At 35.7% G+C, this 72,089-nt stretch overlaps 3 protein-coding genes across 3 annotated transcripts; 2 read left to right on the plus strand and 1 right to left on the minus strand.

The window, feature by feature from the left end:
- Window positions 1-277: 277 nt before the first annotated feature.
- Window positions 278-5,132, minus strand: LOC132553383 (cytosolic iron-sulfur assembly component 2A-like). The gene is made up of 5 exons (XM_060217626.1): window positions 4,882-5,132; window positions 4,066-4,230; window positions 3,827-3,876; window positions 3,430-3,475; window positions 278-825 (listed from the first exon to the last, which is right to left on the minus strand). The coding sequence occupies exons 1-5, from the start codon at window positions 5,018-5,020 to the stop codon at window positions 728-730; spliced, it is 498 nt and encodes a 165-aa protein (XP_060073609.1). The 5' UTR covers window positions 5,021-5,132; the 3' UTR covers window positions 278-727.
- A 4,956-nt stretch (window positions 5,133-10,088) lies between these two features.
- LOC132553412 (uncharacterized) lies at window positions 10,089-27,560 on the plus strand. The gene is made up of 8 exons (XM_060217658.1): window positions 10,089-10,167; window positions 20,838-22,109; window positions 22,483-22,707; window positions 22,917-23,015; window positions 23,702-23,829; window positions 24,546-24,682; window positions 25,340-25,635; window positions 26,263-27,560. The coding sequence occupies exons 1-8, from the start codon at window positions 10,089-10,091 to the stop codon at window positions 27,558-27,560; spliced, it is 3,534 nt and encodes a 1,177-aa protein (XP_060073641.1).
- Window positions 27,561-65,477: 37,917 nt separating this feature from the next.
- Window positions 65,478-69,986, plus strand: LOC132553375 (uncharacterized). Its single transcript, XM_060217615.1, has 2 exons — window positions 65,478-65,969; window positions 68,296-69,986. Exons 1-2 carry the CDS (start codon window positions 65,528-65,530, stop codon window positions 69,345-69,347), a joined length of 1,494 nt encoding a protein of 497 aa, XP_060073598.1. The 5' UTR covers window positions 65,478-65,527; the 3' UTR covers window positions 69,348-69,986.
- The last annotated feature ends 2,103 nt before the right edge of the window (window positions 69,987-72,089 follow it).

Here is a 72,089-nt window from a genome sequence, read left to right on the forward strand (position 1 = left end):
AGGGAGATGTTTTGTCTGTTCATACACAAGTATGGAACAGGGATGTCTCGAGGGAGATGTCTTGTCTGTTCATACACAGGTATGGAACAGGGATGTCTCGAGGGAGATGTCTTGTCTGTTCATACACAGGTATGGAACAGGGATGTCTCGAGGGAGATGTCTTGTCTGTTCATACACAGGTATGGAACAGGGATGTCTTGTCTGTTCATACACAGGTATGGAACAGGGAGGGATGTCTTGTCTGTTCATACACAGGTATGGAACAGGGATGAGGGAGATGTCTTGTCTGTTCATACACAGGTATGGAACAGGGATGTCTCCAGGGAGGTGTCTTGTCTGTTCATACACAGGTATGGAACAGGGATGTCTCCAGGGAGGTGTCTTGTCTGTTCATACACAGGTATGGAACAGGGATGTCTCGAGGGAGATGTCTTGTCTGTTCATACACAGGTATGGAACAGGGATGTCTCCAGGGAGGTGTCTTGTCTGTTCATACACAGATAAAAACAGGGATGTCGCAAGGAAAGTGTCTAGACTGTTGATGCACAAAGTGTCTAGTAAGTTATTGTACTCATATATAACAGGAATATCTCGAGGGAGGTGGGTTTTTATATGTTCATATACAGGTAGAAAGAGGGATGTCGCCAAGGAGGTGTCTGGTCTGATAATATACAGGTATGGAACAGGGATATCTCCAGGAAATTGGTCTGTCTATACAAGCTGAAGATCAGTAGTTCTCCTCCAGACACTTCTCCACCAGTTTACGCAGGTTGGGATTCTCCATCGCAGCCGCTATCCTCTCTTTGTCATTAATCTGCTTGTTTACTGTAATATCAAATTAATTATATACTTCAAATTATTATTCCTTTTGGGGGATCTAACCTGTCTTGCAGACATCATTTTGATAAGAGGGATTTATACAACTGTGGAATGTAAACTGCATGCTTTATCATACATATACAATACCACATCAACATGTCTACAATTTTTAGTCTCCCTAGCAAAGAAGACAAGAGAATGTATCATGCCATTGGGAATGTAACCTAGCTAGCAACGATAGAAATACAGAGTATCTCACAAAAACTGTTTACCTCTGAAGTTTAAACCTAGTAACTCTGGGTATGTATCGTGTATTTGATGGGGATTTAACCTAATGGTAATCCCTCAGACCTACCGAGATATACAGTGTCCCACAAATCTACATGTTTACTGATGGGGATTTAACCTAATGGTAATCCCTCAGACCTACCGAGATATACAGTGTCCCACAAATCTACATGTTTACTGATGGGGATTTAACCTAATGGTAATCCCTCAGACCTACCGAGATATACAGTGTCCCACAAATCTACATGTTCACTGATGAGGATTTAACCTAATGGTAATCCCTCAGACCTACCGAGATATATAGTGTCCCACAAATCTACATGTTTACTGATGAGGATTTAACCTAATGGTAGTCCCTCAGACCTACAGAGATATATAGTGTACCACATCTACATGTTCACTGATGAGGATTTAACCTAATGGTAATCCTTCAGACCTACCGAGATATATAGTGTCCCACAAATCTACATGTTTACTGATGGGGATTTAACCTAATGGTAATCCCTCAGACCTACCGAGATATACAGTGTCCCACAAATCTACATGTTTACTGATGGGGATTTAACCTAATGGTAGTCCCTCAGACCTACAGAGATATATAGTGTACCACATCTACATGTTCACTGATGAGGATTTAACCTAATCCCTCAGACCTACAGAGATATACAGTGTCCCACAAATCTACATGTTTACTGATGGGGATTTAACCTAATGGTAGTCCCTCAGACCTACAGAGATATATAGTGTACCACATCTACATGTTCACTGATGAGGATTTAACCTAATCCCTCAGACCTACAGAGATATATAGTGTACCACATCTACATGTTCACTGATGAGGATTTAACCTAATCCCTCAGACCTACAGAGATATATAGTGTACCACATCTACATGTTCACTGATGAGGATTTAACCTAATCCCTCAGACCTACAGAGTTATATAGTGTACCACATCTACATGTTCACTGATGAGGATTTAACCTAATGGTAGTCCCTCAGACCTACAGAGATATATAGTGTACCACATCTACATGTCCCTCAGACCTACAGAGATATATAGTGTACCACATCTACATGTTCTCTGATGAGGATTTAACCTAATCCCTCAGACCTACAGAGATATACAGTGTACCACATCTACATGTTCACTGATGAGGATTTAACCTAATGGTAATCCCTCAGACCTACAGAGATATATAGTGTACCACATCTACATGTTCACTGATGAGGATTTAACCTAATCCCTCAGACCTACAGAGATATATAGTGTACCACATCTACATGTTCACTGATGAGGATTTAACCTAATCCCTCAGACCTACAGAGTTATATAGTGTACCACATCTACATGTTCACTGATGAGGATTTAACCTAATCCCTCAGACCTACAGAGATATATAGTGTACCACATCTACATGTTCACTGATGAGGATTTAACCTAATCCCTCAGACCTACAGAGATATACAGTATACCACATCTACATGTTCACTGATGAGGATTTAACCTAATGGTAATCCCTGACCTACCGAGATATACAGTGTACCACAAATCTACATGTTTACTGATGGGGATTTAACCTAATGGTAGTCCCTCAGACCTACAGAGATATACAGTGTCCCACAAATCTACATGTTCACTGATGGGGATTTAACTTAATGGTAATCCCTGACCTACCGAGATATACAGTGTACCACAAATCTACATGTTCACTGATGTGGATTTAACCTAATGGTAATCTCTCAGACCTACAGATATACAGTGAACCACAAATCTACATATTCACTGATGAGGATTTAACCTAGTCCCTCAGACCTACAGAGATAAACAGTGTACCAAAGTGCTACATGTTAATGAGAAAGATTTGACATGATACCCAGGACCTACAGAGATATACACAGTAACACATCTGCATGATTTTTGTGGTTTTTTTTATGAAATTTATGAAGCTTTGATTTCATTTTAAAATACAATGTACATATTTATATCTAAATGTAAATACAACAGCATGATTATTGGTATCAATGTCATTGTTGAAATTAAATGACAAAGACATGCTATTTGTTTTTGAAAAACTTAGGTCTAAACTTCGTTCATCTATCATAACATATCATATCATATCATAACAGTGAACTTAATTTTTGACAAGTAAGTCATAATCAACTTAATTTGAACATCACATTAAATGGACTCCCATTTAGGTCAAATTAGGACAGATGTTCAGTGCTTATCATTTTCAGATTTTTAGGTGTGCTATGGTAATTTTGTCTACCTTGTATTCTATATCTTTAAAGTAAGATTCCTTCTCAAAACAGTAACTTACTTTCATCTGCTGTGGAATGTGTGCCTTTCTTTATGAAAATATCCAACTGGAAAACACAAATTGTCAAGAAAGAACCTGTATTTTCTACATTAAATAAGAACCACATAGTTGTTGTTTGCAACCTCATCAATGTTCTGAATCTAAATTAAATAAACAAAAATCAGAAAAAAAAGAGAGATCATCATCTTCAAAGGTTATGAAATCACAAAATAACTTTCTGCATTATTCTATTTGGCAACCATTCCATGCTTAGTAATTTTGTGATAAGTCTGTTTGAATACTTTATCTACAGCAGGTCTGCCAGATGAAGAAACTTTCTGTGAGAAGGGAGATAACTCACTTACTTTCATCATTTTAAGTACATGACATCATATTGAATTCTGATGTAATGAATTACCTTATATTTCTCTGTCAGTGATCTTTGCAGTTTTGACCGGATACACAGACCTACAAACAACAACATAGGCATAATTTGTTACTTAACAGAAAATTACTGAAGTGCTAAAACACTAAAATGAACCAATTTGAAAAAAAAGTAAACCAGCTAGTAGTATATTTATTTTTTCTAATTCCTAATTGGGTATCTGTTTGCAGATAAGGTAGTGGGTGCCTTTATTGCTGCCTTAGGACCTTTACCTATGAGAGGAGCCAGAGAGCAGTGGGGAACAGTAGGAATGAATTCTATACGGACAAAGAACTCTTCCTCTCCACATTTCTTTACGAACACATCCTGTTCATTAACCACATCCAAGTCTTCTAGATTTGACGGCTTTTCTGGATCCTCTATCCCTCGGATAAGATCTGAAAATGTTGATAAAACAACCATTAAAATACTTTTTATCTGAATCTTAACATTTATGTTCACTAGTTGAATAAATATGAGTCAATGAATTCCAAGTCTACACAAGTCAGCCAGGTCGCACTGATTAATGAAAACTTATGTAACTTGTTAGACATTTGGCAATGGTCATCACCATGTAGAATCTCTCTAGAGTTGTGACAGAAAAACCTACCAAAAAGTAAACTTTGCAAGATTGGCATTAATAGTAGATTGCAACCACATGTCTAGAGAGAATCTGCATGATGGTGGTCATTATAAATAAGCTGGAAAGTAAAGTTGTTGGGAAAATTGAGTGGAAATACTTTGGTTTATAACATTTAATTGCTTTGACACATATGCCAGTTGGTAGCACAATTATTCATCTTTCGCTGTTTTAAATTATACGAAACATTACTCATGAGAATTTGGTGTTTTTATACAGGGAGGAATTCTGACAATCGGATGCAACGAAAATAAAAATAAAATCTAGGATTGAGAGTCAGAACCCTGCGGACTACAAAGCAATATACTGAAGAATATTTAAATAAAATGTTATTGACATAAAATTTACCAAGAGTCCGCACATACAGTTACATTTTGATATACATAAACACTACACCTATTGGCATTACCAAATATCAATTGCTGAAGTTGTTCACATTCTGTGTCGTCAAAGTTAGTTGTTCTCTCGGACTCTGAGTGGCAAGCATGCATATGGCTGGTCCCACTAGTGGATCCAGGGATGGAATCTCCATTCGATAGATCACACATATTTTCATAAAGTCAAGCCATTATTGAACATAAACATACGCCTGCATGCTAGTACGGTTGTCATACACGAAATTCACTTTAACTTAACAAAACATATCTTCGTTTCACCTTCGCTCCGACTTGCAGAGAGGTCAAAGGTTGTGAAAAGCGGAAGTTAAGTCCCCAGAAGATATATTCTAATTCATATAATTAGGATTTCAAGAAATAATAAACGTTGATATATGTAACATGATAAAACTGAAAGATGATACACAAGAGCCTTTGTAATTTTTCGTATATCTGTTTTGCTTAAAAATTTTATTGAAATATATCAATTCGTTTTATCGAATGCGCCTGTCATTTGGACGCATGTGCATTGACATACTTCCGCTTTTGTAGAGAAAAGATGCAGAGAGGACAATATCTTGATGAGAAGGAATTTGCAACTAAATGGGAAAATTTTAATACCATAGATTTAAAAGTAAGTATTTTAACAGTAAAATTATCACCATTAAAGCGTGCGAAATGACGTCGACATTTTTCGGTTTGTCAACATTTCTCTTCTTTGCATGACTGGCATGAGTCATCGACTGTGACTGGCTACAGGCGGTGTTGTTGTTTATCAAAACTTAATTGTGTTTGTCAGTAGTGTGTTCAGGCCATGTTTGGCTCATTGCTAACCTCAAGTTAAATTTGGCACTGTAATCTTATCATCCAGTCACGTTTGTAACTGTCTGCAAGATGTTTTGTATCGCATATATCATATTGAAGTCTTTGCAAGAATTGCTGATGATGAAAGTTGGCAGAGATCATTATTATACTGTAATGTCTGGGCCATGAATAATATTTTGCATTAAGGCCTCTTATCTGGGAATCTGCCACACTTTTGCTTGTGAACAGTTCTGGTTTGAAAGTTATGCATCATGCAGTAAGTTACTTTGAAAGGCTAAGGGTAAAGCCATATCAACAAATTTGTCAAAATGAGTTCAAATCTGGCACATGAAGCCTTTTAAAGTCTTTTGAAAAAAATAGAATGATAATATTACAAGCATGCTTAATTTTGAAAATTATATAGCATCTCAATAATCTAAAGATAATTAATTTATTTAGACTTCTGGTGTATACACTCAGCATCAAAGAGTTAAAATAAGAGTAATTAGACAGAGATCAAGGTTCATGGTTCTTGACGTCCTTGTAAGCATACAGGGTTTTATTGACACATCTTGATACTTCTTCATTTGGACTTCGTGGTGTAACACTGGGATTGGTAAAAAATAATTTGTATGTACTTAAAAATGGATAAAAGGCTGTTTGGGTATTTAGACGAATGTTTATTTAGTCTTGATTTAAAACAGGTAAGGAAAGGTGTCTCAAGTACATTGTTTGGTAGAGAATCCCATGTGTTTACAACTCTATTTCAGAATGCATGACCACTGATATCAGTCCTAAATCTGTTTTTGTATATATTTTTTCATCATTTCTCCATGTGTTTTGATTATGCAGTATAGAAATTTTTATAAGCTTCTGTCATGTTAGTCCATAATCTTTTAAACTCAAGTGTTGGTAGACCTAATTTCTATTCATTGAGGGTGCGAGGGATCTTGTTCTGATGGAACTAACTTGGTTGCACATCTGAGAATCTTCTTTCAAACAAACTTGCCTTTTAGGAGCATTGGTGACTGTTCAGTGATAGTAGTTTCAAAGAATGGGTGCACATGTGATTTATAAAATGATAAAAACTTACAGCTGAATGTTTTAATTATGCAAATGATTAATGAAAAGCCTACATAAAAAGTTTAGTCATGACTTTTTTCAAAGAGCAGTTTATCCATGACATTTTATCCCTTTAAGATGATGCTACCACTCCAACATGTAAATGGAGGATGTGGGTTTGGTTTGATTTTAACATTCTATTAAAAACTGTACGGTCATATACGGATGACCTACGTTGTATGTGAGGCGAGTGCAAATTGGGTATGAGGTATCCTTTGGTGAAGTTATCGCAGTGTTCTAAGGAAAATGTTAATCTCTTGAGACAGAGCAAGAGCTGAGGGTCCTGGAACCCAAAGATGGAAATGCAAAAGATTGAAAATCCCCTTCCTTATATATACTGATAAGGAAACTTTAACCAAATTAGCAACCTTGATGAAGTGATTTAATGTTAAATAAAGTGTAGGTGTGGTCTTCTGGTAGTGAAAGGTCAATGTCCACTTGGGAAAAGTTGGATAATAATGTTAACATTTCAATCCAAATAACTTTGAATTATCTTTGGTCAGGAAATGAAATGTCACAATGAAAATACTGCAGTTTGATTTCTGAGAAGTGGAACCCAAAACAGGGTTTTTAAGGTTTGTAATATTACTATTAATTAATCATTAATCTTGACTAATTTTCAGAGAGAAAAAAAAAATGTGTTAAGATTAAAAAGAAAATAAAAAATTGAAAAGAAAATTAAAGATCAAGAGGCCCAAAATCTTGATATTTAACTGTATGTTTAGGCAGAAATACCAGATGTCAAATAAGTTGAACATAACCATACAAAGAAACTTTTTCGAAATAATTCATTTGCAAGAGGACACAGGTGTGATTAAGAGCTATCAACAGTGTAATAGCCAAGCATATAAAAGCTGCCCTCATACTCATGTTCATTGCTGTTGGATGAAAAACAGATGGCAGGTTATTAAGGCTTGCTGGACCTCTTGTTTTATAAAGGATGCTGCTGTTATATAATTGGTATATTATTGAATATGATTAAATACAGGTGGTCAAGATTTTTTTTATGAATTTATTATGTGAGTTTTGAAGGTGCAATATGTTTTGAGAAGAAGAATTATGCACATACACATGTACTCAGGTTTCTCAGTTCAGTCTCATTACATTATATTTCAATTTCTGCTCAAGTTAGCTTGTTTCATTTGTTCATAAATTTGATCATATTAAATTTGATTTGATCATATGAATACATCCTTTACAGATTCTGTAAGGAAAGAGAACTCTTATACATGTATGCTGCTAAACTTTAAATAAAGATTTGTAGAACATAAATTTATAAAGATAATGGTGTAAAATAACGATTGTAAAATAGATCAAAATGTGATGCAGTAATTTTTATCAGAACAGATTTGTTTTTCACATTTTGATATCTCCATGAGACTTTGCTAATACTGTGATCTGAACAATTCCGTTTTTAACCTTTCACTGCCTGTAAATGAAAACGTTGGAAAACAAGACCAAGAGCATCCACAAAGCGATTTTCATTTATAACTGCTTTACGACTAATTATTGATAAGTTCTGGATGCCATGGATACATTAGAAGGGTCTCAACACACTGTGTGACAATTTGGTAATGACTGCCATCCACTTTGAGGCGAAGCAGGAAACAGTGGTAGAATTCAATACAGATGTTATTCTTTCAGATAGCTGCAAGAGAATTTTCACTATTTCTAAAATGTATCAACAAAATCATTTACCATTTAACACTTTGTATGTGGTTTTACACTTTAATGTGTTGCATAATCATATTTCGCTTGAGTAATACTGTTTTAATCATCCTTTATTTTAACGATACTGTACTAAAATATATATATATTTACTCAATCCATTAGCCTTTGCAAAATATAGTAACAATAGACTTAGATTTAATCAAAATAATCTGAACTGGGATATAAGCATTGAATCTTGCTTCGGTCAATTTCATGGGATGATAAATGGAGTTGCTCTTGACACAAATTCATTATGAACTGCTTATGAGTTCATATTCATTAAATATGTCAGAAGAGCAATTCCATTCATCACCCCATGGAATAGACAAAGCAAGATTGAATGCTTAAATCTAGGTTGCTTATGAGGTCAACATGTATCTGCCACCAAAACACTAATTCACTAGAGTGCTTGGAACATTCACTCTGGTAGCCTCGTTCAAGCATTTGAGAGATACCGGAAAAATCATCCAGAATAGCTGATGTTCTATATTTCATATAAGAATAAGCTTCAGTTTCATTTTGCATAGTTTTTTAGTCTGCACAATTTTTTGGGGTCGATGGGTTAGGCTACACTGACTATAGTGTTATCATAGCCTTAAAGAAATATTTGTGTTACTACGCCTAATTGGAACCTTTGACCTCAACAAATGTTGGTCTAATTAAATAGTGTTGCAGGTTTTTGATAGGTGACTGAGTCATGCTGGAAAGCTTGAGATCGTGACTTAATGTATATACACATGATGAAGACAAACTTACATCAGAGAAATGTTTTTAAACAGAAGTCATGCAAAATATCTAGTTTAAATTGGTGAGTAGGAAGGATAGAGACAGTGATATTCTGTATGATTGGTGGGTATACTTAATTCTGTTGTTTAAGCACAAATCATGTGCATGTATATTGTTACATTGCTAAATATACTACTTTCAACTTGAAGTATTGCATTTTATTTTCTCAGTTTATCAACATATAGCCACCGAAAAGACAAAAGATTCTTAACATCAAATTTCATGTTGTACAATATGCCCTTTAAAATAGATTAAAAATTAGAAGTAATTGTTATATGGGGATACTTTGGGAAGGTAAGCTATATTTATCAGAACATCAATTTCTCCATTGAATTATATTTTAAATGTAATGATTTTATAATTTAAAAGGCCATTGAAAGTGTGATAATATGAACTTTTTATCACTAAACTAGACCTGCTATCTCAGGCTTAAGCTCTTATAGTTATTATGCTTCCTGTATACGGACATAAAAAGCAAGTTGATAGTACCATATTTACATACCTTGTAGCACAAATACAAGGTTCATATCTGAAACTGTTTTTATCATACTGTGTTACTTCACAAGATGTCCGTGTATAGTCCATTTGAAACTGTCCTGAAGTATTTCTTAACTGTACTGATAAGTTTGCTTTTTTGGGTATGTTTTCAGAACAGTGTTTGTGTCCTTGTGGTTTGCTGTGTGTAAAATGATCAGACCATCATATCAAAGGAGAGTGATTCAGATTCGTGTAGCAAAATCAGTACCACCAACATTACACCACCAGATCTCACACCAAATTACCTTGAAACCTTGGATCTCAAGTGAACTAACCCTGCATCATGGATCAGCAGCGTCTCCTTTATCAGTTCATACAGCGAACTGGATTAGAGTTAGAGGCTGCTGCAAGCATTCTTAAACGTAAGTATGTAATAAAAGTCAAAGTAGAAAATGTAACATGTCTAATCCATTTGTTGTCTGTCCATGGACCCTCTCCATCTTCTTACTGGTCACGTCTATTGAGATTTGCCCAAATTTGGCCTGAATCATCTATTGGTAAAGGGGATTCAATGTTGTAGAAATGGAGCTGATGACTCTCTGTATGGGACATAGGGAGCAAAAAGGAAAGTAGTGGTTATTCTTTAGTCTTCTTTCATACTGCTACTTGATGTATTAATTATTTGATTTCAACCAATCTTTGGTTGAAGTAGGTTTTCAAATAGAAATGCTTGGGTGTTTCGACCCCACTGGAATTAGAGAGGCTGGGTCCAATGTGGATGTGAAAAGAAATGGATACATGTAAGACATTAAAATCTTCTACTTTTCCTGTGAATAAAACGATTTTAACTAGAATTTAAAAGTTCAGTAATGTTTGTTTGTAACAATTAAATGTTGACTTAATATAATTACCTTATTTAGATGGTTACATACACAACTTCTACTTCCGTTTCATCCACATCCTACACTCATAAGATGTATGAGTACCACAACACTTGATACCTATACTGTGTATTGACAGTCCCTAAAAATGCCCAGTAACATTGTGTGTGCATGAACATAAATGTATAACCATATTTGGACAGCATGCTGTGCAATGTAGCAGATCCTTTAAGGTCTTGCTTCACACCAGATAAAATGCCTTAATATTTCATATTCATTCCATTATCTTACCTTACAACATTGACTAAATTTTCAGTAGTTTTCTTTACATGTTTGATTTTTCACATTAAACCCATGTTATTTGTCTTGTAAGTAGGACAAGACTCTCGGCAAGTGCCAAGTTGTGTATATGCTTTCACTGTGGCTTCATATTATGCTAATTGAATGCAAAGCAAAACTACAAATAACAAATAATATAAGTTTATGAAATTTCGGTTTACATACAAAAATGCTTGAAATGAAATTTATTGTGCAAAAATTGTATCGTTATGAAGTGGTTTACCTCAAATTATAGCTCTGCATGCAAAGCTTTATAAAAATGGATTGCCATTTCAAAAATTTTATGTCTATTATGTCAGTATAATCTACTGCCTACGAGAGAAAAGATTGAAAAATAATCCTATTTTATTTTTAATGGCCTTTGTAGGTTCCCCTTTATCCATAGTTGTGTCCATTTAATTTTGGGACAGATCAGAAAAACAAAATGGCTGACAGGTGACCATGTTCAATTTTGACTTTGCAAGTTTGTTATCACTCTTTCTTGAGAAGTACTGGATGTATCTTTTTTAAATTTCATATGTAGGTTTCCCTTGGTCCCTAGTTATGCCCATTTGATTTTGGGTCTGATAAAGAAATCAGAATGGCTGAAAGGGAACCATCTTGGATTTTGATTTGAAAGTTTGTTATAGGTATTTTTTGAGAAGTATAGGATGGATTTTTCTTAAATTTCATATTTGGGTTCCTTTTGGTTTCCATATGTCCTTTTGATTTTGGTTGTGATCAGTAAAACAGAATGGCCAACAGACTGCCATCTTGGATTTTGACTTTGAACATTTGTTATCACTATTTCTGGAGAAGTACTGGATGGATCTCTTTCAAATTTCCTATGTAGTATCCAATTGATCCTTAGTTGTGCCCATTTGATTTTGGAACTGATCATAGAAATAAAATGGCAGACAGATGGCCATCTCCAATTTAGACTTTGAAAGTTTGATATCGCTATTTCTTGAGAACTACACTAGATCTTTTTCATTTTTGTGTGTATGTTTCCCTTGATCCCTAGTTGAGCCTGTTTGATTTTGGCACTGATCAGAAAAAAGGCCTGCAAGCAGCCGTCTTTGATTTTTACATTGAAAATTGTTATCACTTTTTCTTGAGAACTACTCTCTAGATCTTTCACGAATTTCATGTATATGTTCCCTTTGGTCTCTCCTTGTGCCCATGTGATTTTGGGACTGATCAGAAGAAACAAAATGGCTTCCAGACAGTCATTTTGGATTTGGCAGGTTAAGATTATCATTGCTATTTCTGCAAGGGGATGTTCAAATGTCTTGCCATTAAGAGCAAATACAGAAAAGAAAAGAGAAAAGAAGGGAAAAGATCCAACTTTCAAAGAGCATATGAAGATCAAATAATGATGGGAACCAAGATCCCTCTGGGATCTCTTGTCATATACTTAAAGTTAAATAACACAATTTCTTAAGTAATTTACTTAGTTTTTTTGTGCCCACACTTCATTACAATTCCCTTTCTATCCTTTGTCCTGTTACATATAGACTGATCAGGTATCATGTGAAAACCTACCATATACCTGCCAAAACATAGTCCCATCATGCATCTTGTTCATTAAAAACAAAAATCTATCAGGCCTGTGCCCTTACATATGTTTTATTTTCATAACATTGCTTTTTTTATTTTCCTCCTTCTATGTGTTATTTTATTTGCTTAGTATAAGTACATTTGTTTACATACTTGTGCAAGAGGTCAGAGACCTGGTCGTTTGTATCTATGGGGTATCTATAAGTATAATGGTCCTGTATTTGAGTTACAGTTCCTGCTTTGAGTTATAAATTGAAATAAAAACACATTCAGTTTTTACACTTTTGGCATAGCCCAATAGCCAATGTGACACTGTTTATATTTGTATGAGAAATATCGATCATATGTTAAAGATTCTGGTCAATGGTTTTTACTCATTTTGTTTAAAATGTTTTATAAATATTTCATTTGGAAGTTATCAGCAGGCTTATTTTGTACATATATCATTTTTAATGATAGCAGAATCTTATGAGTAGTGTGTATAATGTTAATGCTGGTTTATAAAGTGTGGAAGTGTAAATAAAATGTTTTTTTACCACGAAAATAAACACACAGTCTAATAAAATCCAACTAAGGGCAAGAGGTTATGCTTTAGTGCAGCATCCATTCATCCATGGTGAACTTTTCCTTTAAACCACTTGTCCTCTATGACTAAGATGCCAACAGTCATCATATTGGGCAGATCATATACTTGGATGAAGCTTCACAAACTTGTCAAAAAAAATTACCTTAACCTAATTTCAAGGTCAATAATGTCAAATTTGATAAACTTTTCAAACAACTTCCTCTATTTAACCAATCCTCATTATGATATACGACTGATGGGTTCTGGAGATAGAGCCAAACAATGTTTTTGAAAAAATTGACCTTGACCCATATTTAATTGATTAAAACATTCAAATGTCTTCTGATGTAAAAGAAAAAAAAATGTCTCGGGTAAGCTGTCATAGTTAGCCAATCCATACCATGGATTGTTACTTGTAATTGTTGAGTTACGTGTAAGTTCATGTGCATTGTCCCAAAGTGGAGACAGCATTGCGTATGTAAAGTTTTATCAAACAACCTGTCAAGTTATCATAGCATTGTATACCATGATAAGATATGTATGTTGATATAATTTTCAATGGGTTTTACTTTGTGAGGCATCACATACTTCTTTCTATAAAGCCATGTTGTTTGTGCTTCAGGGCTCTAAGGCCAGGATTATAGAGATTTGTCAAGCAATGATAAAATTTGCATGAGAATGAGGACATCTACCTCTTATTGATATTTCCAGGTTGCAGACAATCATGATAAAAAATAATGAAAAACCTGTTTCCTATCATTGGTATTCACTCTTCCTAACAACACTTATCACTGTAAAAGATATACTGTATTTCCTGATTTAGCAATTTTTCATGATTTTATCCAGCTTTTAAGCCACATCCATTCTTATACGATGACCACTGTTGTTGACCTTTGATATACCAATCACTGATAACCGTAGATTATCAAGATCGTCAGTGTAACATTTAATAAATTCTACTGATGAATTTTGCACAACTAATCCTTTATTTCATGGATGTATTTTTAGATAATGCTTGTCATTTAAAATACATAAAATATCAAACTTGTTTGGAGCCTTCAATGATTGCCAACGCAGAGGTAGGGCCTGGCATTACATCAGTATTACAACCTGTCCACCAGTGTCTGTACTGTTAAATATTAATGAACGATATTGTTTGTACAGTATTACAACCTCCATCAGTGTCTGTACTGTTAAATATTAACAAAGGCTATTGCATGCTGATAAGGTTCCTATGATCATGTAATACATTTTTGTAAGCTGCATCAAAGTCGTGGACATTATAAACAAACATGATGGCTGTTCTAGAATTTGAGCTCTTGACCCTATGATGCAAACATTTCAGTGTTTCAGCGGTCATTATGGGGCCTGACTTATGTACAGTATAAATATGAATGGACTTGAGGTTAAAATGTCATTATGATAGACATAATTAGATATATGGGACTTACGATATGTGGGACTTATGTATCCACACCTGGTATAAGGGTGTATGACTTGAACCCCAGTCTTGCTATGATGATTGTTTCTAGAAAAATTCTCTTGGCTTGCTTTCAACATTATTGAGGTAACATATTTTAAAACGGCTCTTTTTTAATGAGTCGTGTATCATTTATGCTGTATTTTCAATTGGGTGATACTTAATGTATTCTGGCCGTGATAAGCTTGGGAGATCAACACATCAATTACAATTCACGGGGTGAACTTATCGTGGACAATGAAATGTAATTTCACTGAATAGCAATTATGTGTATGGTTTGACTTACTCCTGCTTGGCATGGGCTTATTGTCAGATGGTAGTTATTTTTTTAAACTTTTATTTGTTGGAGACTGGAACACTTCAAATCAAAACAGAAAGTTGTGTTTAATGTAACTTAAACCTTTTGAGATTGTGACTTTACTAAATGAAGTTTCGTCTTTTGCTAGGATTATGAAGAGTTTTGGAGAAGTTTGTCTAAAGTAGAAGTGTTGTTTCATTTTATCTGTTTGATCAAAGTTAAAGTATTTTGGTTTTATGTCAGATGGACATTTCCAAGAGTTATTTTTCCATTGTGACAATTGCTGGAGGGGATATGGGGTGGTTCGGCTTTTCACTTATGTAACACTTATACCTGGCTGCACTCAAGCAGCTTCATCCCTTGAGTGATTTTGGTCAAACATCATACAATCATGAAAGACCATTATATCTTGCATAATTGGACAGGTGTAAATTTCAGGGTTCTAGGGTCAAGGTCAAACTTCTTGAGGGATTTTGATTGAACTTCACACACAGGACCATTATATTTCAGATGAGTTTGAATTTCATGGTTTTAAGGTCAATGTCATAGTTACTATTTCTAGCTCTCAAGCAGCTTCACTCCTTTGCAGCCCTGGTAAATGGTAGCCACAATATTCTACCTGGCTAGAAAGAACCTCTCTTTAGCCTGATGGGTTGAGCGTCAGCCTTTATATAGCTGGTAAAGCAGAGGTCCCAGGTTGGGATCCTAGTATAGAGTCATTGAAATAAATAATGACCTTTGTTACACCTTGACAAATTGTGATTTAACTTCACCTTCCAATTAATTACCATGAAATGACTAACAAGGTTGAGTGTGAAGGTTTTAGGGTCAAAATTACAGCCACCTTTGGGAAATCATTTTAGGATGGATTTTTTATCAAACTTATAAATGACTATGATACCAGATCTAGATGAGTGCGAGTTAAGGGGTTGTAAGGTCTTAGACCATTGGCCATTTTCTTCGTTTGGTCAAGATGGAACCTTGAGGGACTTGTATGGTTTGCTATGCCTTGTTAAGAGGTGAAAGAGATCTTAAAGCTGACTTAATAGGTAACTTTATTGGTAACAAGAGGAAATGAAAGATGTTGATTAAAACTTCAATGCCTTAAAGACATGCAGGTATCTTGAGTAATGGAATACAGCTTCTATGTATAACATGAACTTGGGGATTCTACAGTGTAAATACTGATAATGTAAACACTACAAGCATGCATAAAGGACACAATCTGCCAGTTAAAGTTTATACCTCAGCTTTTTTATTAATTCTCCTTTACAGTTGGTCACAGCTGACGGATTCATATGATGAGGTATAGGTATTTTATAAGGTAGAACTGTTAATGTAGTGTGAGAAAGGAGATTGTACATCCCAGCTGTAAGTAGACCGTGTATTCTATTACAAATATCATTGCTTGGTTGGTTAAAAAGACGTTTTGACATGCCACTTAAGTAGAGTAATATTGGATATGAAAACAGCTACAATAGTATGTTTAGCAGTGGTGGAGGCCACAGTTTACCTTTCATTTAAAGTATTGCATTGATTTGTAAATGTGACTTATTCAGATGAAACAAGATCCATTGTTTCTATAATTGATCTGGTTCAGTCACTAGTATTCATACATGTTTATAAATATTGTACTGTGTAAGTGGGTATCATATTATAGAAAGGTTTATACAGAATAGAGATATTGGCTAAATGATTACTGCTGTAGTTCATTTAGTGTGTTATAGTTATTATTGTAAAAGTTAAGTGTACATAATACAGTATATACTAATGATGATAAATAGCTATTACTATGCTCATTAACCCTTCACATCTTTCGAAGTATCACTTTAAAATTTTGTTTCCATATCAGCAATACATACCAGGTAAATGTTACACAATGTTTTGGTCTTTATCATCAAACAAGTCGTTATATTATTCTTTATTACATATTTGCCTACTGAGGGATTACACTGGAATCAGGGAATCAGAAGTTGATCCTTCTCTCGGTCTGCAAGGAAAAAGTATTCATCATCCTTTCTCTATGTGGTGATTAGGGTACATGATCACTACCTACTGATAGTTTTACACATGTCATTACATTTTGCATTTTGCTGCTTTGCTAGGGAGTTATGCCCCTTTTATGACATCAATAAGGTCTGGACTATTCTTTAAGCTTTCAACCAATAAAGAAACCCTCAGTCACTATTTGGTAGTTGCATATACACAGCCAGTAATGAACAAAACATTTGATCATTCAAAATCAGGTCTTACAAACAATACAATAACCAACAAAATAATTTTATACATTTTGTTTAATACCAATCATTGAGATTTGAGTGACAGATTTGTGTTTGTACTGAAGCAGCAAGCATACACACATTTCAGGCATAATCTTAATCATACCCCTTATTAGTCTCTCTGTAGCCAGCACCATAATTATCACGGCTCCACCTGTATCAACACAAGTAAAATTGTGGCAAACATTGACCACTAGTTTGTGTCTAGTTGTGTAAGAAGCTCCCATGAGTACAATCAGAGACAGCAGGTGTGAATCCTTCTTAGATAATCACTTCACATTTGTATTTGGAGTTGAAGTCCATAGGTCATTGATGATTGGATGTTAAATGATCACATGACCAATCCCCATGGTCACCTTGGTCAAAGTTATATATCCTTTAACATGTTTGATGGCACCATAAGAGTGCTATTGATTTTGGTATTGTACTTTTTAATCATGTGGGAGTTAATGTTGTATGTTAGACAATGCATCATATAGTATCATATAGTAACACACTGTCTTTGTTGTTATACAATCCATTCATACAGAATATTTGATAACAAATTTTTAATCAGCCAAGTCTCGGGTATACTCATGCCATTGTAAAGCAGGTGAATTGAATTATACATCAGTTTATCAATATGATGATACAAGTATGAAATGTGAATCATGTAAGATTACATACAGTGCCCAGATGGATAATCTAAACCATCATTAAACCAGATGCCTGAGTAGGGATAAAGGAGACCAACCTGATTTAGTCTAGATATAATTTAATTGGTTCACAGAGCTGAAAATTTAGGTCAAGTTATCATTCCTTATATGGTCTGAAACTTACTTGATTCAGAGAGATGTGACATTTACTGATTGAAAGTGTATAGATGTCTCCTCATATACAATGTACTGGTTACAATACAGTTTTAATTATATATATTTGTTAGTGATGAAATTATCTTCAGAATCATCTAGTAAATGTTTTGGAAGTTCAACTTGATTTGGACTGAACACAATGGCTAAATATGTATGGGACAAGGAAGGATGGACTTTATGGTAAAATACCAAAGAGCTGTAAAGATGATCACAAACCCAATGGTACAATATATACAGGGGGACGAAATTAGGTGGAAGGGTAGACTGATCAGAGGACACAGAGGAATGAAACCAAGAAGGATGGACTTCATGGTACAATACAAATTGATGGGTCCAAGATGGATGCATTCAATGGGTACAGTGGAAAAACCCAGGAAAGATGGATTCAATAGTACAACACAGAGGGATGGGACAGGGAAGGTTGGACTCATTGTGTAGTACAGAGATATGAGACTAAGATGGGTGGATTCATTTTATACAGAGTAATGACTCCAGCGGTAAAGAAGGATTAGGCCAGGAAGGGTGGATTCAATTGTACCAAAGTGTGTGCTGGCTAAGCTTGTGTCTATTAGTTTGGTTAAGATGCTCTCTGGAATAAAGAAAATCTGTTACATGGACAAATGGAATAAACATAAACATGCAGTGATAAGCTTAAATTTGACCTACATATATTGATTTTAGAAAAAAACATGGATACTAGAGAAAAAGCAGATGAACTATTAAAGTGTTTGAATTGTCTCCGTATCAGTATTTCAATTTTAACCATGATAAGACCTCATTAAGTAAATTGATGTTCTGTGTATGATCACATTCAAATTGCTCAAAGCCTGATTTAATTGAGGACTAGAAAATATTTTGGCTTCTGTGATAATTAAGCACTGACCCAAATTCAAAACAGAAAATGCGTGTACCAGATTTGTGATGGAATCAAGTAATCAACTTCAAGCAAAGTGGAAATAATTCCTGTCTTTTTTTTTTCTTAACTTATCTTTTTTTTTCAATTTCCTCATGATAAGCTGAACTGACCTGGCCCACTCGTAAAGAACACACAGGTCATAGGTGAATATTGATTGGGAGGAGGGACTTGTGAAACAGTGATCACTTTGCCTTGTGCAGTAGTGCGGCTGTGATGTAGTGATACCCACCACACATAAAATCAATTCTATGGGCAGAGATGGTCATATGAAAAAGGTAATCAATACTTAAGTGGCTAAGCTGAAGATTTGAGCTGACTGAATGAAGTGAGTCTTTTTTTTTTTTTGACAGACAAGATTACTGGCTACTATGTGACAACTGCACATGTGGATTCATTTACTATATATGTAAATATTTTGTCATAAATCTTTGACAGTCATTGATGGATGTTTTTGTCAATGTCTGACTCTGGAGTTCTCACAACTGTTACTGTGTAAATTGTGTGATACAACATTTTGTGATTGTCAGTCACCTCTATGTCACGTAAGCTTCTTTGACACATTTTTGGTGGCAGGATCAATTACCATGGCTAGTGTTTGGTATTGGTCCACATACAACCTTGTATTAGGATTGGTTGGGAGACATTTCAGCACAGTGTTTGCTCCTTCAGTTTTTAGGTCATCTGAATGGAAGGGTCACATTGACCTACAGCCATCATGTTTCATCTGTTGCCATGTATAATTTTTTTTACATTTTCAACTTTTTACAAGCTGAGATTGAGCTGAAACTTACCTGAAATGATCTGTGAGATTGAGCTGAAACTTACCTGAAATGATCTGTGAGATTGAGCTGAAACTTACCTGAAATGATTCGCTAGATTGTCCTGACAAAGTGTTGTTACCTATTTTATACTTCAACTCAAGTTCCATTTGTGCAGTCGAGCTGAAATTTTGTCTTTATGTTAAGAAACTGAATTGAGTAGTGTTTTTGCCATCACTGCTAAAATATGATCATTTAAGAACTGTTCCTATAGCCATTACTGCTGTATACTAACATAGAAGAAACTTCAGATTAGCTTTACATTTCTGTGGCTACTTCTAAGTATGGGCTGTATAGTATTATAGAGTGATTATGATATATTCAAATCAGCTTTGCTTAACAGTGGCTACTACTATACTGTATTGTTTTATGGAGGGACTGAGTGGCAATTTATGTGAATTCAAATTATTACTACATTTGAGTGGCTGCAAGGCATTGACTGATTGCATTATGGAGGTCTATGGCTAAAAACAGCTTCAATTGCATTCATCGGATATTGTTTACTCCGCATTTCTACTCCATTTGCTGAAAGCCTTTCAGGATGAGGACTACTAAATACCATTAGGTATCCACCCAAGGATCCCTGTATTTACTATCTCTAACACTGAAGAGCTATCTCATTGTAGGGGAATTAGGTCTCCATTGTCCAATTGTTTCTTATAGCTTGGTGGAAATTGGTTACAAATTAAATGTGTATTAATCAATGTTATCAGCAGAGTACTTGAGCTTCTGTATATGGGAAAGTGCATGAACACTTCAAATTCTACACCAGAAAAGGACCCGAATATCCTGACTTCAATAGTACTTTCTTAGATCATACTGAAAATGTTTATGTATTAGCAATAGGAAATTGAGTTACTAACCTCTGTCTTAAATAATATAGAATTATCTCAATGAACTGACCTACTTATAGACCTCCTGTCACAGAGTCAGATGTCAAATATGTTAAAATCTAAATGATAATTTTCTGAAAAACTAGGCCAAGATCAAGGTCATGGCAAAAATGTGAACTTCTGACACATTAAATATCACCCCAGGCCTTCTTGGAACTAATGTTAATATGTTATTTTCTGATGGAAGATTCTGTTTAAATATCTAAGTTTGTTGACATATTGGCTTGTTGTAGGTACTGACTGGGACCTAGTGGAATCCTATCGCATGTTTGACAATTTGGTCAAAATTGGCAAGATCAAACCCGTCCAGCCACCGATGCACTCCCGCCTGTCCAGTGGTCTAGGGATTACGGGTGGTCAGCCGTCCCGCTCATCAGGTGGTCCAGGAATGACCATCAGTCAGCCGTCCCACATGTCCAGTAATCCAGGGATGCAAAGTGGTCACCCTTCCAACGTGTTCAATACTCAGCGGTACTCAAGTGGACAGCCCAGACAAGAGACGTACACCAGGAGTTCAGCTATGTACCATGGGCCACATTCACAACAAGAGAGGATAATTCCAATACAAGTGGAGAAATCACGTCCTCTGTCACAGGCAGCAGGTCGCACCTCCACCCCACCTCCTATAGTCAAGAGACCAGTCAGTCAACAAGTACAGTACAGGGATCATCCTGGGGAACAGAGTAGAATTTATGGAGACCCAAGTCGATTCCAAGGAAACCAAAGCAGGTTTCAGGGCAGCCATGAGAGATTTTCTGGAGATCCAGGGTTGCTGTCTGGAGAGCGCAACAGGATTCCAGGTGACCATGCTATGTTTCATGGGGATCAAAATAGGTTGCCCAGTGATCAAGGTCGGTTTCAACGAGAACATAATCAGTTGTATAATGATCAAGGGAGGCTAACAAGTGACCACGGCAAATTCCAAGTTCAAGTAGTCAAACCGCAAACTACCTCCTATCAGGGAACACCTAGTCAGCATATGTCTGGGCAAGGGAAGAACCCAGAGATCACCTCAAGATCAAATGTTCTGTCGAGTAGCCCTGAAAATGGTCAGATCAGATCTGGAATAGGGTCCATTCCTGGACAGAAAATATCAGTCATCAATGTCCATGGGCCTGGCCATCATGTAGCAATGGAGACTGAATGTCAGAAACGGTCCAATACTTCTATGCAGTCTGGAAATCAACATACATCAGGATTTGGATCTCAGGATAAACAACAAAGTCAAGTGCCAGGAGTAAAACTTCATGCACCTCGACCTCAGAGTGAGATCCTACAGAACAATAGGGGATCACCGTCTAAAATGGTAGGAGGCTCACTACCACCAAGCCAGACCACATCTATACAGAGGCCAGTCAGTGAGATAGTAACCACTGGTAAACACTCCTCATCTGCTAAATCTATCAACGAAACTCGGTCAGGTGATGCGACACCCACAGGGGACCAGGGAGAGTCAGGGGTTACAGGAGGTCTGGACACCAAGACAGCACATGTCACACCATCATGTGAGTGAAAGCTTATGTGGATCTTTGTCCTTTGATCAAAAAATGAAACAGAATTTAAAGTCATTTATTAACTTACTCAAGTCTCTTTTGTTAACAGTCTATTGCTTTTAGATTCTTAAGTTGTTGGATGTACAGTGGTGGTTGATCTTAACCTTATTCTTAACCACATATCTATTTTGGACCAAAACTTGGTACCATGCATCCAAGTAATGATTTTTTTTTTTTTTTTTTAGTATGTTATTTCCTGAAATAATCACCTTACCTTTCTCTAAATATCACGTTACCTTTCTCTTCATACTGTATTATACCTACAGTTATCAATGTTTATGAACTGTTTGATGATACATTTACTGAAGTTTTGACTATGTTATAGCCCCCCGACCTTTGAAGCGTGGTTTCTCTAAGATTGTTGAGAATGAATCCTTAGTGAGTGCAACCAGGAACAGCCTCCTGCATGACATAGAGGAGGACAGTCATGACCATATGTATGTACAAACCTTTGTCTTACCGGATCTGACTGTCTTTTCCTCCGACTATCGTGCTTTCCTGGAGAAAGACTTGATTGAAACCTCCACTCTAGTGTCCCTGGAACAAGCAGGTAAGTGAAGCTTCACCATCTCTTAAGGAATCATTGAAATGTGACACATCTGTCATGTCAAGTCTGTGGGTCTGTGGAATAGTGAAGTACCTCCCGAAAGAAAAGGATTGTTTATATTCATGATAATAACCTGTACAAAGAAGAGTTTGAAAACATGAAAATTTTGTCCAAACCCTGTTTTAATTCGAAATTTTTTATATAATTGCCAGGACGACTAAACTGGTGGGCAGAGATGGGGATCTGTCAACGACTCCTTCCTATGGCCACCTCGGGGGACGGCAACTGTCTACTACATGCAGCATCACTAGGTAGGAATTTTAGCAATAATATTTAATATTTACATATAATGTTTTCATCAGATTTTACCATTATCATCAGTAATCTGATAAGTGGTAATTTGGGGAAAATATTACTGTACTTGACATATTTTAGATCAGATATCCAACATTTACTTTTGAAAGATAAAATTGGTTATTATATGTATTAGAATAAAAATAAAAATTGATTGACATATAATTCCCTGTAAGACTTTGTATTGAAAACAGGATTTGGATGTATGGATCAGATATTGTGGTAAATACTAACAGAAGATATTTCAAACTTTGAGAACAGTTACAGTTTCCTTTGTGTAGAATAGGAGTTTTCTAAGAGTCTATGCAGAGAACATTTACAAGACTATTTTCCAATATTTATCCCTCTGTTACTTTTTTATGATGACCATCTTTTCAGTCAATAATCAATTTCTCTATTACAAAGAATATCTGCTTTGAAATAGATAATAGTTTTGCCTATGCTCACAGTGTGAATAATCATGTGATGGATAGCGTGTATGTGAATCTGATCTGCAGTAAATAAACCATCTATGTGAGAGGAAGTCAATAAAGAGCTTTTAATTAATATTAATGCCTGTGGGAAATCATTGAATTGAAAGTATGTTACTAGCAAAAAGTACAGAAGTTGTCTCCCTTTGACCTGATCTGATTTATCATAACAGCCATGTGGGGAATCCATGATCGTGAGTTGATGTTAAGGAAAGCCCTGTATGACACACTCACACAACAAACCTACAGCAAGACTCTCTACAGACGTTGGAGGTGGCAGCAGACACAGGTTAACAAAGAGGTAGGTTTATAAACATTGTTTGAACTATCATTGCTGTTGTGTTTGGAGTGTAATTAGATACACCAAAGCATTAATACGTCATGGTTGCTCCTTAATCACATTATGTGTTTTTAAAAATTCAAAATAGAAAAAGATGATAGAATTTATATTTGTGTTATTTCTAGATCTATTGACAGTACCTATAATAGTTTGCAGTTCTTATAATAGCCGCAAATAACAAAATCTTCATTTTCTTTGCTATATATCAGTGGTTTAATATTTTTACAAATGCGGTTTGTATGCTCATAAATGTCCTTGAATTACAGCCCTTTCCTGGAAAGTCTTGGAATTCAATGTCATGCTGTGAAAATTTGTTGCATTTATGTATAATTGTTGTTGAAATAAAATGCAAAACTTATCCTTAAATACATGATGTATTCATACAAACTAATCTCCATAGAAAGATCCAAAGTATATGGTTCTAGTTCATGGATTGTAAAGTGCTGCATCTTTGTGGCACAACATTTTCAAAAAATGTATTGGACAACTTACATTTGGCCTTCCTTATGATATTCAGTTAATTAGCCACTGATTACTACTAGGAGAAACTGCAGCTCCAAATGACTGTGGCTGTTTACAGAATGGTAAACCCAGCCCACAAGAACTTGCATATGACAAGCTTTACAAAAAGGTTGATATAGATATTTTATGATTTAATGGTGTTCAATATGTTACAGTCTGGTCTTATATTCTCTGAGGAAGAATGGCAGCAGGAATGGAAAGGCATCCTGAGGCTGGCATCGAGTCGTCCAAGGTCCCTCCCCGGCATGTCCCGTCGCAGCAGTAGTTGCTGCGATAGTGCCATTACTCAGGGGTAAGAAAGAATTAACTTTATATATAACTTAATGAATATGAAACATCTACTCTCACTATTAATCAGTTTCAGATGGACCATGGAGTGTTGTGATAGGTTTAAAACTGTCAATGTCTGAGAAATCATTATATTTAGCCCACCATGATAAGATGGCGTATTGTTCAAATTGCCTTTTGTCATGATCACAGATTGGCCTCTCGGATCTTTTGTTTGAAAATTTAAGATTGCCTGCAATGTGTAATAAGAAACCAGCTTAGTCTGATCTGTATGGTCAAGTTTGATATCAACACCTAGAAAGCTAGCACTAAACTATGGTTTATATGTTCTTGTGTGGTGGATGCATGTGGTATTCAGTCTAGATTTACAGAAGTCTTACCTGAAAATTCTATCTAATTTATATCTTGGTCAGTACTGGTCATGTCATCAGTACAAATTCACGTCCATAGCAATCATGAGTATGTTTGCAGTTGAAGTTACAGCTACTGAATACCACATGTGAGGCACCAACATATTATACTGTTCATATAAAAATTAATTATTTTTGGACCAGAAGAACTGAATATATTAAAATATTAATTTTTACTCCTTTGTGACAGCTGAGTAAGGTTTGTGTTAAAACTGAGATAAAAGAAAACTTTGTTACACTAACTGTTACAGAGGAGAAACATCCACCCCTGTTGTATATGAAAGTCTGGAGGAGTTCCATGTGTTTGTGTTGGCTCATGTCCTACAACGAGCCATCATAGTCGTGGCTGACACCATTCTCAAGGATTCCCATGGGGATGCTCTCGCTCCAATACCTTTTGGTGGCATTTACCTTCCCTTAGAAATTGAGGCAAAGTCATGCTACAGATCACCACTGTTGCTTACCTATGATGCTGCTCACTTCTCAGCTCTAGTGCCTATGGAGAAACAAAGCTCGCCACCAACTGATGATAAATCTGCTCTTCCAGGTGATTTTGCAGCTTGTGATTTATCCATCTCCATTTTATGGGTGGGGCTTGTGGTGTTAACCATGTCTGTCCATCCCATTCGATATTTAGACAACCTCTATACAGATCTCTTTCATATTTTTACCCCATTGTATTCTGGTTTGCATTGGATGTTGGAAGTGTTTAATGTCTTATAGACATTTTCCTGTCTGAAGTATGTAAAATTAAACAACCATCATTACAAGATCAGGCTTGTAAACCCAAATAAAAATATAAAATGTTAGCTCTCCTGTAGATTTTCTTTCCATGAGAATCAGCATTACTAAATCTTGACCTTATTGTTAATGATATTTCAATTTCGAAGACATCATAAAATCAGAGAAGTGAAAAGATGAATGTCAGAGGAAACAAAATTGGGTGGGGAAGGGGAGTTGGGGGGGGGGGGGGAGGTGTTCTGAGAAACTTTAGTTATTGTGGAAATCTAAATTTTACAAAAAGAGAAGAATTCAATTTCAGTTTTTAGAGGTGTGGAAGTAAAGTGTCTTTTGAGTCATCCAAAGTAGAAAGATGTAATGTCCAATTTATATATGTAATGTTGTGTACATAGTTATACTGTTACTGTATATTTATTTTTCTGTTGTCCTGTAGCTGCAGTTCCTTTGGTTGGACCAGACCTTGGCTTGTTACCTCTACATTTTGTGGTGGACCCAGGTGCAGCGTATGATTGGGGTCGCAGTAATTGTATTGGTGTAAGTGTTTGTAATAGTCTAGAGGATCGCATCAATCTGCTCCAGCAATTCTTGGATATGGATAAACTGCCAATTCTTTGTGAGAGTGATTATGATAGTGATGCTCGCTCGACAGGGTCATATGAGTCGGATGAAAATTTGGGTTGTATTGGTAAGGACAAGAAGCGTGACAGCAAGATGTCTCAGCAGATTCAGAACATGACAAAGCAGTTTGGAAGTTTAGGAAAAAGTGTTGGTAAAAAGTTGCGCAAGAACTTTGGAAGTGTGGGGAAGGCGCTCAAGTCAATGGGGCCAGATTCAGAGAAGGGAAAACGAGTAGGTGGTGTTACACAAAGTACAAAAGTGCCACTCACCATAGCAGCCATGTCAGAACAAGAGCAGACATTTGTGTGGTGTGCCAAACTTTCAGTATCTCAAAGCCAAACTCATAGACGCATGATCAACAACTATCTTCAAGACTCCGAGTTACGATTTAAGCAGGATCAAGAGCTGATGAGACCCAGCAGAGAGGAAATCCGGCGAAGATCTCTTGGTACTTATGCTGATGGCGATCATCTGACGAAGTGTGTTACCTCTGATTGCAACATGTATGGCAATCCAGAGACCTGCTACCTGTGTTCTAAGTGTTTCTCTGAGCAACGACTCGAGGCGTTACAAAAGGAGAAATCAAGCAATAAGTCTACCAACCCTCCAAATTTGTCAAAAAACTCTGAACAAGTTGTAAAGAAATGTGGACAGTCCATGTTTTATATATCACAAGATGAGGTTGCAGATGATGATGCATTTATCCCAGATCCAAAATTATTGGCATCAAAGTCTGGTCTACTTTCTTCACAGCTGAACAATAAACTTCATTCAAATGTAATGTTGGCCCGCGATAGAACTCCATCCCCAGATTATGATAATGTGGATTACAAGACTCATACCAAAGCAGCAACTAACCCTTCGGGCCAAAGCCGAATGGCTACCGCCAACTCTGGAATGACTGGACATATAACAGCTCCCAACCCACCAGGACCTGTCCATCCATCGGTCATTCAACCCAAAGTAGCCAACACAGCTAACAAAGGGGTAGGGGCTCCCTGTCGAACAGCAGGTTGTACTTTTTTTGGAACAGAAGCTACTCAATTTTATTGTTCTGCCTGCTTCAAAAACTCAACAGTTGCCCAGAAACCACAGGGTTACTTAGTGACATAGCAGTGTTTGTGTATTATATGTATATACGGGTAGAAACTGATTTGGGGTACAGACACAAGCTTCCTCACATGTATTTGACACATGATTTAGAAAGTAATTTGTTAAGTTAAAACCGTCTTGTATGCAATAATTTTATAAAGTGATAAACTATGAAGTTTTTTTTTTCTTGAAATAAGTTTGATTAAATTTCTGGTTTTTGGGATTGTTTTGAATTTATTTGTTTGAATTCATGTTGCTGTAGTCAAATTACAGAGGAGAGATAGACATTTATGACACTGTTTGGTCAGTCAGGAAGTCTAATGTTTACTTGGCATCCAGTATTCATGAAAAATCTGTTAGTCACTGATTAATAAATCTATGTAATAACGGGGTTTATTTTACTTAATGCTATTATTAATGAATAGTTCAGAAGTAACTTAACTCTTCATGCAAAGGTTTTTTGTTGTAATATGTCTTTTATAATGTTATATGAGATGTTTTATTTAATATCTATGCACGTGAAACCAGACTTTCTCATGTGATAGATAATTTTCACTGTGAAATGTTTGCCTGGTGCAGATAGTTTCATCGTTTTTGTGGAGACCTAAACAGCATGTGTGTTGGTGCCTACAGTATTTATGTCTAAATGGTTTCTCTTATGCAACAGCTGTCTTTTGTATATCAGAAAATTCACTAACACTGATTTATACCCCTTCTCCTGGAGTCCAAATGTGGATGTGTATATTGCTTTGTCAGTTCAACTGTGCTTCCATTCATAGTAAACAGAGATAGCATGACCATTGGAGAAGCTTACCATGATAAGGGTCAAATGTGGCATTGAAGTAAGCGGCTTGTGTGCATGATGGTGCTTACTTTGTTTTTGATAATTACCAGTGTTCAGAGATTGTGTTGGTATTAATTATAGAATTTTGTACAAACATTGAAGCTTTAAATTATTTTCAGATTAATGTCTAGTTCTTCAGGATCTCCCTCTAAACAACTTACAGTTTTAGATATAGATATCAATCTATTTTCCGTCAAGGAAGCATAAGTATGACTCATCTGAAATCCATGTCAGTGAAACCCAGATACTGATCCTCCTTTATTTACATAAAACCAAGAGGTAATGTCCCTTCTTTTCCTACATAAACCTAGGGGTAATGTCCCTTCTTTATCTACATAAAACCTAGGGGTAATGTCCCTTCTTTATCTACATAAAACTTAGGGGTAATGTACCTTTATCTACATAAACCTAGGGGAAATGCCCCTTCTTTATCTACATAAACCCAAGGGGTAATGTCCCTTTATCTACATAAACCTAGGGGTAATATCCCTTTATCTACATAAACCTAGGGGTAATGTCCCTTTATCTACATAAAACCTAGGGGTAATGTCCCTTTATCTACATAAAACCAAGGGGTAATGTCCCTTTATCTACATAAAACCAAGGGGTAATGTCCCTTTATCTACATAAGACCTATGGGTAATGTACCTTTATCTACATAAACCTAGGGGTAATGTCCCTTTATCTACATAAACCTAGGGGTAATGTCCCTTCACCTACATAAAACCAAGGGGTAATGTCCCTTTATCTACATAAAACCTATGGGTAATGTCCCTTTATCTACATAAACCTAGGGGAAATGCCCCTTCTTTATCTACATAAACCTAGGGGTAATGTCCCTTTATCTACATAAACCTAGGGGTAATGTCCCTTCTTTATCTTCATAAAAACTTGTGGTAATGTACCTTTATCTACATAAACCTAGGGGTAATGTCCCTTTATCTACATAAACCTAGGGGTAATGTCCCTTCACCTACATAAAACCAAGGGGTAATATACCTTTATCTACATAAACCTAGGGGTAATGTCCCTTCACCTACATAAAACCAAGGGGTAATGTCCCTTTATCTACATAAAACCTATGGGTAATGTCCCTTTATCTACATAAACCTAGGGGAAATGCCCCTTCTTTATCTACATAAACCTAGGGGTAATGTCCCTTTATCTACATAAACCTAGGGGTAATGTCCCTTCTTTATCTTCATAAAAACTTGTGGTAATGTACCTTTATCTACATAAACCTAGGGGTAATGTCCCTTCACCTACATAAAACCAAGGGGTAATGTACCTTTATCTACATAAACCTAGGGGTAATGTCCCTTCACCTACATAAAACCAAGGGGTAATGTCCCTTTATCTACATAAAACCTATGGGTAATGTCCCTTTATCTACATAAACCTAGGGGAAATGCCCCTTCTTTATCTACATAAACCTAGGGGTAATGTCCCTTTATCTGCATAAACCTAGGGGTAATGTCCCTTCTTTATCTTCATAAAAACTTGTGGTAATGTACCTTTATCTACATAAACCTAGGGGTAATGTCCATTCACCTACATAAAACCAAGGGGTAATGTACCTTTATCTACATAAACCTAGGGGTAATGTCCCTTCACCTACATAAAACCAAGGGGTAATGTCCCTTTATCTACATAAAACCTATGGGTGATGTCCCTTTATCTACATAAACCTAGGGGTAATGTCCCTTTATCTACATAAACCTAGGGGGTAATGTCCCTTCTTTATCTTCATAAAAACTTGTGGTAATGTACCTTTATCTACATAAACCTAGGGGTATTGTCCCTTTATCTACATAAACCTAGGGGTAATGTCCCTTTGCATATACAAAACTCATATACGAAAAGGCTCTTGTTTATTTCCAGCAAAACCTTGGTATTGTGCCCCTAATTTTGTATTTTGAAATGCCATAAATCCTTGATATAATTCCCCTGGTTAATACACAGTAAAACCTAGATATAATTCCCCTGGTTAATACACAGTAAAATTTTGATATAGTGCCCCTCTTTTATATGCAGTAAAACCTTGATATCATGCCCTTCATTCACATCCAGTAAAACCTTGATATCATGCCCTTCATTCACATCCAGTAAAACCTTGATATCATGCCTTTCATTTGCATCCAGTAAAACCTTGATATCATGCCTGCATTCATATCATGCCTTTAATTTCCAACCATCCAGTAAAATAAAACCTTGATATCATGCCCTTCATTCACATCCAGTAAAACCTTGATATCATGCCTTTAATTTCCATCCAGTAAAACCTTGATATCATGCCTTTCATTTGCATCCAGTAAAATCTTGATATCATGCCCTTCATTCACATCCAGTAAAACCTTGATATCATGCCTTTCATTTGCATCCAGTAAAACCTTGATATCATGCCTTTCATTTGCATCCAGTAAAACCTTGATATCATGCCCTTCATTCACATCCAGTAAAACCTTGATATCATGCCTTTCATTTGCATCCAGTAAAACCTTGATATCATGCCCTTCATTCACATCCAGTAAAACCTTGATATCATGCCCTTCATTCACATCCAGTAAAACCTTGATATCATGCCTTTCATTTGCATCCAGTAAAACCTTGATATCATGCCTTTATTTTGCATCCAGTAAAACCTTGATATCATGCCTTTAATTTCCAACCAGTAAAACCTTGATATCATGCCTTTCATTTGCATCCAGTAAAACCTTGATATCATGCCTTTCATTTGCATCCAGTAAAACCTTGATATCATGCCTTTATTTTGCATCCAGTAAAACCTTGATATCATGCCTTTATTTTGCATCCAGTAAAACCTTGATATCATGCCTTTAATTTCCATCCAGTAAAACCTTGATATCATGCCTTTCATTTGCATCCAGTAAAACCTTGATATCATGCCCTTCATTTGCATCCAGTAAAACCTTGATATCATGCCTTTCATTTGCATCCAGTAAAACCTTGATATCATGCCCCATGTTTACATACAGTAAAGCTGTGAGAAATGCTGTTTGTTTATCTAATGTTAAATCTTGATGTAAGGCCCTAAGTTCATATATATAGTTTCGTTTTCTTTCCATAATTACTAAAACATGTTTTTGAGTCCCATTTGGCTTAAGTTTGGACTTTAAAATTGCCAAAGGTCTTTATAAAGCCAAAATTCGGCTGACAGCTAGTTGCAGTGTTGACAATTTGTACATTATCTAGCATATCTAAGTCTTTTGTTTACTGATGGGCATACTGTTACATTTTTAATTTGATAGTAGATGTGCTATTATTACTTGCTGAATTTTCAGTCATGTTAACAATATTTTTTTCTTTTCTTAAACCAGGTATCGACATTGATTATTCCATTTAATTATTGTAAATCATATTCTGCAACTGATACACCATTCTGTGATGAGTTATACATTAAATGTTCCTGTGTTTTTATGCTTTAATCTATTGAACATGATGTCACCTTATAACTACCCTGTACATAAGTTCTCATTTACTTATGGTAGAGCTTGGTCATTTTCACATTGTTTGCATCATATATCATATTGAATGTTAGGTAGCATGCAGTTTTTGTTACTTGATATTTGAAAAAGTAGAAGAACTGACTCTCTTTGTATTCAAAATAGTTTCTAAATACTTAGTACTTAGAAATAATGAGAGTTGTGCTCAACAGCATAGAAGTAACAAGAGTTGTGCTCAACATCATGAAAATAACAAGAGTTGTGCTCAACAGCATAGAAGTAACAAGAGTTGAGCTCAACATCATAGAAGTAACAAGAGTTGTGCTCAACAGCATAGAAATAACAAGAGTTGTGCTCAACATCATATGCTCAACAGCATAAAAATAACAAGAGTTGTGCTCAACAGCATAGAAGTAACAAGAGTTGAGCTCAACATCATAGAAGTAACAAGAGTTGTGCTCAACATCATAAAAATAACAAGAGTTGTGCTCAACATCATAGAAGTAACAAGAGTTGTGCTCAACAGCATAGAAATAACAAGAGTTGTGCTCAACAGCATAAAAATAACAAGAGTTGTGCTCAACAGCATAGAAGTAACAAGAGTTGTGCTCAACAGCATAGAAGTAACAAGAGTTGAGCTCAACATCATAGAAGTAACAAGAGTTGAGCTCAACATCATAGAAGTAACAAGAGTTGTGCTCAACATCATAAAAATAACAAGAGTTGTGCTCAACATCATAGAAGTAACAAGAGTTGTGCTCAACAGCATAGAAATAACAAGAGTTGTGCTCAACAGCATAAAAATAACAAGAGTTGTGCTCAACAGCATAGAAGTAACAAGAGTTGTGCTCAACAGCATAGAAGTAACAAGAGTTGAGCTCAACATCATAGAAGTAACAAGAGTTGTGCTCAACATCATAAAAATAACAAGAGTTGTGCTCAACATCATAGAAGTAACAAGAGTTGTGCTCAACAGCATAGAAATAACAAGAGTTGTGCTCAACAGCATAAAAATAACAAGAGTTGTGCTCAACAGCATAGAAGTAACAAGAGTTGAGCTCAACATCATAGAAGTAACAAGAGTTGTGCTCAACATCATAAAAATAACAAGAGTTGTGCTCAACATCATAGAAGTAACAAGAGTTGTGCTCAACAGCATAGAAATAACAAGAGTTGTGCTCAACAGCATAGAAATAACAAGAGTTGTGCTCAACAGCATAGAAGTAACAAGAGTTGAGCTCAACATCATAGAAGTAACAAAAGTTGTGCTCAACAGCATAAAAATAACAAGAGTTGTGCTCAACAGCATAGAAGTAACAAGAGTTGAGCTCAACATCATAGAAGTAACAAGAGTTGTGCTCAACATCATAAAAATAACAAGAGTTGTGCTCAACAGCATAGAAATAACAAGAGTTGTGCTCAACAGCATAAAAATAACAAGAGTTGTGCTCAACAGCATAAAAATAACAAGAGTTGTGCTCAACAGCATAGAAGTAACAAGAGTTGTGCTCAACAGCATAAAAATAACAAGAGTTGTGCTCAACAGCATAGAAGTAACAAGAGTTGAGCTCAACATCATAGAAGTAACAAGAGTTGTGCTCAACATCATAAAAATAACAAGAGTTGTGCTCAACAGCATAGAAGTAACAAGAGTTGTGCTCAACAGCATAGAAATAACAAGAGTTGTGCTCAACAGCATAGAAATAACAAGAGTTGTGCTCAACAGCATAGAAGTAACAAGAGTTGTGCTCAATAGCATAAAAATAACAAGAGTTGTGCTCAACAGCATAGAAATAACAGTTGTGCTCAACAGCATAAAAATAACAAGAGTTGTGCTCAACAGCATAGAAGTAACAAGAGTTGTGCTCAACAGCATAGAAATAACAGTTGTGCTCAACAGCATAAAAATAACAAGAGTTGTGCTCAACAGCATAAAAATAACAAGAGTTGTGCTCAACAGCATAGAAGTAACAAGAGTTGTGCTCAACAGCATAGAAATAACAGTTGTGCTCAACAGCATAAAAATAACAAGAGTTGTGCTCAACAGCATAGAAGTAACAAGAGTTGTGCTCAACAGCATAGAAATAACAGTTGTGCTCAACAGCATAAAAATAACAAGAGTTGTGCTCAACAGCATAGAAGTAACAAGAGTTGTGCTCAACAGCATAAAAATAACAAGAGTTGTGCTCAACAGCATAGAAGTAACAAGAGTTGTGCTCAACAGCATAGAAGTAACAAGAGTTGTGCTCAACAGCATAAAAATAACAAGAGTTGTGCTCAACAGCATAGAAGTAACAAGAGTTGTGCTCAACAGCATAGAAATAACAAGAGTTGTGCTCAACAGCATAGAAATAACAAGAGTTGTGCTCAACAGCATAGAAGTAACAAGAGTTGTGCTCAATAGCATAAAAATAACAAGAGTTGTGCTCAACAGCATAGAAATAACAGTTGTGCTCAACAGCATAAAAATAACAAGAGTTGTGCTCAACAGCATAGAAGTAACAAGAGTTGTGCTCAACAGCATAGAAATAACAGTTGTGCTCAACAGCATAAAAATAACAAGAGTTGTGCTCAACAGCATAAAAATAACAAGAGTTGTGCTCAACAGCATAGAAGTAACAAGAGTTGTGCTCAACAGCATAGAAATAACAGTTGTGCTCAACAGCATAAAAATAACAAGAGTTGTGCTCAACAGCATAGAAGTAACAAGAGTTGTGCTCAACAGCATAGAAATAACAGTTGTGCTCAACAGCATAAAAATAACAAGAGTTGTGCTCAACAGCATAAAAATAACAAGAGTTGTGCTCAACAGCATAGAAGTAACAAGAGTTGTGCTCAACAGCATAGAAGTAACAAGAGTTGTGCTCAACAGCATAGAAGTAACAAGAGTTGTGCTCAATAGCATAGAAATAACAAGAGTTTAAACTTCAAACCAATTGATTTTTTCACATTGGTAAAATAATACTTGTAGAAAAGTTATCAAAGCTGTTTCAAAACAATATGGATGAAAATGGCATTATAAATCCCAAATATTTTTGTTAGTGTTCTGATTACTGTTACATTGACTTGCCTTGAGATTGAACCTGGCACTATTTATAAACATGAACTTTTGTGAGGATGTTTCGTTGTAGAATGTTTGTTCCAATATTTGTGTTGAATGTATTGGGTAGTCCTTGTTTTTTTCCTGTATGTTATCTGTTTATTATTTGAACTACTTTAAACTGTTGCTTTAACAAAAGTCCCATGAAGATATTTAGGTGTCAAGATACTTCTGATTTCTGATAATGTCAGAAATTGATGTTATTGTTTTTCTGCAAATTTATTGATATTTTTTTACAGGATATTTCGTGTTCACAAATGTTTAATTCAAACCCTTCTCGGAAAAATCTCATCTTTTTTGTCCTCTGTCCATCTGTTTGTAGATCAAGTTATGGTTACTGTTTAATAATTGCCACTGAAAATGGCCCACTTCCGTCAATATCGGTATGCACTGATAAACTTCAAGATAAATTTGATTGCCAATGTGATATATGCTTATTTACTACCATTTATCCTTTACAGAAATAGTATGTTATTGGTACAACTTTTATTTCAATCTGCTTATTTCTGGAGAGAGAACATCTTAGTTTGGAGCTGTTTTATCAACAAAATGAGAACCATAATTCTGTTAAAGAATGAAATGAAATAATACTAACACAAGTAAGATTTATATGTACATGGTACCATGAAATGTTAAATGTGAGGTTCCACATTGTGTCCTTGTTAATCATTCTATCCTAGTTCAATTTCTCGGTTCCATGAAGGATCTGTGAACCATTTTTTCTTGGTTCAGTTAAGGAACCAGTATTTCTTGCATCAGTCAAACTATTTTTTCTTGCCACACTTTACAAAGATTAGTTTGCTGGTATGCATAATCTGTATAGATTTAAAAAAACCCAATAATGTCCAGATAATTGTGTGTTTCGTTAGTGTACTGTGTTCTATTTGTGATAAAGCTAGGTTTCCAAGTCTTTTATAAATAAAAGGTACATTGTTTGATGTCCTTATTGAAATTCATTTTCTTGAATGAAACTAGATTACAGGGTCAGTCTAATCAATCGAATGTAGGAATGCCAAATAGAATCTGTTTAGTTGAAATAAGTCAAAAATACCTCTTATAAATTCTACTTTTTTTATTTTTGAAATGTTTAATCAAACTTGTTTCAGTGTATACTCAAATTATGTTATAAATGTGGCCATGTTGTATATTTAAGTTAGAATCTTGGTTATCTTATAAGTCCAGAATGTTGAATTCTGGACTCTAATATTTTCACTACATTCTACTGTCAACCTTGATACGTGAGAACAGGTATACTGTTTGCTGTTTTAATCTACTCAGATGTAAAAATGGACACCAGCTTGTGCTGGGAAGTAAGTCATATCAGTAGATATTATGTAGGGAATATATTGCATTTGATGGTTTTTATCATTGTCGTGATGAAGCTTGTATCAGGTTTATATTTCAAGATCTTTTGGTCCTCTTTGATACTTGTGTTGTATTTAAGATATACATGTCTATTTATTTGTGCTATTTACGTACTTAAGTGTTGTTGAAAAGTCCTGAAGATGCTAAATCTGAAATAAAATTTCAGTATTTGTCAGTTTACAAATCTCATTTGTGATATTACATATTTACAATTTTACATTTAAAATATATCCTAATTCTGTCTTAAAAGATTCTCAAGAAAGCCTTTATTAAATTTAAAAGCATTTAAACAAACAGAAAATCTTCCATATAATTTTACAGTAAAATTGGGTTCCATGCAAAGTCACACAGACTATCATTATTGACTACAGCTTGGGAGTATTCCTGCAAAGGCTGATTGATAAGTTGTGAGCCTCATATTTAAGAACATATTTTTACTTTTCAACATAATCCCCATTAGTGACTATACTATTTTGCCAACAATGTTTAAGGGTCTCATTGCTGCTTTTAAAGAAGTCCTTTCCTGGACCGTTCAGAAAGTCCTTCACTGCATGTATGATGTTATCGTTTGACCTATAGTGGGTATCGGAAATGGTCTTTTTCAATTTCGGAAATAGATGAAAGTCTGATGGAGTGAGATCAGGTAAACAAGGCAGATGCTCAGTCAATTCAAAGCCACAATCGTTAATGAGAGCAATGACAGACTTGTGAACAGGGGCATTGTGCTGACAGAAGAGCACACTTTTACTGATTTTCCCCTGGCACTTGAGTTTAACATTTAGCCCTAACAATATCAAGGACTTTATTGACCATTTCTGGGGTTGCAACTGTGACAGATCTTCCAGGAAGGGCATCATCCCAAAAGCTTTGTCTGTTAGGCTTAAATTCTCCCACTCACATTTTCACTGTAGTATTTGAAGGGGCATCATTCCCTGATGTTGCTACCATATCAGTATCAATATCCTTAGTGCTACAGACCCTTTTTATGTAAATATTGAATCACTGCTCATTCAATGATCGTGGTCATTTTGCAAAAGTCACTTGCCTTGTTTGCTTTAGAGTGCTACTTCTCCGACATTAACTGACCAAATGACACCAGTCTTGGGGTACACAGCCTTAAATTGTCAAGGAATAGTAGAGCGGAAATAGAACATCTTTGCTTAACGTCTTCACGACAAGGCTCACAACTTATCAATCAACCCTTATAACATGTACATTGTACTGCAATAACAAAAAGTTGTACAGAAGAGTAATGTCCAGGGGTAAATTGTATAGTGTCATATTGTCTTACAATATGCCTTCATTGGTTTATTGCAGTTATGAAATACAACGTCATTGTGATAATGTTAGAATGTGACTCGTCCTTTGTTTTACTGGTCGTGATTACCTCAAGCTACCATTCTAATTTTTAGGCAGTCCAGTATGACTGTTGTATCCAGTGATAAGCCCATGTATGGCATTAAACCCAGTCACATGTATTGCTGTGTAGCAATATTGTGAACCAATTCTATTCCAAAGTCCAGTAATAAGCCTGTGTTCCCCTTGACTTTTAGTAAAACTTATTTTGAACCCCTAGACTTATTGGTGATATATACAGTAATGTTAGGAGCAAAGAATTCAATTATAGAAAGATAAAGAAAACTTATTGGTGAAGGAAATACTCACTACTTCTAAACAATTAACTGTTTGACAAACCTGGAGATGAATTTGATTAATTGTTGTAAGCACAATGGGTCATTATTTCCGGACTTGTACTTTTCGTTAATGTCTACCTCCAGTTCAGTCATACAGAGGTTAATGATTGTGTTAGTATGACTTTCTTAAAATTTAGGGGAAAAAAGGAAGAAAAAATTATTCTTCCATGCAGATGGGACATATTGTGAACAGGATGCATTTGTTTTGTTATGTACTTTATATATATATTAAACTCCTGCACACTTCAGTGTCAAAATTCCATTTATTTCTAAATCATACTTATACATGTACTATGTACAATGATATGTTATTTTAAGAGATTTCATATACATCTTGATGTTTCAATGTAGGCATGTACATGTGTGGTAGATAAATATTTATTGAAAATATGTATTTAAGAATTTATTTTCATGCAAATCACTCCAGATTCACAAAAATAATATTATCTTCATGATTTTTTAAAATTCTTTAAATTACATTTTAATTTATTTGTTTTGTGATATTTAGTTTGATCTTGAATAGCACACAAGTAATTTAATTTTGAGGCACTTAAAACTTTATTTGTCATACATCATAATATTCATCTTCTATTTTACCAAATCAAATTGAAATTTATGTGAACTATGAACAGAACAGTTCTGATGCAAATGTCATTCAGAGCTGTTCTAGTGTACTATGCTAGAATGTCCTAGTTTTTCCTGCCATGCAGAATATAACATATATATTTGCAAGCTACTCTCCATGTGAATTGTGTCATGAATATTTGTGTAAAAATGCTGTCAGCTGTTAACTTAGTTGAAATATGTACTTTGAGTGCTTGTTGAAAATAAATGTAACTGTATGAATGGATGTTAAAATCTGTAGATATTTATTTTGATGTGTTTAGTGAGAATGACAGAATAATGACATACTGCTGTATTTTTCTGGGAATGACAGGGTTAATATTTAGTGTAGAATCACTATTATATAATCCTTTTGATAAGCTTAGGTGAGAATTGATGTGATAGAGCAGGCTTCAGGGATGTTTTTGTGGGAATGAACCGTGAAGCTTTTAATGTCAGAAATGTTTACTTATTCTGAGGATATGTGGTTAGAATACTTAAATGTAGGGAACATATATATTTTGTGAAAATGAATGGAATGTTCAGAAACTGATGTTAAAGAGTCACTGGATAATGCAGGAAAGCATAATAGAAGGTTGGGAGACATCAGCTATATATCTCTTTGTAAAACTACAGCTGATAAGTTAGAGTTGACTAGCTTGTTCCATTTTTCTTCAAACGTATATGAATAATCTTTTCAAAATAAATGGCAATCGAAAGCTGAATAATTTTCAAATTAAACATGCTAAATTTTTGGGACATATAATTTCTGTAATATTTTGATGTTTTTTCAAATGAAACATGTGTAAGTTAGTTACAATGCTGTAAAATCAATTTTTATGTGGTACTCGATTTTTGTGATTTTCAAAAATTACTATTTCATGGCCTGTTGATTTCACCAATAGATATGGCTCAGCAAATTTACTCCAACTTATTATAAACAGTTCCTCGGTTGTGCATATTGAAAAAAAATCAACAATCTTGCAGTATATTTATATTGCATACCTGAAATATGAAGAAAATTGTTTCTATCTTAAAAACATTTAAAACAAAGTTTTTTCGATTTGATATATGTTAAGTTTAATGATTAACCTTTTTGATTAATTCATATAACTTTTGTTATGAAAATGAGTTTCACTTCTTACTGGTCAACAGATTAGCTCTGGTCATGTCAGTACGTGATAAGAAAAAAAAACCCAAAAAAGTAAAGGCTGTAAGTGAATGGGTGCAGGAAGATAAAATTCAATATTAACTGTGAAGAGAGGGGCTTTGATGTCTTAGTTCTCAGTGAACGAAGATAAAAAAAGCTTAATAACAGATAAGCTTCCACTTGGGCTAGTGTTCAGTCCTTGTGTTTTATGTCCCTTGTTAATGTAAGCATCTTATCAATTTTACAAAAAAAAAAAAAAAAATTCAAATTAAGTCATAAGAGGGATTGGCTATATAGTCATAATTTTATTTTAAAAATTTTAATAACTTTATATATCTATGTATTTATTTCAGAATTCTTTCAAATCAGCTGTTTAAGCTTAGTTATGAGAGGAAGTATCTGTAAAAGTAATAAGTTACTTGTAATTTACTAATAATGAAGGGAAAGAATGAAGTAGAAAGTCACATTTTATATGACTGTTGTGAAGAATATTTCCAGTGCATGTACATTTGTATATAGAGAATTATCTGACATCAAGAGAATGATACATTTCTGTGTAGAATGAATGTAAATAAACTTAGAACAACGATAGCCTGTAATCTGTAAGTGTCCTGTGTTAAGTCTGTATCAGAGAATGTGGCTAATGTTGTACAGACTGTTCTCAATGAGTATTGAGTGTTGGGTAGAGTGCCTGGTGGAAGATGTAATGTATATTGACACCACCAGAGGGCACTGCTTGTCTAGTGTAATGGAAAGGGAACTAGTGTTGTCCAATACAGTCCTTTTTACAGAGTGGACATACAAGTTATTAATCCATTTTATTAACAAAAAAAACCAAACAGGAAATGATATATTATTATTTAAAGCACTGAGTTGTAAATTATTTCTAGAGTTTCATGCTGCAATTTTTTTTACATTTAGTTAAATTACCTTAGATGTGCATTTGTATGTAAAATCAATAATTCACTCTGCAAGTCTTTCAATAATCTTAACACTTTGTGCCCACACAACCTTCTACTGGAAGGCTTTGAAGTATAACTGAAAATTTCAGAAAGTATCGTTTGGCAAAAGATGTTCTCTGAATGTGAAATTACATATGCATCATTTTCAACATGCCTCTTTGAACAAACTCCAGAGGTTATAATCATTTTTGATCTCTTCACCCTGAAACAATTTATAGCACATTTGAAGGTATAAGTGAAGTAATTTTATTGGTCTAGAGCTGGTTGCAGGAGGAAAAACCTGACCAATCACAGACTGATAGGCTCCTTTGAAGATTACAAGGTGGCGACACCCAACTTTATAGCCAATACAACATACCAATTTGTGACCTTCAGAGTCTTCTTGTCTTATCCAAAAGGTGTCACGCTTGCAATCTTCAGTTTTGCCGCAATATGTTCCATGGGTGCAGAGATATTCCTGAAATATGTAGGATGTCTTTAGAAGGAAATTGTATGATGAAATAATGACAAAAGTAAGATTTCACAATTCAAAGATTTTAAGGAAATATGGCATAGTTAAATTTTCAAGAGCATTTGTATTTTACTGCAGCCATGTTTCTGATAGACCAAGGTGGTAAGTCATAAAGATAGTTAATATACACTAACAGGGTTTTCTCCCTATTTGTTCATGTTTTGTTAATGTAATATTTACATTGATATATAAGTCCACAAAAAACGTAGGATTTAATACTATCACTTCTAGTATGTTCATGATTCAAACACATTCACTAGAATATATAACATACAAACAGCCACATGGTGTAATTATTTGAGCTAAATTCTCTGCCAGGTGATGATGCATAGCACACCTAACAAAACATGCTTGTACTAAAGTTCAATACATTCACTTGGCAGTGTACTTACACTCAAATAGAAATATGCATATGTTTATTTTATTTTATTTTCATGGTTGCTTAAAACTTCAAACGAGAAATACAATGTGTTTGGGATCTTTACACTGACAGGTCTGTATGCATCAAAAATCTGTCTCAATGTTGACATCCTCAAAAGAGATGTTATGATTACTGAAAACATGGTTGCTAAGGGACATCATTAAAAGTAAATTATCAATAGATAGAAAAGCTCAACTTCCAGTAATATACAGAGAGATTCACCTTTTCCATCCTTCCACAGAATCTGCTGAGGGTAAACGTTCAAAGCTATGGTTAGATAATATAATAATTTATTAAAATATTTCTTTGATTTTATTTAACAGATCAGAAAAAAATGTTTGCAAATAAAAAAGAACTTAGTTAATAACCAAACTTTGTTAAGAATTTCAATATTTCTGTCATTGCAAAATTGTAATTAGTTCCATACATCCATGTAAAACAGAAGGTTTGATGGGGAAATACACAATTCTGTTGAGTAAGTCCATAAAGAAAGGTGTTATTTGTGCATCAATTTGTTGCTTTGTATTTTGTTATATATTATGAAATTATTACAGCTTTATTATTTTTATGCTATTTATTGATGATTATATAAAGTATATTATTTCTTTTTTGTTCATTAAAGTCAAGTCCTTGTGACATTTCATGTCTTGGTGTATTTTGTATGAAGCAGTAGTGTTGAAAAATGTTATTGAGGCTGACTACAACTTCTGTCGAAATGTGTATTTGATTATCATATGACTCCTGTATGTCTCCAGCTTCATTGCACAATAATTGGCATCTGACAAATTGTTGAAAAAAAAACGAAATTCTGTAATTGCACCACTGTATTCTAGTATCTCACAAAAAAGTATTTACTTCGTGCCATGTCTACACAGATGTTTCATGTTATATATTTCCTTGGTCTGATCAACATGCAAGCATGATAATTTGCTTTCAGGATATAGCTAGATTCAGTTCTTTGTGTCAACTTAACAAGGTTGAAAGTTTTTGAATACTGTACTTTTGTGCAGATCAAACAAGGTCTTGGCTTTTTAAAGAACCCAATGTTACTGTTCTTTTGTGCCGACTTTACAGAGTCTGTGAATTCGAGCCACTTTACAGAGCCTGTGAATTAGAGCCACTTTACAGAGCCTGTGAATTAGAGCCACTTTACAGAGCCTGTGAATTAGAGCCACTTTACAGAGTCTGTGAATTCGAGCCACTTTACAGAGTCTGTGAATTCGAGCCACTTTACAGAGTCTGTGAATTCGAGCCACTTTACAGAGCCTGTGAATTCGAGCCACTATACAGAGTCTGTGAATTAGAGCCACTTTACAGAGCCTGTGAATTAGAGCCACTTTACAGAGCCTGTGAATTAGAGCCATCTGTTACTGTTCTTTTGTGTCGAGCCACTTGACAGAGTCTGTGAATTTGAGCCATCTGTAACTTTTCTTTTTTGTGCCGACTTTACAGTCTGTGAGAGCCTGTAAGAGCCACTTTACAGAGCCTGTGAATTCGAGCCATCTGTTACTGGGGTTTTGTTTCGACTAGAGCCACTTTACAGAGCCTGTGAATTCGAGCCACTTTACAGAGCCTGTGAATTCGAGCCACTATACAGAGACTGTGAATTAGAGCCACTTTACAGAGCCTGTGAATTACAGAGCCGAGCCACTACAGAGTCTGTGAATTAGAGCCACTTTAGCCAGAGCCACTTTCTGTGAATTAGAGCCACTTTACAGAGTCTGTGAATTCGAGCCACTTTACAGAGCCTGTGAATTCGAGCCACTATACAGAGTCTGTGAATTAGAGCCACTTTACAGAGCCTGTGAATTCGAGCCACTTTACAGAGTCTGTGAATTAGAGCCACTTTACAGAGCCTGTGAATTAGAGCAATCTGTTACTGTTCTTTTGTGTCGACTTGACAGAGTCTGTGAATTTGAGCCATCTGTAACTTTTCCACTTTACAGAGTGACATAGCCTGTGAATTAGAGCCACTTTACAGAGTCTGTGAATTCGAGCCACTATACAAAGTCTGTGAATTAGAGCCACTTTACAGAGCCTGTGAATTCGAGCCATTTTACAGAGTCTGTGAATTAGAGTCACTTTATAGAGTCTGTGAATTAGAGCCACTTTACAGAGCCTGTGTCGACTTGACAGAGTCTGTGAATTAAAGCCATCTGTTACTGGGTATTTGTGTCGACTTTACAGTCTGTGAATTAGAGCCATCTATTACTGGGTATTTGTGTCGACTTTACAGTCTGTGAATTAGCTATATATCTCTTTGTAAAACTACAGCTGATAAGTTAGAGTTGACTAGCTTGTTCCATTTTTCTTCAAACGTATATGAATAATCTTTTCAAAATAAATGGCAATTGAAAGCTGAATAATTTTCAAATTAAACATGCTGAATTTTTGGGACATATAATTTCTGTAATATTTTGATGTTTTTTCAAATGAAACATGTGTAAGTTAGTTACAATGCTGTAAAATCATATTTTTTGTGGTACTCGATTTTCGTGATTTTCAAAAATTACTATTTCATGGCCTGTTGATTTCACCAATAGATATGGCTCAGCAAATTTACTCCAACTTATTATAAACAGTTCCTCGGTTGTGCATATTGAAAAAAAATCAACAATCTTGCAGTATATTTATATTGCATACCTGAAATATGAAGAAAATTGTTTCTATCTTAAAAACATATAAAACAAAGTTTTTTCGATTTGATATATGTTAAGTTTAATGATTAACCTTTTTGATTAATTCATACAACTTTTGTTATGAAAATGAGTTTCACTTCTTACTGGTCAACAGATTAGCTCTGGTCATGTCAGTACGTGATAAGAAAGAAAAACCCATAAAAGTAAAGGCTGTAAGTGAATGGGTGCAGGAAGATAAAATTCAATATTAACTGTGAAGAGAGGGGCTTTGATGTCTTAGTTCTCAGTGAACGAAGATAAAAAAGCTTAATAACAGATAAGCTTCCACTTGGGCTAGTGGTCAGTCCTTGTGTTTTATGTCCCTTGTTAATGTAAGCATCTTATCAATTTTACAAAAAAAAAATTCAAATTAAGTCATAAGAGGGATTGGCTATATAGTCATAATTTTATTTTAAAAAGTTTAATAACTTTATATATATATGTATTTATTTCAGAATTCTTTCAAATCAGCTGTTTTTGCTTGGTGATGAGAGGAAGTATCTGTAAAAGTAATAAGTTACTTGTAATTTACTAATAATGAAGGGAAAGAATGAAGTAGAAAGTCACATTTTATATGACTGTTGTGAAGAATATTTCCAGTGCATGTACATTTGTATATAGAGAATTATCTGACATCAAGAGAATGATACATTTCTGTGTAGAATGAATGTAAATAAACTTAGAACAACGATAGCCTGTAATCTGTAAGTGTCCTGTGTTAAGTCTGTATCAGAGAATGTGGCTAATGTTGTACAGACTGTTCTCAATGAGTATTGAGTGTTGGGTAGAGTGCCTGGTGGAAGATGTAATGTATATTGACACCACCAGAGGGCACTGCTTGTCTAGTGTAATGGAAAGGGAACTAGTGTTGTCCAATACAGTCCTTTTTACAGAGTGGACATACAAGTTATTAATCCATTTTATTAACAAAAAAAACCAAACAGGAAATGATATATTATTATTTAAAGCACTGAGTTGTAAATTATTTCTAGAGTTTCATGCTGCAATTTTTTTTACATTTAGTTAAATTACCTTAGATGTGCATTTGTATGTAAAATCAATAATTCACTCTGCAAGTCTTTCAATAATCTTAACACTTTGTGCCCACACAACCTTCTACTGGAAGGCTTTGAAGTATAACTGAAAATTTCAGAAAGTATCGTTTGGCAAAAGATGTTCTCTGAATGTGAAATTACATATGCATCATTTTCAACATGCCTCTTTGAACAAACTCCAGAGGTTATAATCATTTTTGATCTCTTCACCCTGAAACAATTTATAGCACATTTGAAGGTATAAGTGAAGTAATTTTATTGGTCTAGAGCTGGTTGCAGGAGGAAAAACCTGACCAATCACAGACTGATAGGCTCCTTTGAAGATTACAAGGTGGCGACACCCAACTTTATAGCCAATACAACATACCAATTTGTGACCTTCAGAGTCTTCTTGTCTTATCCAAAAGGTGTCACGCTTGCAATCTTCAGTTTTGCCGCAATATGTTCCATGGGTGCAGAGATATTCCTGAAATATGTAGGATGTCTTTAGAAGGAAATTGTATGATGAAATAATGACAATAGTAAGTTCACAATTCAAAGATTTTAAGGAAATATGGCATAGTTAAATTTTCAAGAGCATTTGTATTTTACTGAAGCCATGTTTCTGATAGACCAAGGTGGTAAGTCATAAAGATATCTCTCTCTTGTAAATTAAGTATACACTAACAGGGGTTTCTCCCTATTTGTTCATGTTTTGTTAATGTAATATTTACATTGATATATAAGTCCACAAAAAAACGTAAGATTTAATACTATCACTTCTAGTATGTTCATGATTCAAACACATTCACTAGAGTATATAACATACAAACAGCCACATGGTGTAATTATTTGAACTAAATTCTCTGCCAGGTGATGATGCATAGCACACCTAACAAAACATGCTTGTACTAAAGTTCAATACATTCACTTGGCAGTGTACTTACACTCAAATAGAAATATGCATATGTTTATTTTATTTTATTTTCATGGTTGCTTAAAACTTCAAACGAGAAATACAATGTGCTTGGGATCTTTACACTGACAGGTCTGTATGCATCAAAAATCTGTCTCAGTGTTGACATCCTCAAAAGAGATGTTATGATTACTGAAAACATGGTTGCTAAGGGACATCATTAAAAGTAAATTATCAATAGATAGAAAAGCTCAACTTCCAGTAATATACAGAGAGATTCACCTTTTCCATCCTTCCACAGAATCTGCTGAGGGTAAACGTTCAAAGCTATGGTTAGATAATATAATAATTTATTAAAATATTTCTTTGATTTTATTTAACAGATCAGAAAAAAATGTTTGCAAATAAAAAAGAACTTAGTTAATAACCAAACTTTGTTAAGAATTTCAATATTTCTGTCATTGCAAAATTGTAATTAGTTCCATACATCCATGTAAAACAGAAGGTTTGATGGGGAAATACACAATTCTGTTGAGTAAGTCCATAAAGAAAGGTGTTATTTGTGCATCAATTTGTTGCTTTGTATTTTGTTATATATTATGAAATTATTACAGCTTTATTATTTTTATGCTATTTATTGATGATTATATAAAGCATATTATTTCTTTTTTGTTCATTAAAGTCAAGTCCTTGTGACATTTCATGTCTTGGTGTATTTTGTATGAAGCAGTAGTGTTGAAAAATGTTATTGAGGCTGACTACAACTTCTGTCGAAATGTGTATTTGATTATCATATGACTCCTGTATGTCTCCAGCTTCATTGCACAATAATTGGTATCTGACAAATTGTTGAAAAAAAACGAAATTCTGTAATTGCACCACTGTATTCTAGTATCTCACAAAAAAGTATTTACTTCGTGCCATGTCTGCACAGATGTTTCATGTTATATATTTCCTTGGTCTGATCAACATGCAAGCATGATAATTTGCTTTCAGGATATAGCTAGATTCAGTTCTTTGTGTCAACTTAACAAGGTTGAAAGTTTTTGAATACTGTACTTTTGTGCAGATCAAACAAGGTCTTGGCTTTCTAAAGAACCCAATGTTACTGTTCTTTTGTGCCGACTTTACATAGTCTGTGAATTAGAGCCACTTTACAGAGTCTGTGAATTAGAGTCACTTTACAGAGTCTGTGAATTAGAGCCACTTTACAGTCTGTGAATTAGAGCCATCTGTTACTGGGGTTTTGTACCGACTTTACAGAGTCTGTGAATTAGAGTCACTTTACAGAGTCTGTGAATTAGAGTCACTTTACAGAGTCTGTGAATTAGAGCCACTTTACAGAGCCTGTGAATTAGAGCAATCTGTTACTGGGGTTTTGTACCGACTTTACAGAGTCTGTGAATTAGAGCCACTTTACAGAGTCTGTGAATTAGAGCCATCTGTTACTGTTCTTTTGTGTCGACTTGACAGAGTCTGTGAATTTGAGCCATCTGTAACTTTTCCTTTGTGCCGACTTTACAGTCTGTGAATAAGAGCCACTTTACAGGGCCTGTGAATTCGAGCCATCTGTTACTGGGGTTTTGTTCCGACCTGACATAGCCTGTGAATTAGAGCCACTTTACAGAGTCTGTGAATTAGAGCCACTTTACAGAGTCTGTGAATTCGAGCCACTTTACAGAGCCTGTGAATTCGAGCCACTATACAGAGTCTGTGAATTAGAGCCACTTTACAGAGCCTGTGTCGACTTGACAGAGTCTGTGAATTAAAGCCATCTGTTACTAGGTATTTTTGTCGACTTGACAGAGTCTGTGAATTAAAGCCATCTGTTACTGGGGTTTTGTACCGACTTTACAGAGTCTGTGAATTAGAGCTATCTATTACTGGGTATTTGTGTCGACTTTACAGTCTGTGAATTAGCTATATATCTCTTTGTAAAACTACAGCTGATAAGTTAGAGTTGACTAGCTTGTTCCATTTTTCTTCAAACGTATATGAATAATCTTTTCAAAATAAATGGCAATTGAAAGCTGAATAATTTTCAAATTAAACATGCTGAATTTTTGGGACATATAATTTATGTAATATTTTGATGTTTTTTCAAATGAAACATGTGTAAGTTAGTTACAATGCTGTAAAATCATATTTTTTGTGGTACTCGATTTTCGTGATTTTCAAAAATTACTATTTCATGGCCTGTTGATTTCACCAATAGATATGGCTCAGCAAATTTACTCCAACTTATTATAAACAGTTCCTCGGTTGTGCATATAGAAAAAAATCAACAATCTTGCAGTATATTTATATTGCATACCTGAAATATGAAGAAAATTGTTTCTATCTTAAAAACATATAAAACAAAGTTTTTTCGATTTGATATATGTTAAGTTTAATGATTAATCCTTTTGATTAATTCATACAACTTTTGTTATGAAAATGAGTTTCACTTCTTACTGGTCAACAGATTAGCTCTGGTCATGTCAGTACGTGATAAGAAAGAAAAACCCAAAAAACTAAAGGCTGTAAGTGAATGGGTGCAGGAAGATAAAATTCAATATTAACTGTGAAGAGAGGGGCTTTGATGTCTTAGTTCTCAGTGAACGAAGATAAAAAAGCTTAATAACAGATAAGCTTCCACTTGGGCTAGTGTTCAGTCCTTGTGTTTTATGTCCCTTGTTAATGTAAGCATCTTATCAATTTTACAAAAAAAAAAAAAAAAATTCAAATTAAGTCATAAGAGGGATTGGCTATATAGTCATAATTTTATTTTAAAAAGTTTAATAACTTTATATATATATGTATTTATTTCAGAATTCTTTCAAATCAGCTGTTTAAGCTTAGTTATGAGAGGAAGTATCTGTAAAAGTAATAAGTTACTTGTAATTTACTAATAATGAAGGGAAAGAATGAAGTAGAAAGTCACATTTTATATGACTGTTGTGAAGAATATTTCCAGTGCATGTACATTTGTATATAGAGAATTATCTGACATCAAGAGAATGATACATTTCTGTGTAGAATGAATGTAAATAAACTTAGAACAACGATAGCCTGTAATCTGTAAGTGTCCTGTGTTAAGTCTGTATCAGAGAATGTGGCTAATGTTGTACAGACTGTTCTCAATGAGTATTGAGTGTTGGGTAGAGTGCCTGGTGGAAGATGTAATGTATATTGACACCACCAGAGGGCACTGCTTGTCTAGTGTAATGGAAAGGGAACTAGTGTTGTCCAATACAGTCCTTTTTACAGAGTGGACATACTTAAGTTATTAATCCATTTTATTAACAAAAAAACCAAACAGGAAATGATATATTATTATTTAAAGCACTGAGTTGTAAATTATTTCTAGAGTTTCATGCTGCAACTTGTTTTACATTTAGTTAAATTACCTTAGATGTGCATTTGTATGTAAAAACAATAAGTCACTCTGCAAGTCTTTCAATAATCTTAACACTTTGTGCCCACACAACCTTCTACTGGAAGGCTTTGAAGTATAACTGAAAATTTCAGAAAGTATCGTTTGGCAAAAGATGTTCTCTGAATGTGAAATTACATATGCATCATTTTCAACATGCCTCTTTGAACAAACTCCAGAGGTTATAATCATTTTTGATCTCTTCACCCTGAAACAATTTATAGCACATTTGAAGGTATAAGTGAAGTAATTTTATTGGTCTAGAGCTGGTTGCAGGAGGAAAAACCTGACCAATCACAGACTGATAGGCTCCTTTGAAGATTACAAGGTGGCGACACCCAACTTTATAGCCAATACAACATACCAATTTGTGACCTTCAGAGTCTTCTTGTCTTATCCAAAAGGTGTCACGCTTGCAATCTTCAGTTTTGCCGCAATATGTTCCATGGGTGCAGAGATATTCCTGAAATATGTAGGATGTCTTTAGAAGGAAATTGTATGATGAAATAATGACAAAAGTAAGTTCACAATTCAAAGATTTCAAGGAAATATGGCAAAGGAAATTGTATGATGAAATAATGACAAAAGTAAGTTCACAATTCAAAGATTTCAAGGAAATATGGCAAAGTTAAATTTTCAAGAGCATTTGTATTTTACTGAAGCCATGTTTCTGATAGACCAAGGTGGTAAGTCATAAAGATATCTCTCTCTTGTAACTTAAGTATACACTAACAGGGTTTTCTCCCTATTTGTTCATGTTTTGTTAATGTAATATTTACATTGATATATAAGTCCACAAAAAACGTAGGATTTAATACTATCACTTCTAGTATGTTCATGATTCAAACACATTCACTAGAATATATAACATACAAACAGCCACATGGTATAATTATTTGAGCTAAATTCTCTGCCAGGTGATGATGCATAGCACACCTAACAAAACATGCTTGTACTAAAGTTCAATACATTCACTTGGCAGTGTACTTACACTCAAATAGAAATATGCATATGTTTATTTTATTTTATTTTCATGGTTGCTTAAAACTTCAAACGAGAAATACAATGTGTTTGGGATCTTTACACTGACAGGTCTGTATGCATCAAAAATCTGTCTCAGTGTTGACATCCTCAAAAGAGATGTTATGATTACTGAAAACATGGTTGCTAAGGGACACCATTAAAAGTAAATTATCAATAGATAAAAAAGCTCAACTTCCAGTAATATACAGAGAGATTCACCTTTTCCATCCTTCAACAGAATCTGCTGAGGGTAAACGTTCAAAGCTATGGTTAGATAATATAATAATTTATTAAAATATTTCTTTGATTTTATTTAACAGATCAGAAAAAAATGTTTGCAAATAAAAAAGAACTTAGTTAATAACCAAACTTTGTTAAGAATTTCAATATTTCTGTCATTGCAAAATTGTAATTAGTTCCATACATCCATGTAAAACAGAAGGTTTGATGGGGAAATACACAATTCTGTTGAGTAAGTCCATAAAGCAAGGTGTTATTTGTGCATCAATTTGTTGCTTTGTATTTTGTTATATATTATGAAATTATTACAGCTTTATTATTTTTATGCTATTTATTGATGATTATATAAAGTATATTATTTCTTTTTTGTTCATTAAAATCAAGTCCTTGTGACATTTCATGTCTTGGTGTATTTTGTATGAAGCAGTAGTGTTGAAAAATGTTATTGAGGCTGACTACAACTTCTGTCGAAATGTGTATTTGATTATCATATGACTCCTGTATGTCTCCAGCTTCATTGCACAATAATTGGCATCTGTCAAATTGTTGAAAAAAAAAACGAAATTCTGTAATTGCACCACTGTATTCTAGTATCTCACAAAAAAGTATTTACTTCGTGCCATGTCTACACAGATGTTTCATGTTATATATTTCCTTGGTCTGATCAACATGCAAGCATGATAATTTGCTTTCAGGATATAGCTAGATTCAGTTCTTTGTGTCAACTTAACAAGGTTGAAAGTTTTTGAATACTGTACTTTTGTGCAGATCAAACAAGGTCTTGGCTTTCTAAAGAACCCAATGTTACTGTTCTTTTGTGCCGACTTTACAGAGTCTGTGAATTAGAGTCACTTTACAGAGTCTGTGAATTAGAGCAATCTGTTACTGGGGTTTTGTACCGACTTTACAGAGTCTGTCAATTAGAGCCACTTTACAGAGTCTGTGAATTAGAGTCACTTTACAGAGTCTGTGAATTAGAGCAATCTGTTACTGGGGTTTTGTACCGACTTTACAGAGTCTGTGAATTAGAGCCACTTTACAGAGTCTGTGAATTAGAGCCATCTGTTAATGTTCTTTTGTGTCGACTTGACAGAGTCTGTGAATTTGAGCCATCTGTAACTTTTCTTTTGTGCCGACTTTACAGTCTGTGAATAAGAGCCACGTTACAGGGCCTGTGAATTCGAGCCATCTGTTACTGGGGTTTTGTTCCGACCTGACATAGCCTGTGAATTAGAGCCACTTTACAGAGTCTGTGAATTAGAGCCACTTTACAGAGTCTGTGAATTAGAGTCACTTTACAGTCTGTGAATTAGAGCCACTTTACAGAGTCTGTGAATTCGAGCCACTTTACAGAGCCTGTGAATTCGAGCCACTATACAGAGTCTGTGAATTAGAGCCACTTTACAGAGTCTGTGAATTAGAGCCATCTGTTACTGGGTATTTGTGTCGACTTTACAGAGTCTGTGAATTAGAGCCATCTGTTACTTGGTATTTGTGTCGACTTGACAGAGTCTGTGAATTAGCGCCATCTGTTACTGGGGTTTTGTGTCGACTTTACAGAGTCTGTGAATTAGAGCCATCTGTTACTTGGTATTTGTGTCGACTTGACAGAGTCTGTGAATTAAAGCCATCTGTTACTAGGTATTTTTGTCGACTTGACAGAGTCTGTGAATTAAAGCCATCTGTTACTAGGTATTTTTGTCGACTTGACAGAGTCTGTGAATTAAAGCCATCTGTTACTAGGTATTTTTTGTCGATTTTACAGAGCCTGTGAATTAGAGCCATCTGTTACTGGGTATTTGTGTCGACTTTACAGAGTCTGTGAATTAGAGCCATCTGTTACTGGGGTTTTGTGCCGACTTTACAGTCTGTGGATTAGAGCCATCTGTTACTGGGGTTTTGTACCGACTTTACAGTCTGTGAATTAGAGCCATCTGTTACTGGGGTTTTGTACCGACTTTACAGAGTCTGTGAATTAGAGTCACTTTACCGAGTCTGTGAATTAGAGCCATCTGTTACTGGGGTTTTGTGTGTACTTTACATAATCTGTGAATTAAAGCCATCTGTTACTAGGTATTTTTTGTCGACTTTACAGAGTCTGTGAATTAGAGCCATCTGTTACTGGGGTTTTGTGCCGACTTTACAGTCTGTGGATTAGAGCCATCTGTTACTGGGGTTTTGTACCGACTTTACAGTCTGTGAATTAGAGCCATCTGTTACTGGGGTTTTGTACCGACTTTACAGAGTCTGTGAATTAGAGCCATCTGTTACTGGGTATTTGTGTCGACTTGACAGAGTCTGTGAATTAAAGCCATCTGTTACTAGGTATTTTTGTCGACTTTACAGAGTCTGTGAATGAAAGCCATCTGTTACTGGGTATTTGTGTCTACTTTACAGTCTGTGAATTAGAGCCATCTGTAACTTTTCTTTTGTGCCGACTTTACAGTCTGTGAATTAGAGCCACTTTACAGAGCCTGTGAATGAGAGCCATCTATTACTGGGTATTTGTGTCGACTTAACAGAGCCTGTGAATTAGAGCCATCTGTTACTGGGGTTTTGTGTGTACTTTACAGTCTGTGAATTAGAGCCATCTGTTACTGGGGTTTTGTACCGACTTTACAGAGTCTGTGAATTAGAGCCATCTGTAACTGGGTATTTGTGTCGACTTTACAGTCTGTGAATTAGAGCCATCTGTAACTGGGTATTTGTGTCGACTTTACAGTCTGTGAATTAGAGCCATCTGTAACTGGGTATTTGTGTCGACTTTACAGTCTGTGGATTAGAGCCATCTGTTACTGGGGTTTTGTACCGACTTTACAGTCTGTGAATTAGAGCCATCTGTTACTGGGGTTTTGTACCGACTTTACAGAGTCTGTGAATTAGAGCCATCTGTAACTGGGTATTTGTGTCGTCTTTACAGAGCCTGTGAATTAAAGCCATCTATTACTGGGTATTTGTGTCGACTTTACAGAGTCTGTGAATTAGAGCCATCTGTTACTGGGTATTTGTGTCGACTTGACAGAGTCTGTGAATTAAAGCCATCTGTTACTAGGTATTTTTGTCGACTTTACAGAGTCTGTGAATGAAAGCCATCTGTTACTGGGTATTTGTGTCTACTTTACAGTCTGTGAATTAGAGCCATCTGTAACTTTTCTTTTGTGCCGACTTTACAGTCTGTGAATTAGAGCCACTTTACAGAGCCTGTGAATGAGAGCCATCTATTACTGGGTATTTGTGTCGACTTAACAGAGCCTGTGAATTAGAGCCATCTGTTACTGGGGTTTTGTGTGTACTTTACAGTCTGTGAATTAGAGCCATCTGTTACTGGGGTTTTGTACCGACTTTACAGAGTCTGTGAATTAGAGCCATCTGTAACTGGGTATTTGTGTCGTCTTTACAGAGCCTGTGAATTAAAGCCATCTATTACTGGGTATTTGTGTCGACTTTACAGAGTCTGTGAATTAGAGCCATCTGTTACTGGGTATTTGTGTCGTCTTTACAGAGCCTGTGAATTAGAGCCATCTGTTACTGGGGTTTGTGTCGTCTTTACAGAGCCTGTGAATTAGAGTCACTTTACCGAGTCTGTGAATTAGAGCCATCTGTTACTGGGTATTTGTGTCGACTTTACGGAGTCTGTGAATTAGAGCCATCTGTTACTGGGGTTTTGTACCGACTTTACAGTCTGTGAATTAGAGCCATCTGTTACTGGGGTTTTGTACCGACTTTACAGTGTCTGTGAATTAGAGGCATCTGTTACTGGGGTTTTGTGCCGACTTTACAGAGTCCGTGAATTAGAGCCACTTTACAGAGTCTGTGAATTAGAGGCATCTGTTACTGGGGTTTTGTACCGACTTTACAGTCTGTGAATTAGAGCCATCTGTTACTGGGGTTTTGTACCGACTTTACAGTGTCTGTGAATTAGAGGCATCTGTTACTGGGGTTTTGTGCCGACTTTACAGAGTCCGTGAATTAGAGCCACTTTACAGAGTCTGTGAATTAGAGGCATCTGTTACTGGGGTTTTGTGCCGACTTTACAGAGTCCGTGAATTAGAGCCACTTTACAGAGTCTGTGAATTAGAGCCATCTGTTACTGGGGTTTTGTGCCGACTTTACAGAGTCCGTGAATTAGAGCCACTTTACAGAGTCTGTGAATTAGAGGCATCTGTTACTGGGGTTTTGTGCCGACTTTACAGAGTCCGTGAATTAGAGCCACTTTACAGTGTCTGTGAATTAGAGGCATCTGTTACTGGGGTTTTGTGCCGACTTTACAGAGCCTGTGAATTAGAGCCAATGATGCTTTCTGATTGATACAGTTAAACTAACAGGTTATAGTGGTAAGCATTGATTGATGCCACTTCCTCAAAAGAATCGCATCCGTACTCTTGCAGTGAATGTTGATGATTCCTAGTTTTAGGACAGATATATATAAAACATCTTTTGAACTTTCCAGATTGAAAGGTTAGTGCTATTTGTCTTCCTTAGTCCGACCTTTGATATCCATCAAATATATACACTATAAATTAATCTTAATCATTTTGTCGTTAAGATAATCACGATAGATTATAGTCTATTTACTTTTGGTTTAAATGCATTTTCATTTACTTTTCGAAACGTTCTGCGAGATGAAAAAAAGGCTATTCTAAAGCCTCAAATCACAAACACAGTATTCATAGGATACGTAAACATGATACTGTCAGATACTTGTTATTACAATCTAATTTTATTTGTATACATAGTATCGTATCTTCTTGACCATATGTAAGACGAGCTTATTGCTCAATATGTTATCAAGAATAAACAAAGCTAATTATATGTTGCGGAGGAGACGACTAGCATGGAGCCCCTGTAAATTTGGTTTCGATGCCTTCTGTATTGTACTTTTGTTTTCTTCTAATGCTTACCACGGAAAGCCCCTATACTTTTGCTTTACGTTCGCCAAAGCAGGGAAGGGAAGATGATATGTTCCGTCTAATTTGGTGGCCATTTCGCGTTGTTTCTAACGCGGAAACAGGCTAAACGGCGGACACTTGCTTTTCATTTTCAAGCAAATTCGCAAAACGACGACTTAATGAACACGAAAAGGTGTAGCTTCAAACTTATAAAATCTCGCCTTTTCGCGTATCTTTTGTTGCCTTTTTCGCGTTGTTATTTGGTTTTGAATTGAAATTCTTTCAAGACATATCGGCATTTTGTTCATCGTTTCTGGTTCAAATCCTGCCATAGTAAACTTGTAATTGTAACAGATTGTCAGCATGATAACAGATTATCGGCCTGACGCGGGTTAGTGATAAATAGAAGCAGTGGAGATTTAACCCGTATAAGTCTATTCTCGACCCCAACCGACTTTCAAAATCACTATACCGTCTGATAGAGTGAAGGAACGTAACTCTGTGAGATCAGAATGGTATCCTACAGTTTCGCGAAACTCAACGAAGGAAATTTACTCTGGGAAATTAGAACGGTATAAGTCATACACCTTTTACTCATGGTTATGTTATTCCCTTTCCCATCTGTTTATTGCCTCGGGAGCTTTGTTACTGTGGATTAGTCTGACAGCTTTCCTGGACGATTGCGAGCACAATATCAAATTCTGCTATTGTAAATCATACCAGACAGTGCTAATGTGAAAGGCTAGTCGAAGTAATATCCCTGTTTATACCCCGAATTACTCTCAGTGTTATATGGCACAGCCACGCTAATGTGTATAATTCACCACTATGATCTTTCTTGAATGTCTTATTTCATATCTCCATCGGCACCGTCCTGAGTGACATTCTATGCGCCCACACAGAGAGATACAACAACATAAATGATAAACTGCTTAACACTGAGTGGATTGGTAGAGTTGGTATACCGTGGTATCAACAACAAGCAAGTTAAGTGCCCGAGTTCACTTTATACTGCTACCACACGAAAATATATTACCTCCCCCACCCCCCTCCTCCTCTATAGTCACATTACGCTATCAACGGGCAGTCATAATGCTGAACGTTAAGCAGGAAGTTGTAACTGCTGTCTCTACCAAGGGACAGAGCCCAAAATGAGACAGGTGGGATGGGGATAGGGCAACAAGGATCAGTAAGTCAATCTATCTTAATAATAATAATAATGTTACAGCACATTAAGCCCCTTCCATCTATGGTCAGTATTGGATTCTACCACATTTTGGTGTTTTAAAATTGAGTGTTTATAACAATCGCTTGAGGAGTGGAGACCATATCATTACACTTCTAAATTAAGTTTTGCCATGAAAGGTTGAAAGGTTTCTGCAAAATTTCATTAAAATTACTCCAGTGGTTTTTGAGAAGAATTCGAGACGGTTAAATGCAAACGGATTCGCGACGGCTGATAAAAGTGCCTTGCGAGACTTTACCTAAACCTACCTGCCATGCCAACATTGTGGGTTTGATTTGTATTTAATAAGAAACAAAAATCCTACTTCATTGCGACCTAAAATAGATTAGCCAAACGCTGTTGAGAATGATTATCACTTTTGAATAATTTTTTTGTGAAATCTAAAATAGAAATAAGTTTTTATTTGAAGTGGGTCAGAAGTTATCAAATTATTAAGAAGATAGTTCAGACAAATTTCCCTAACCCTGCCTCTATTGTCCCAGGGGATCACCTGTCCATCAATTTTGTTTAGTCAAGGCATTTCAGTTCTCGATATTATTTTTTCAGACCAAACACTTTTACAATTCATGCGAACGTTCATCGGGATGGGTATGATTTGAAAATGTCGTGACTCAGTTTTCCTTATTGGGTCCACCCCTGGGATTAAGCAACTTTATTTCTACAAAATCTTGTCCAGTTGCCAAAGTGATCCTTTAGATCAAACATAAACCTTCAGGAGGAGTTAGACTTTAAAGCACTGTCCTCATTTCCACTGTTGGACTCCCTCTGAGTCAGACGAACCTCATGTCTACAAAAATATTACCCAAGTGGTATTTGATACCGGAGCTGGTTGATTGTAATACAACGAAGGAGGAATAGAAAGCAACACCATAATGCCTTTCGAAGGTCTCCTTTTCTAAACTTACCTCATGAGCCAAATGAAATAATCTATGTAAGGAAATGTTTGACCGGCCTTATTGATGTTTTAGACAAAATTGGTTCTATTCCACTAAGGTATTAAAGAAAAGAATTTCAAAGGAAAATTTTACGTTCCCTTTACGCACTGACTTTCTGTCGTAAACCCTTTATGAAAAATGAATTCCCAATAACATTTCAGACCAAATTTGGTTCAAATGCACGGAAGCATCGAGGAGATTAGTTTTCTCTAAGATATTACCTAATTTCCCTTTTGAAGCTCCGTCCCTTGTATGAGCCCTCTGTCCGCGGATGTCAACCTTATCTATTTAAGAAATGAGTGCAGGCCTCCTTAATAATGTTGCATGTTAGATAATGTTGAAATCAAGTATTTTCCCCGTTTTAAGGGACACGGGTCAGAGATCTCCCAATATATACAATAAACCATCAATTTCTATAGCCCCACAATATGTAAAGAATCGATATGTATAGTCTTACGTTAATGGTAGTGCAAGAGAAAGGTAGAAGACAAATGCGTTCACACCTCTCCACTGAACATCACATTGTGTCCCGTTAGACAGGACGAGAAGGAGGGAGAAGAAATCAAAACACGTAGAAAAACTTTTACAAGAACAAGATGGATGACCGTTTTGATCCCGGTCAGCACAGGGTTCGTCAGAAAGGAGGTGGCATTACAAACACGTTCATCATTCCATCAGTACCTCACGTGATGTAGGAGGCGAAAGAAAAGGTGGCATTGGACACGTGTGACACCCGTTGCTGCCGTAGTAAACAGAGCACTTAACCCGTAAAGGAAACATCGCCTGAACAGAATCGTCTTAGACTGTATCGGGAAGAGAAATAGTATTCTTAACAACATGTAAACGACAAACCGATTCAGTCGCATTACTCGGATAGCTCTGGGTATAGCGTTTTATTTTACTTATTGATGAAGTGTCTATGTCCAAATTGCTGGACGTCTTACAATGTTGTTTAGATCCGGATAGGATAGGTGTGTAATTACGTCACTCGACTACTGTCTATAAAATAGCGTGTTCCACTTGTTTGGTTACCATTCCTTCAACATGTGTAGACTGGTAAAGACAAACTCGTCCCTTCTACATTTCTTTTACATCAAAGGATTGTATATAATTTTCGTCTTCATGTGTTATGTTCAATTATAATAATTCATTTGAAGGTAATGTCTTGCTTCAATCAGCCGTGCAAGTATGGAGCACACTAAGGGGGACACCACTTAGGGATATCCTAATCCCGTAAGGAACCTCATCCATTGAGATGGGGGGCATACCCTTGGAGGCATTAAGGGGTCTTTTGGGGGTTCGTCCCTCGTGGACGCCTGGCACAGGCACAATCTAAAAGTGGGCGAAATTAGCATCCTTTACTGCTAAGGACGGCAGAAACACGGTAGCCGCAGGTCATCAAGTACAGAACTAAAATAGGTTATGGTTATTCTGATGCAGACTTGTAAACGTTAGACAACACGCCTTTAGTATTTTTTGTCTTCCAAGACTTTTACCTTCACCTCGATCACAGTACAAGTTTTAGATCATGCCAAGCCCTGAGCTATATATACAGCGATAATGATCAATTACTCTTCATCTATTCTCATATCATTATTTACGAACGTGGTCCTGGAAAATTGTGATTAATGTATTTAAAGAAGGCGTATCTTTTATCTCTGTTATATAACACCAGCATTAGGATCACAAGATCAGTTGTACCCTATAAGTGTCCCTTTACTTTACTGCTTTGCAAAATAATTTGAAATTCAAAAATACTATTTGTGGAAAGTAAGGCAACGTTACAACATACCGAATTGCGTCGTTGAAAATTTCAACGCTGAAGTAATTAACGATGTTCTACTTCCTTGATTGAACAACGCAGAATGTTTTATCAATCATGAAAACCCGCGAATTCGTTGCCATCAAGCTTCATCACACGATTTTATTCTTTTGCTATATAACTTTCATCTATCGATCGAGGAACACTATTTTGAACGTCGTATTTAGTAATAAGAGCATTTTATCTGTCTGTTTTGATTACGCAAATATAACTCTACTCTACTTAATAGTAAATCAAAATAAACAGGAATCACGTTATATTATGTAGGCGCCATTTAGATTGACGTCGCTTTCGAATCCTGTTTTTATCTTTCTTGTTAGTCAAAGCAAAATATACAATTACTTTTTAATCGACAACAGAACGAACCAAAATCCGTATATTTGTTAAATTGTATCATAATGCCCACGTATAATGATCACAGAATGTGCAGCCGAGCAGTATAGACGTCATTTCCTTTCAAGTATTGGATTAGATCTGGAGTAGGCGCTATTTTAGATGATATTTCTTAAAGAATGCATATGTAAGAATAGCGGTCAGATTAGGATATGAACCTGCCTCCACATGTATTTGGTTTCAAACACAACAATCCATTATTTGCAACGCTTTAGTCCTCTCTTGCATTGCTATCTGCCAAGCCTTCCCTCAAACTTCTGTCATTTTCGATAATAAAGCACTGAAACATTACAGCGATATTGTGGTTGTGTACGTCCACGCATCTTAATCAGTAAGATCCCACAAAATGGTTAATCTATCTTGAACATCAGCTCTAGAAATATGTCTCCATCGATTCTTTCACAACTTTTATCACAGATTTTAACAGCTGAAAGTTGTCTTTTCTCTTTAACAACAAATAATAAATCATGTATATGAACGCAAAGACGTTAAATCCGGAACAACAAACCAAGAGCATGCTAGCAAAGACGTTTTTACCAAAGAACCTTGACATTAACACTCCAGTCCTGAAAAAATCTCAACATTTTCCTTACTTTTCACAAGCTTGATATTTATGTGAGGACAGTAAGTAATAAACCATGTGAATGACAACCACCTGTAGTAAGTCTCCTGTTTTAATGATGTTGTTGGCTTGATGATTTTTTTATATCATTCCTTTTCATTAATTTCATTAAATGCTCGCAAAAAGTATGAAGCCATTGAAATAAAGTTATCCCACACAATCATTGTCAGTCTTAGTGTTTTTTCTGTTTCTTTCTGTTTTAATTGATTTCATTGTTTTCGTTGATATTGTTAAAAGTCTCTGGTTTCTGAGTCATTCAATTACGAGATGTATAGGAATATTGCCATCATAGCTGTTCTCCTATTGTGAACGTGACATTGCTTAAAATGACCTAGATATAGATAATAAACGTTGTCGACGAAAGTTGCCCTTTTGGAACGTCTTATTTTCCTGGCATTCTTGTCAGTCTATCCTTTGTTTACATTCCTCTGAGTCAGAATTGCGGTTTTACGGGGGCACGTCTGTAACGTAGTAATACTTCATCTATCGCCAGTGTTGCTCTAGTTCTCATAGATTGATAAAATGGTTTATTTTCTTGAGAACGAGTTCCGTTTTTAACAAGCTATACATTTGTATATATTTGGTAATTAAGAATTATACATCGTACTAAAAGAGACTCGCCTTCATCACCAAGGGAAAGTATCAAGTGATATCGAAGACATCAAACAGAATCTTAATCTCCTTATTACTGAAGTATAATTAGTTCACCTGTTCAGATAACCCGGTATATTCTGAAAATAACTGCGATGTCATCTACAAGCGTTGTGTCTTTGTAGATACTTATTAGTATGATTTATCTGAATTTCGATATGCGCCGATATGATAAGGCAAAGCATTGCATGCGTGACTCCGACAGACATGCACGATTTGTGTGTGTCATAATGCGGTAACATGAATAATTTCTAACGGAAACATTTAAAGTGAAATGAGTACCAATATTCACTGATATATTCTACCTTTCTTGGGATTCTTTTACTATGAAGAAAACTCAGACAGTAATCTAGCTGGACGGCTCTGGGTGAGTAGAAAAAGAATAATTCAAAACCATGATGTTTTGATATCCTGGTCATCAATTTACACTAGGGTAGCCAATGAATCTAACTAATCACTAACATAATAGATAAATCAACATTTTCGTAATTAGCACTATTGTATTTGTCCTCCATCTGTGCCACGATTTCATTAAAGCTGAAACGTGGGCGGCTTGTGGATGATGATATTAAATGGTTGGAATCAATCAGGACCATCCTCTTGGCTGTTTCTTTAGGTGATTAATGCGTTTGATACAAACATACTGTTGATGCACTATCCGCGTCAATGTCTACTGCAGTAAATTGATTTTGAGTGACGATATAAGTACATTATGTATTTCTTATCTAGAATAGTTTTTGGTTGATCCAAGCATGCGAGTCTAATGTGTTGAATAAGGGGGGAATCAAAGTCGGTTTCTTAAATTTACACTATATGAAATACAAAAGAAAGTCCTGAATTGTACAGGAGGTCCATTTTTTCAGCGCGTTTATTTCATTTTCCATGAGTTGGGTTCAATCATTTGAAGGATCCCACAATACACACCAATATGATGGTGCCCCTTCATTGAATATGATAAATTTTGTTATGTGAATGATGTGTCACCTGCCATGAAACTTGTCCAATCAATCCTTTTCGTAGAAATTTGTATTAGCCCTTCTTTAATTACGATGTTGATATTAATGGATTTCTAGTTTTAGTATCAGCTTTGAGACAAGTAGACATTTATAATGCAATAACCACATTACCATGGTTACAGATTTTAATACTAAAGAATAAGATGAAGTACAACTTTATAATAGCTTAAACCGTATCTTACACTTGTCTCGCCAGTGATGCTAAAAGCCTAAATTGTTGAAACCTCGTGGCAATTGAGGAAAATCGAAGTTGGTCAGCTGACAAAAACTGTAACGCACTGACACGAGCTAATAATCTTAATCAATCTAAAGCTATGTCCAGAGAAGTCTAGATTAAAGCTAGACAAGAATAGATAACTTGATTTATTACGATAAAAAAATTGCTCTATCACATTCTCGCAGCGGCACAGATTGAAAATCTCTTTATGATATCATGGAAAAACAATTAATATCAAGTAAGAGGTAAGCCCTACTCCTTACCAAACTCTCAAAACATGAAGAACAAAAGACTACACATGCAATGTACTCTTGTAAAATACTTGTTCTTCTAAAATAATTAGATATATAAAACCTTCTATTAAATCATGGGCTTATGAATCTTATTATGGATTTTATCTTGCCACTGGCACTGTTAATGGTCTGAAGACAAATATACTTTTGCTGTACGGCAAACAGCTGCATGTGCATAAATTCGACAGAATTAATTTTCTGATTTACATAACTATTTCATTCCAAAAATATAGATAACTATTTGAATCTTAATTGTTGAAACAAAAACGTTCATTCACAAAAATTCTTAAAAATGTTTCTTTATATCCACTTAAGCGTGTTACTTTATTTAAACAAACAAATAAAAAAATATATTAAACAAAGTTTGAATAGCCCTAACCAACTCCTGAAGTTTCGATAGTTTGAATTTTTAGTAAATGTTTCAGGATAAATAGAATATATGGCAATTCATGGGAAGCCACGTTATAGGAAACTTAGGAAATAGGCATCACCGACGAGTCCTAGGAAGACGAATAAGCTGTATGATGCAGTTTAATTTATCGTTTAGCTCTGCCGTATCAAAGTTTTGACAAATATTGAAAGTGTTATTCACTTGTGCGTCTTTCGTGCAATCTTTTCACGCCGTCATGACGGATAGTGCACAAATAATCACTGCGTTTGCATTTGAAACGTTAACTCAGAGAAATGGCATAGTACATTTTCTATGTATGGCACGGTCTTTTTGTATTATCATGTCTCGTTTGTGATAAAATAGTTGACCTTTAGATATTCAACACGGAGGAGTTCTCTCCTACAATAGTGATAAATTTCATAAAAAACTCAGGTGGGCTGCACTTTAATGATGAGTTATTTTCAGAACGGAAATGCAGCTGTATCAAACTTAATTGGATATGAATTCCGAGCAATCTCCTTTATTTATGAAAACCCTCAATTAACCAACTGTTTTAACTTCTTCCTGTTGCAGAAAATCCTAACACTCTCAGCTATACGTTGAGCCTGTCTGGCTCCTGCTAGTTTGCAATATTTGTTTCTTTGGAGAAATCGATTCTGAAAACAATCATGTTATATAGATATCTGTATTTTATGTACATATTGACGAAATTCATACTTTTAATAATATCTTAGCCTTTGAGAAGTCCGCCTCTTCTTTAATCTTGAGTTTACTAAAGATTATTATATCACATGGTTAGAGATTAACTCGTACATCTGTACGTATGTCTGTATCAACCTATCACTCCTTCAACATAGGTGACTATTCTCGTAGTTTTCTCTGGATATGGGAAATGGTAATGTTTTGTGACTACATCATATATACTGTTGGAGATTTTGGTTATACATAGTATAAAGAGATTAAATAACAAATTGCTAAGGTATTTTTTCACTGGCGTTTGCTATTTTTCAAAAGTTGAAAAACACTTCGACATGTTTCTACCACAATAAAAATGATCCGAAGTTGAGTTGACATGTTCTTTACCGATGTAAGTTTTGTTAACGTCTTATCAATTGATGCCATAGCTGTTGAATAACGGGCAACTGATATGGTAGAAATTTCTGTAAGAAATCATTTCAAATATACAAATCACGTTTTAACTGTCAATGTATTATTCATATCAAATAAGAACCTCAAATACAGTTGATGCACTTATCTTTAATCAAAATAAAACAATATGATTCTGAAGTTTAATGATAATTTAATATTGTTATTAAATTATAGTTTATATACAATAAGTTCTCCTTGCTAGCTGACATAGCAATTTTCAATTAAGATTTTCATTATGTATTAGTGTTAGTGATTTTCCTTGCCCTGCAGGCATTATAATTTTGTTTATTTATGTATGCTGATGAGTTCTGGTTGATGCTAATTAATTGACCAATCAGCGTTCTCGGGGAGGATGCCCTGTTAGGGATCTGAAGGCCCCGCAGCATATAGTTTGAGTTTTTGGTGGAGGCATTTGTTTGTGAAATTTGTGCATTATCTTTCGTTTATTAACACTTTGCATACGTTCCTACCTTCCCCTTATGGATATACCTTTATAAAGTGGCTTAAGGATGTGATTAGTCAACCTAATAGTGACGGAGTTTACTTTGTAACTTTTCTTTTGACATTTAATCCTTCGAGGAGTGCTGAGAGACTGGGTTCTCGCATTCGCCATTTTGGATACGTGTGTGTTTTCACGTAGGACTAGTTAAAAAGGACCTCTTCCACAAGTTCTTGTGGTGTGACGTATTTCCGCATTCACGCTCGACAACGAGATTTGGTGTTCTTGACGTTATAAACCTTAGCTTACGGCTATTGATTGTGTTTACGTTTTATTTTGTGTGTGTCAACTCCGACTAGTTATGGGACCCAAACGCAAGAACATTCGATCTGCGCCCTACGATCCCGAGCTTCTAGATAACTGGACGATCGCCAGGCTACAAGAGGAACTGCGCGCCCTAAACGTTCCGTTCCGCACTGGATGCAAACGCAGAAGTTTGGTGAGGATGCTGCGCGAAGCCAGGACAGCCAGCGTCCCTGTTACGGAAGTGAGAGCGGCTAACCCCGTCGTGCCTCATCGGGAAGGTGCGGTATCCCATGATACCTCGCGACAAGATGGCGGCCCCCACGTAAATTCACGTGAACGGGAGAGCTCCAGACCTAACGATGTCAATCAGCACCTAATTGACATTGTTACAAACTTGACAGAAAGTGTTGCTACGCTGCAGAACTGCTACCAACGTCTAGAGAGCAGGTTGGAATCGCAAACACGACGTCCAGTGGCGGCAGCCGCCGGTAGTGAAAATCAGCCCGTAGTTGACTCGTCTCGACCAGTTCCAGCAGTGATAAACTCGCCATCAGTGCAGCTGGTTCCAACACCACTACAGGCTGAGTACACTTTAGAAACAGCTTACAAGCGTTTTCAGGAGGACAGCACACTATCTCAAGGTGAGAATTCTTCCAAACGATCACGTTTTGGCTATGTGTCGGAATCTTTACCATTGGTAGAAACTGTATCTCCCGCGCTGCGTCAACAAATCATTACGGGTAGAGATGTTAACCTGGCCGCCTTGCTTATCCCGTATTACGTAGGTAGCTCTGACCCTGAGTGCCATTCTTCTTCAAAACCCGATTGTAGACTTTCACGCACCTTGTCGTTGAATGAATTCATCTTGGCATTCGGAGTGTATAAGCAGGTGATGTGCTCTGTCTATCCTGCTAGACGTGTTGAACTCGATCTATACGAAAGAGATATAGTAGACATGGGTACCAGGTACAATGTCGGTTTCTATGAGTACCACAGACAATTTTCAGCTAGAGCCGCAGCACAGCTCCGCTACAACAACACACCCATAGATTGGTCAGTTAGGAACAATGTTTTATTTTGTAACATTTTCACAAACCAACGACCACTCACCTGTGACTTGTGCGACAGTCCTTTGCATGGAACAGGTTTCTGTCCTACTTCTGTGGTAGAACCCAAACGTCAAGGGACCCATAGTGGAAATTTTAGGAGTTCAAAGCAGGGATCTACTTCCCGTCCTACCGGTCCCCCTTCTGTTGACAGTCATGGGCGCCCTCGCATGTACCAAGATGGTATAGAATTATGCAATAACTTTAATAGTAATTTTGGATGCAACTCATCTTCCTGTTCTTACAAACATGTCTGTTTGTCCTGCAAAGGCAGCCACTCCAAATCTGCCTGCCCTTTAGAGCTCACCAGGACTTTGAACAAGAAAAAATGAATATGTTATTCCACCCGAGAGCTTCTACACCTATTAACTTAACAGCTTTAAAAACAGCTTTAGACGGCCACCCAGATGAAAATTTTGTGAACTTTTTATTAGATGGCTTAACTTTTGGTTTTGACACCGGTTTCCAGTTCCTACCATTAAACTCGTTTGAGTGTTCCAATCTGAAATCAGCTCTGGCGGATCATGAAAGCGTGACAGATTTAGTCAACAAGGAAGTAGTCAGAGGATACCTCCTGGGTCCTTTTGATCATATCCCATACAAAAACTACCGAATCAACCCTATTGGCCTTGCGGAGCACAAATATTCAAAGAAAAAACGCCTCATAGTTGACATGTCGGCACCCCATCAAGATGTGAACAATCCTAGCCTAAACAGTTTAATAGATAAGATAACTTGCTCTCTTAAATACACTTCTATTGACGACGCTATTAGGGTTATCAAGGAATTACATCAGAATGCCTGGCTTATGAAAACCGACATCACGGACGCTTTTAAATTACTCCCAATTAAGCCAGAACTGTGGCCCTATCACGGTATATGTTGGGATGGAAAATATTACTTTTTCACTAGGCTGGTTTTCGGGAGTCGCTCAAGTCCTAAACTTTTCGACAATCTCTCCCGTGCCATCTGCTGGATAGCTCAGAACAAATATAACATTCAGCACATCCTGCACCTTCTGGATGATTTCCTCGTTATTGAGCCGGCATCCGCTATCGCTACTAGAACAATGTCCAGCTTCCTTAAAGTGTTTCAAGATCTCAATATTCCTATTGGAGCACACAAAACAGTGGGTCCAGTTACCTGTTTAGAATACTTGGGGGTGTTTTTGGACTCTACTCGTATGGAATGTAGACTTCCAGCTGAGAAAGTATCTCGTATCATATGTGTGCTAGAGTCTTTTGCTAATAGGAAATGTTGCACGAAACGCGAGCTACTAAGCTTATTAGGACACATGAATTTCGCCACACGTTGTGTTAAACCAGGAAGATCGTTTGTCTCGCACCTCATTTCACTTTCGACTTCTGCGCGCGAACTTCATTTTCATGTTAAATTAAATGCGGAATGTCGTTCGGACCTAAACATGTGGGCCTTGTTTTTGAGGAACTGGAATGGTGCTTCTTTTTTCCTTGATGATCATGTGACTAGTGCAGCTGACCTCCACCTGTTTACAGATGCTACTAATGTAGCTTTTGGTGGTATTTATAAAAATCAGTGGTTCCAAGGTGTTTTCCCTGCTGAACTCCAGCGTTCTGAACCTTCAATGGCCTTGTTCGAATTATACCCCATCGTTATGGCGTGTGTGTTATGGGGCCATCAGTGGTGCAAAAAGCGTGTTTTGTTTCATTGTGACAATATGGCAACTGTCGACATTATTACTAAAGGAAGGTCTAAGGTTAAGAGCATTATGAGACTAGTTAGAACTTTAACTTTTCATTCAGCTATGAACAATTTTATTGTGCATGCTCGGCATATACCTGGATCTGATAATAATATTGCTGACGCTATCTCCCGTTCACAGATGTCAAGGTTTCGGAAACTGGCTCCTCAGGCAGACCTTCATCCTGTTCCTTGCCTCCCAATGGTGTCAATTATGATGACTTAAGCCTGCACGTGGACTCATTGTGGGACTCTGCTTTAAGCCAACGTACAAGAGCTTCGTACCAGTCGGGACTTAACTGTTTATTAACTTTCATCCTTATGCAGGGCACAAGTTTTCCTGCCAACACGTTGCCTGCAGTGGATGAGGATGTGCTTATTCGTTTCGTGACACACTGCCAGAAGTCTTTGCACCTTAAATTTGACACTATCAAACTATACCTAGCTGGTATTAGATTTCACTACATTAAGAATAAGTTGGGGGACCCTACCGCTAACACTCTACGATTGTCTTATATCTTGCGCGCTGTTAAGAAGACTCAAGTTAACACTTCTGTCAAACGTCTCCCTATTACTTGTGCAATCTTAGCTAATATGTGTAACGCTATTGCTCAACAGGGTATGTTTAACCCATTTGTTGATCTCATGTTGTTATGTATTTATAAAACCGCTTTCTTTGGTTTTTTACGCTGTGGTGAATTTACATGTAATGCTGTGTGGGATACCAATTTTATTCGTATTTGCGATATTAGTGTACTACCAGATTTATCGTGTTTCAATCTCACGCTGCGTTCATCCAAAACAGACCCTTTTGGTAAAGGGGTAAATATTAGTATTTTTGAAAATAGTGTTTTTACACCTGTGTCCACTATGAGAGAATACTTAAACCTAAGACTATCCTCAGGTGCCACTCTTTCTTCTCCTTTATTTTTAGATCATATCCATTCATCTACACCCTTAATGCGTCATACATTTATTTCGTATTTAAAGGAGACTTTGTCTAGGGTTGGTATAAATAACAAATCTTTCAATGGCCATTCTTTCCGTATTGGCGCTAGTACCTCTGCTGCAGCAGCTGGAGTGGAAGACCATGTCATTCAAACTTTAGGTAGATGGTCATCTGACTGTTTCATACGCTATATACGGATCAATCCTGCTACTATCCGTCGGGCTCAACAGGTTATGTCCTCCTGAATAGGGTGGGGATGGGTTTTTTAGGGATTAACTATTACTTGTCTTGGCCTTTATTTTCTCATGAGTTGGTCTAGGTCTATAGTTCTTGTCATTTCAATCTACTTGTATTATTAAGCATACTATGAGTTTAAATTAGGCCTATAACCTTGCGTTGCATTTTACTATGCTTATTTTAATATCTATTATTATCTCTTGGGGGCTCTCACTCTGTTTTACCTGCGTGTTATCACTCTGTTAAAACATACGTTCATTTTTGGCTCTTAATTCTTGGGGAATTTTACCCCCAATTCATAATAATAGAATATTCCCAATTTGTTTCAGCTTCTCTCATATCGTTGAGGGTCTAGCTAACATTTTCAGCTTCTCTCATATCGTTGAGGGTCTAGCTGGTGGTGAATATTCTATTTATAATGCTGTTTTTCTAGGGCCACTTGCAGAGTCTAGTAGCTTCTCTGGTATCGTCCAGGGTCTAGTAACTTCTCTGTAGGGACTCTTAATCTAGCTCCGAAACAGCTCAGAGTCTTGTTTTAAGTTATAATTTTCTAGTAGTTAATAGTGATTATGAATAGAGTGAGTAGCCCCTGTTACGCCAAACCGTAGCTTGTCTATTTTCTTAAGTGTAATAAACATTTAACTGTTCTTGTGCGTTCTTGTTGTATATAAATACATGATTAGCAGGATTACTTATACGGGTTTCCAGATTGTTAACAATAAACAGTATATTCATGTAAATGTGCCATCAGGAAACCTTGACATATACCAATCGCCAGCAGTAGTAACCTTACCGAAATACACTTATTCTCATTAAAACACAAAGAAAATCCATTTTTATGATTTTGATGTTGGTATCATGGTAGCATATTAAAAGGAAATAATGTTTTATGATCATTATTGAGTAGGTGACTTGTTTTAAATCTTTGATCTCTCTTTGTCTCTCAATGTTTTATTGTGCCCGTATTCGTTTACGTGGGCGTAATTAATGTACCTCAGGCAGTGTTAGTTTTAGGATATTTTAGCCGGCCTACTACCTGATAAAAGGAGGGCATTGGTGTGTGACAGGTATGAAATAATACTTGGATATCGCTGACCCAATTTGTCATACGTCCAAGTGAAATTAACAGTAATTAATCCTCAGACTTCGATCTATTTAATCATTAATAATTTTATTGGCGAAATAAAAAAAAACGTGTGTAGTGATGTACAAGTGATCAAAGCGTTAGTCTGTATATTTACGTAGGATAATTGTAATAAGGAATATTAATCAGTTTTGATGAATTCGGAATTCATGATATAGGAAAGAGAATATAAAGTCCATGTTATAAGCATCTGTATCGAAAATGTTAAATTTTCAGACCTAGGGGGATTAATATATTGGTTAATTGTTATGGTAATTACTGAACTCTAAAGTCTATATCAAATTTCATAAAATGCAAAAATAGCTTTTCAAGTAATGATTTTAAAGCACGATACAAATTTTAGGCGAAATTTATATCTACATTATTAAAAATATTGGTTAGGAACAGGGATGGAGTGGGAATGGGGGTAGAGTGTTGAGGGGTTGGGAGTGGGGTGGGGTGGGCGTTTCACCTGAATTAATGAGTGTATAAAAGTATTATTAATATGCTTCTTTTTCGTCTTGTGGTTTAATTTAGATATCAAAACAGTAGCAAGAGGGATAGGCATGCAATCCTATAGAATTTTACACCTTTTTGATACGTGTATAGTGTACAACATAAAACAAATCAAGGCTAAAGAAACGAAGTTCAGTATTTGCTTCAGAGAATCAACCATAACCTGAAGCACACATAAAAGAAATGTATCGTGGGATTCCAAAAGTATATCTAGTTGAAACATTAATCTTCTTTATCACTTTTCAAACTGCAATTTTCTGCCTTGGTGTATTTCAATATGTCAAATGTTACAAAGAAACAAGAAAGAAACAAACTTAACAAAAATAATATTATGCAGTTTTCTTTGTTGATGCCATGATACCCAAAACAAACATATTTTTATATTCACCAGTAAAAGAATACGTATTGTTGATGCTAATCACTATTCCAGTCACCTTTTCGCCATTCCATATGCATCCGACGAATTGGGAGTTGGTTCACCACTAACATTGATTGAGAGTGGGGCAATACCAGTTTTGTCGTCTTCAGCAAAATAGGAACAACCATAATGCGGTAGCTTTGCTAAAAAAGAAAATAATATGTCTATTATATAGCTGTGAGTTGAAAATTATACTACCGTTTTATACTTCCGTGAAGCCTTCATGTTGATAATAAAGAACAAAAATGTGACAATTTTTTTTCTAAAAGGGGAAAGAAATGTATTAATCTTTTAATTTGATCAATTTGAAAAAAAGAAAACCCTTAGATATAAATATGAAAACACGAAATTGTTTCTTTGCTCAAAAATATGTTAAAGATTTTTTTTATATATTTCTTTATTTGTGAATCAGCTTTTGTCTTCTATTAAAACCTTTTCATATCTACACTTACAGAAATATGATATTTATAAGCCTTTAAAGCTATACTTTTAACAAATATATATCTAGGATTTACTTAATAGATATATTTAATGATTATATATTCTTACCTCCTGAACTTTGTTGCCGGGTTATAGAAGTGTATATTTTAAAAAAATCCAAAAGTCACCTCTGGCCTGTGCTATGACCTTTTTATGATCCTTGTCATGGGTTTGAGCCAAGGTGTACATCTGACCCCAAAACTTGTTCAAAAA

Source organism: Ylistrum balloti, unplaced genomic scaffold, assembly GCF_031769215.1.
Source record: "Ylistrum balloti isolate Yb309-2 unplaced genomic scaffold, AGI_CSIRO_Ybal_v1 Utg370324, whole genome shotgun sequence".
NCBI lineage: Eukaryota > Metazoa > Mollusca > Bivalvia > Pectinida > Pectinidae > Ylistrum > Ylistrum balloti.

Excerpts from the sequence above, each read along its gene's own strand:
- LOC132553383 (XM_060217626.1), bottom strand. The coding sequence starts at position 5,020 with ATGTGTGATCTATCGAATGGAGATTCCATCCCTGGATCCACTAGTGGG. Across the intron at positions 4,231-4,881 it reads ACTTCAGCAATTGATATTTG|ATCTTATCCGAGGGATAGAG; the intron begins GTAATGCCAATA and ends CAACATTTTCAG. Across the intron at positions 826-3,429 it reads ACATTCCACAGCAGATGAAA|TAAACAAGCAGATTAATGAC; the intron begins GTAAGTTACTGT and ends TTGATATTACAG.
- LOC132553412 (XM_060217658.1), top strand. The coding sequence starts at position 10,089 with ATGGATCAGCAGCGTCTCCTTTATCAGTTCATACAGCGAACTGGATTA. Across the intron at positions 22,110-22,482 it reads AGCACATGTCACACCATCAT|CCCCCCGACCTTTGAAGCGT; the intron begins GTGAGTGAAAGC and ends ACTATGTTATAG. Across the intron at positions 24,683-25,339 it reads GATAGTGCCATTACTCAGGG|AGGAGAAACATCCACCCCTG; the intron begins GTAAGAAAGAAT and ends TAACTGTTACAG.
- LOC132553375 (XM_060217615.1), top strand. The coding sequence starts at position 65,528 with ATGCTGCGCGAAGCCAGGACAGCCAGCGTCCCTGTTACGGAAGTGAGA. Across the intron at positions 65,970-68,295 it reads GGACAGCACACTATCTCAAG|ATGTCAAGGTTTCGGAAACT; the intron begins GTGAGAATTCTT and ends TCCCGTTCACAG.